This window comes from Tasmannia lanceolata, unplaced genomic scaffold (genome assembly GCF_043159265.1).
Source record: "Tasmannia lanceolata isolate RefF3 unplaced genomic scaffold, GAP_Taslan_0.1 ptg000003l, whole genome shotgun sequence".
In the NCBI taxonomy this organism is placed as follows: Eukaryota; Viridiplantae; Streptophyta; class Magnoliopsida; order Canellales; family Winteraceae; genus Tasmannia; species Tasmannia lanceolata.
Genome location: NW_027518680.1, coordinates 53,734,480 through 53,789,837, shown reverse-complemented (window position 1 = coordinate 53,789,837; position 55,358 = coordinate 53,734,480). Strand labels below are relative to the sequence as shown.

The 55,358-nt window shown below is 38.9% G+C and overlaps 2 protein-coding genes and 1 pseudogene across 2 annotated transcripts; 2 read left to right on the top strand and 1 right to left on the bottom strand.

Moving 5' to 3' along the window:
• Positions 1-13,062: 13,062 nt before the first annotated feature.
• LOC143869910 (desmethyl-deoxy-podophyllotoxin synthase pseudogene) lies at positions 13,063-15,061 on the top strand (annotated as a pseudogene).
• Positions 15,062-19,526: 4,465 nt separating this feature from the next.
• LOC143869909 (uncharacterized) lies at positions 19,527-20,897 on the bottom strand. The gene has a single exon (XM_077376466.1). The coding sequence runs from the start codon at positions 20,895-20,897 to the stop codon at positions 19,527-19,529; it is 1,371 nt and encodes a 456-aa protein (XP_077232581.1).
• Positions 20,898-32,597: 11,700 nt separating this feature from the next.
• LOC143855880 (desmethyl-deoxy-podophyllotoxin synthase-like) lies at positions 32,598-34,618 on the top strand. The gene is made up of 2 exons (XM_077365937.1): positions 32,598-33,500; positions 33,971-34,618. Exons 1-2 carry the CDS (start codon positions 32,598-32,600, stop codon positions 34,595-34,597), a joined length of 1,530 nt encoding a protein of 509 aa, XP_077222052.1. The 3' UTR covers positions 34,598-34,618.
• The last annotated feature ends 20,740 nt before the right edge of the window (positions 34,619-55,358 follow it).

Genomic DNA, 55,358 nt, shown 5'->3' with positions numbered 1-55,358 from the left:
TCATTTACACTTCAACACTCTCTTCACATGAGGACGTCCCTCTTATTTTGGGTTCCCGTACAGTGGCACATGTGGCAAATATCGAGTTGTTGGGTTTTGAACCCAGTACCTGGTGTGAGTCAAATACTCTAATACCACGTGAAACAACCAATTACTCCAAAAGCTTAAGCTGTTAGTTGGTGCCTTTTAATCATTTACACTTTAACAATGGGCAATGTGAAGCAGGAACTTGATCAAAAGTCAATGACAAGATATGAAAAGATTCACTTAAGTCTGAGCTAAATAATTTGTGGGTGTTTAGAGGATTCAAAACCAAGTATCCATGGTTGGAGAGAACTCACAAGGGGCATCATAGGGCCGCTACTCTTGTCAAGCCTGCGTATTTAATTAATGTCCAAAAGGAAACGATAGAGATCCCTGGTCTTCTTATATAATATTTAGGGATTTGCTAGGCAATATCGCAAAAAATCATTTCGCGGCTCACTTTTTCAGGAGAGAACAGACACTTCTCAGATGAATTAAATGATAGACAAAATCTGCTGCTAGGTGGCTGCTCTCTCCCAAAAAAGTGAGCCGCGAAATGACTTTTTATAAAATTGCTTAGGAAATCCCTTATATTTATAAGAGTTTAAGAAACAAATGAAGTGATAACTAAGAAAAAGGAAATTCCTAGGCTCTGTTTGGCTGCAGGTAATTACCTCGTCGACTAATGGTATAAGGAGTCAATAGGGAGGATACTGGTGTTTGGTTGCCAATTGTAGAGTAGTGGGAGCGGGTGTTATTACAAATATAGAAAGAGAAGAGAGAGAGAGAGAGAGGGAACAGTGATGCAGCTCCGATTCATGTGAGAGACAAGCTAGATCATCCAACGGCTTTAAGAAGATCATCCCTCATTCGAGCACAACATAAGGCCCAAGCCCAACTTGAATCCACAAAGCATAAAGGCCAGCTCCAGCCCAAGATCATGGGCACGCTAATTCAGGCCTAACCCAGTTTCATTTTCTTCATAATCAGAGAAAATTCTTAACGAAGAAGTTGTAGGTCTTTGAATTATCTTTCCAATGGATATTTATGGTCTTAATTTGGCCAAGTGGTGAAAGAGTTATGGCTATTTTGGTAGACTGTGTTTGCTAGCTTTGACTAGTTAATGTGTTTAGAGTTCCTAAGCTATTAATAATGTATGTGGGTCCCTAAACTAGTTAGTGGACTATTTTGAACGAATTTTCTCATGTATTTCTCTATTTGAAGAGTATCAAACATATGTAATAGAGTTTTAGTGAATATTGAATGAAAATTTGCTTATTGCATTTTCCCTTGAACCTTGAAGAGTTCATCCTTGAAACCTAGAAGAGTTTCACTCCTTCCTTGAAGAGTAGGGGCTTTCCTCTATTGTTTACATCCTTAAAGAGTTTCAAACCATCAATCTAGAAGAATTGATGTTATCCACCTTGCTTGGCAACCTAGAAGAGTAGCTATTGAAGTTGCTACATTTACCCAGATTTTAGTCTTTGCTGGACCACCCACTTCCATCTTGTTTTCAAGTGCGTTACAGTATTTTTCTGAGAAAACGTTCTTCATCAAAGTTCTAGATCATTGAGTCCTTGAATTTTGGCTTTGGAATCAAGTCATTCCGACCTATATTGAGGGAGATACGCTCATTTTACCGAGCTTGCGTGTTTTCTTGTATCCGAATTCTTGAGCAATTGAGTGTTTGTTTGTCACTCTCCCGATCCTTAGTCCAAGAAGCCAAGGAGAGGCTTGCATCATTTTGGTATCAGAGCTTTGGAGGAGAGGACAATGCCTCCAAAACAAGCCCGACGATGAGGTGGTAGAACAATCACCTTGGATGAAGTACACACACTTGCTGAAAATTTGCAGCAGCATATGCAATAACAAATCAATGATTTGACTCGAGAAGTTGAACGTCTTCGTGCTGAAGCAAACAATCCTCCACCCCATTCCAGATCTGGAAGAACCAATGCTGATTCTTCTTCTTCAGAAAGTGTTCAATCTTTGCGACAAGGAAGGCGCCCCCAACTCTACACACAAGGTGTTCGAAAACCGGATTGGGAAAAGGAAGTCAAGAGAGACATTCCAGAATTTCTAGGAACTGATTCCCCTGATGAAATCATTGATTGGTTAACCCTTGTGAATGAAGTTTTTGAGTATAGAAATGTCCCAGAAGAGCGTCGTGTTGGCATCATTGCCATGCGATTCCGAGGCAAGGCCATAGCTTAGTGGAGAAGTGAGAAGCAAACCCGCCACTCCGCCGGCAAAGATCCTATCCTTCGATGGAGAAGATGGAGGATAAGATATGCAAGTACTTCCTTCCCAAAGGTTATAAGAGAGATCTGTACCAACGGTACCAAAATTTGAGGCAAGGAACGCGAACGGTAGACCAATACACCAATGAATTCAATGAGTTGGTAATTCAACAATATTCAAGACCCGGAGGAGGTGCTCGTGAACAAGTATTTGGGAGGCCTTCAACTTCTTATCCAAGAAGCCCTTGATGTTCTTGACATCTGGGATTTGGGAGATGCACACCAAAGAGCTCTCAAGGTGGAGCGTTCGCGCTCTCGGAAGCAACAGCCTACATCTTTAACAAACCGAACAGTTCAAGGCTCGGTTGGCACCACCAAAGCCGGGAACACAAGTGCACACCCCACTAGCATCGACAAAGCCCCTACTCAGCCTAAGGTTTCTAATCAGCCCCTTCTACCGGTCAAAGCCCTACAACCGGTATACGTTGCTATTCATGTGGTGAGATAGGACATCATGCTAGCAATTGTTGGAAGCGACAAGCAGGTAAAGCATTACTTGTGAAAAATGAATCTGATGATCCGGATGAGGAAGATGCTGATATTGGCCCAAAGTATGATGAAAGTAACTCATTTGATGAGCAAGCGCTTAATGCCGATACCGGTGAGTTTCTTATGATGCGAAAAAATTTTCTTACTCCAAAACAAGAAGCTGGAAAATTTCCACCAATCTATAATGAATATTCAGAAGATGGATATCTAATCTTTCCTAAATTTTCCAATGGTGAGTCATTGACTTCTGATGGTGGCGAAAAGATCAACGATTCACTTAAAGAAATGATTGAGATGTCATACGGAATATTGAACGAAGAACTCATAAAAAATGTATTGGACAACACGTGACATGCTTCTTGGGGTCTGTGCTCATTTTCTTGGGGGGGGGGGGGGGGGGGGCGTGAGGAGACCCTGATCTCTAATGGTGAAGAGGATGTGGGAAAGAGGGACCTTCAATGGAGTGTTTCCCAAGCTTTCGAAGACTGGAATTGGGTTTCTGTTCGTCGGTCTCTCATCAGTCCGCACATTTCCTGGCCCCCTTAAGTCTTCCCTTTTCTTCTCCGCGGGACCTGTCTGGCTTCGTTCCCGGCCACAAGCTTCCTTCGCTCGAATGAGCTTGTTGGTTTCGGATTCTAGCTCTTGCAGGTCCCGTGGTGGTTTGAGAGTGAGATGTACCTTAAGGTTTTGATTTGTGGTGGTGGTTTAAGGTTGCCACTGCTATCTAGATATCAATGTTGGCCAGTTGTGACAGTTCATCGTTAAATCTAAGCATGAAATCCCTTAGGGTTTCGTTTCTTCCTTGTCAGAGAGCCAAGAGAGCATCAGCCGGGTCATGGCGAAGGCGGTTGTTGGCAAACCGTGTCGTGAACTTCCTCCAACGGGTGAACTAATGGAGATTGAAGAGTTAGGTGGGTGGAAACATATTACATCTATTTCTTCATCCATTTACACTGATCAATTTTTATTCGATCCGACATTGAAGCCTATAGCATATATTCATAAATTCAAGCATATTCAAGAAGGAGAAGGATTCTATTTTTCTCTTTGGAATTATTCAATAACATTTGATCCTCAAGAGTTTAAGATGATTAACATTCTTCGGTACTTCAAAACTCGAGGACGAGTATTCTTGAACAAGGAAATTTTGGAAAACCTCAAGATCATGTGGACGGTCAATAACTTAACACCTTATGTGAGAAATTCAACCAATGATGAAGACTCGAATTCAGAGACGAATTCTTTCAAACAAGAGGGGGATGATGCGACCCCGATTCATGTGAGAGACAAGCTAGACCATCCAACGGCTTTAAGAAGATCATTCCTCATTCGAGCACAACATAAGGCCCAAGCCCAACTTGAATCCACAAAGCATAAAAGCCAGCTCCAGCCCAAGATCATGGGCACGCCATTTTAGGCCTGACCCAGTTGCATTTTCGTCATAATGAACTTGATCAATTTTGATTCACGTTTTTGAACCTCTAGATGGATGAATCAGAGACAATGCTTAACGAAGAAGTTGTAGGTCTTTGAATTATCTTTCCAACGGATATTCATGGTCTTAATGTATTTAGAGTTCCTAAGCTATTAATGATGTATGTGAGTCTCTAAACTAGTTAGTGAACTAGTTTGAACTAATTTTCTCATGTATTTCTCTATTTGTAGAGTATCAAACATATGTAATAGAGTTTTTAGTGAATATTGAATGAAAATTTGCTTATTGCATTTTCCCTTGAACCTTGAAGAGTTCATCATTGAAACCTAGAAGAGTTTCACTCCTTCCTTGAAGAGTAGGAGCTTTCCCTTATTGTTTGCATCCTTGAAGACTTGCAACCATCAATCTAGAAGAGTTGATGTCACCTATATTCCTTGGCAACCTAGAAGAGTAGCCATTGAAGTTATCTTTCTCTATTTTGCCCCACTCTATTTCTAGAATTCTGTCCATTCACATTTATCCACTTCAAGTAATTTTTTGAGCACCTTCTGATGATAATCTGAGAAATTTTTTTTCAGCACAGTTGTATATCTGTGAGTCTTTGAAATTTTGGCTTTGGAATCAAATCATTCCGATCTATATTGAGGGAGATACGCTCATTTTACCGAGCTTGCGCAAATCTGTTTTCTTGTATCTGAATTCTTGAGCAATTGAGTGTTTGTTTATCACTCTCCCGATCCTTAGTCCAAGAAGCCAAGGAGAGACTTGCATCAAACAGAGTGAAAGGGAGAAAGAGGAAAAACATCGTTCTCCAAGCCAAATTCCACCTTTTTTGAGAAATTTCGCTTGGAAGGTATTAGGAGGGGACATGGATGCCAAATCATCAGACATGCAATAATTACCCATGAAACTTGTCCGGTAGTCTCCAGGGATATTGATGCTACAATGGCAACCAAACAAGAGATTAATTGTCCTAATGTGGCACCCAAATGCGTAGCTAAACCCCTAAACGATCCTAGATTTTGTGCAACCAAACACACCAAAGGAAACATGTTATAATTATGTAGTTTTTGCTAGAACAACTACTTTTTCTTTTATTGGCAAAGAATTATATTAATAAAGAATGAACAACAACTACTTATATTAAAGAAATAAGACACTAACTAATAAAAATTGAGTAAAAAACTTGTAAGAAGGAAACTTCTTATAACCAATAAGAAAGTAACAAAGGAATACCTATGACGCAACCAAGGGGAAAAAAGTAAAAGATTCCTCTTGACAAATGATAACAACTATAAAAAGAACCTATTACACAATTAAGGAGAAAAAAGAAGAAGGAAATGATACCCTCCCCTTCACGCCCACTCCCCCTCCCCCTCCCCCACGCCCCGAAACGGATAAAATCTCCCCCTAACGGTTTCTGTAAGAATGGTTCACTGCTTGAGGATAGATTCATTCCTTTAACGTTTTTCTTTGCCTTTAAAACTTAACGGATAACGGGGTGGGGTGTTCTCACACCCAATTCTTATTGTAAAGGGAATAATATATATATTATTTTGATAGACATTCTGTGGAGTAACAGAAGAAGCGATTCAGGACTAGAAAATTATATGAACATGGTGCAAGGAGAGGTAATTGTTAAAAGGAATTGGATTATAGTCTAGGAAGCTATGATTCCTAGAATGAACATGGTTTTTAAGTTTAGTTATTCTAAAGATTGTGAATTTGTTAAATTTCCTATATGTATAATTTACAAGAGTTTGTGTAGTATATATTGTGTCATACAAAATTTACAAGGATATCAAGAGATCTCTTTTTTACCCCTCTGGTAAACAATGATAACTAAAAAAAAAAAAACGCTAAGGACGTGTTTGGCAGCCATTTATTTTTTCCCACGGAATATTAGTTTATGGAGCGTGGGAGATGAAGAAACTTGAGATCGCATGACTGAGGAGAGGGAGTGAAGCGGCTTGAGAGCAAGAAAATTAAATTATATTTTGATAGGAATTTTCTTTTCCATGCTTTTCAGCCTTTTCTCAACTCCTCCTCACTCCTAACTTCTCTAGTGTCTCCTTCTCCCACCCTTTGTAGCCCTCTCTAACTACTTGATAAACTAAGATTCCATGGAAAAAAATTTCATGGACAAAGATTAATGAAAGATACATGATTAGGAAGCATCTTGATATAGGGCTAATGAGTTAGGGCTAGCTAACTTTGGAGGATTTCATGATAGTGACGTGTGTGCAAATACTTCCAATTAGACATTCCGAGAGCAAATGGTTCATTTATGCTTCACCATAGATATACTGAAGCAACAAAGCAGAATGAAAATATTTATTAAATTCAGTAATGCATGATTAACTTTGAACTTTACTGATATGATCCTAACTACAAGAAAAGGATGTAAAACATGTTTTAATGGTCTAATTTGAGGTTGAAAACGTCCTAGAGTTGTTAAAAAGAAACATCATTTTTTTTTATATTTCTCAAAACCAAAATTACAAGTTATATTCTTCTAAAGAAGTGAATGAATGGGTCATGCACATTTCTCCTTAGGTAGCATCACATTATGGGTCATGCTCATATAGATTATGTGGTAGGGATATATGACCATCCAGTTCTTTGCAGACTTAGAATGTTCATGATTGGGGTTAAGAATGGACATCTCGTACATGCGCACAAACAGCACTGATCCTACCTCCATACACCCACTGGGGTGGCCTATCTCGGTCACCAGGGTGGTTGACCTTTAAGCAGGTGGAATGGGTGAGATGATTGGATCACGCACTCAACAAATCACTTTACATAATAACCTATGGACAAGGATTTGGATAAGGTCATTTTGTTAGACAACACCCTTGGATATATCCTTAGACTTGAGGGGTCGTTTTGGTCTGTGGGCGAGCCTTATGGCTTTGGTCTCTCAAACGTAGTCCCCACTTGTGATTGGCATTGGGTAGCACTGGGTCATTGGGTAAACCCATGGGATCAATAGTGATGCCCAACATGAAATCCTCCACCTCTCTCGTAGAGGAAAGTCATTTATAGTTTTAATCTCAAGTGGCCCTTTAAATAATGACTGGCCAGTCGGTTTGATAATTATTTATCGAAGATTTTGTGAAAAGCATTTGTTATTTTCAGAAGGAATTTACAAATGCATTTGCGAGCTCAAGTTGATAGATCGAAAGGTATAATACTGAATGGGCTCAGGGGGTGATTGATGTCCACCCTCGTAGGACCCAACTTGGCAAATGTAGGATTGGAGGAAGGATATGTGCATTGGATGGGCTTAGGGTATTTAGATCTAATGGTCTTCCTCATGGTAATGTCCTAGTGGGGGCCACTTGCCTAATGCGATCGTAGTTGTACTATATTGCCTGAGATCACAGAGGGCCCATGGTGGGCTCTGCAGGAATGACCATTGGGATCCATGCGACGATCTCACTCACAACTCGCAAGAACCTTATGGATTGTTGGACAATCCGGGTTTCAGATTTAATCGTATGTTTAGAATCAATTAGATCCACTGTATGTAATACATGGAGGAGGCGCACATACATGGGGTGCATACAATTGTTTTATTAGAAGAGATACACAAATTATGACATGTAGATGTTTTAATTAACATGTGCACAATTTATGCTTAATTCCTATTGGTTAGGAGTTAAGTTGAATCCTATTAGCTGAGGATTAAGTGATTTAATTGTGCATGTGCACAATTAATACTTAAATCCTATTGGATAGGAGTTAAGTGAAATCTTATTGGCTCAACACTCAAATGTGGTTTTTTAACTGTGGTTGTAATATAGGGAAATGCTATCAACGCTCAAATGTTTTGATATTTCCACTCAAGTTTCTTGTCTTTTAGTATTTAAAGAGATTGTGAGAAATTTTGGGAACCATAATATGTTGGAAGGGTTTTCACCCTCGGGCGAAATCGCTACGTGCAGCGGAACTAGAAATCGCATAGAATAAATATTTTCTTGTCGATTTCGCCCGTTAACCAAGGAATAAGGGTGTCAATTTTGGCTCGGGCTCGGAAGCTCGCTCGAGCTCGGCTCGAAAAAAGCTCGGCTCGAGCTCGGCTTGAATCCTTAACGAGCCGAGCCGAGCCGGCTTGCCAGGGTCGTTAAGCTTAACGAGCCGAGCCCGATTTAGGCCAGGCTCGGCTCGTTAAGGCTTGTTAAGAATTTAATATATTTAAATATATATATTATATATTAATATATACACTAAAAGGGTTATCTAGGAGTGAAAGGGGGAGGCAAAATATGTCACTTCATTTTTGGAACCCCATTTGTTACTTGGACCACCCCCCATAGTGTAAAAAAAGTAGTCAAATTACGCTAGATAGGGCTGTCCAGGGAAGATGAGGGGTGTGAACTTAATATAACCCGAGCTCGGTAAGGCTCGCGAGCCTGGCCGAGCCTGGTCGAGCCTGACCGAGCCGAGCCTGGTTCGAGCTCGAGCCGAGCTTTTGAGCTTAACGAGCCTAGCTGAGCCTGGCCAAGCTCGGCTCGGCTCGTTTACACCCCTACCCAGGAACCTAGGGGTCTAGATGATCTGGTGGTGATTCAAATAAAAATATATATAAGACATAAAATACCTTTTTATTTTTCTTAGTTTAAACTCATTTTAATATAACATTTTTTTAATCTTGGTGTTTGTTCTATTAGTAATGATCATTTCATTTCTAGAATTTAGTGTTTGAGTTAATTTCTTACAATCGATTTTCTCTCTTTTTAGCCTTTAATTTCATATCATTTCTCTGCTACCAAAAGAGAGTTAACTCTTTCTATTTTTTTTTACCAATTATACTCAGGTCTCTGCCATAGTATCAAACAATTTGTGAGTTTAATTTTATGCAAAAAAATTAAGTGAAGCCGTTTGGATTTTTTATGATTTTATTTTATTGAGGGTTTTTGGATACTGAGAGAATTTAGTATGTTTCGGATGAGTGGTTAATTGGATGATGTTTATGAGTTTTTATTCAATCTTCCTGTCCAATCATTCTCAATTCCTAATGTTTGAGATTTTAGTCAGGGTTAGGGGATGTGTGTTGGCTACGGGAGTTGGAGAGTATTTCAGAGAATAGTTTTGCATCATTTTTGGGGTACTGCCATATGGATATGTGTTGTTGCTATGCTGCGTTAAATCGACCTTAGGGGTGCAACTCAGGTCAATTTTTTGGTAATTCAGGTTGAGCTCTTACCATTAAATCGGCAAGGGTTCAGATTGATTCCAATTCAATTTTTTACTAAAATCACAACTCGACCAACCCAAGTTTCACCCCTAATCGACCTGTGACACAGTAACTGGAATGCTATATGAAAATGGGGCATTCTTTTTAGGGTCATCTGCTGTTGTTTGGTCTATTGAATTCAAAAGAATAAAATGTTGATACATTTTCAAGGCCATGTGCCAAACTCAAATAACTGGTCACACTTTCATAGTTCCACATCATTTTACTTATACTACTGATTACCCTATGCTATTGTTATCAGTTGTTGGAGCGTTTCACCCGGAAGTAGGTTTTTCTTATTCTTTTTGGTGTTCTTCTTCCCGGGATCATATCAACTGGGTTTTTCTCGTTCTTTTTGGTGTTCTTCTTACCAGGATCATATCAACTGTCCACGTCAGCATGAACAGTGAAACCCCCATCCTACTATATTATAATGGATTATTAGAGTATATATTAGATTTAAAATTATAAAGTGGACATAATGTCTAAAATTTTGAAAAAAAACCTGTTTATTAAAATGTCCTTCAATCAACTTCTTTTCATATTAAAAATGATCGAAGTTTTAATAAGAACACAAATAGAAAAAACCGGGGAGACAAAAAAACTATATTTTCTGAAGTAATGGGTGCGCTTGGAATGGTTTAGTTTAACCTAAATGCTCGTATCTATGCTTAAAGGAATGATGGGTAAGCCTCCTTTCATTTGCAAGCAAAGAGATCTAAACCAACCTCAACCTCACATGTTTTGTAATGAATAGTATAAATTCTAAGGATAATGTAATAACTAAACCAACTCATTATTAGTTTTTTTTTTTTTTTTTTTGGAAAATGACCAACCTTATTAATGGTTATCATGGTATTTTAGTAATTTTATGTGAAATAAATGTAAATATCAGTAGATCATCCAACGGGAGCCCTACAAACAGTTGGAAAATCACATGACTAAATTTCTTTGAACATTCAACCATCCCATCTCCCCCTAATAAGATAAGAAAACAGAGAGAGGTGAATATCCATTCATTAGTTTGCTTTTTTACTTCCAGATCAAATCTTATACACAGGTATGGATTATCTATCAGAAAAAAAAACTGGGCATTGTTCGTTGCACATATCAAGAACAAGCACTGGATGAGGCAAAACTCTATCTCTAAACAATGGCATTTCCCATCATGGGCAATAGATCAGCACACTCCTTTCCAATGGGGCCTGTGATTGCAGATGCTGCAAACAAAACATTATATATGCATTCAGTATTTCCAGAGAAAGAGGTGCAAATGACAAGTTGTAATGCGAGCCAAAAGTTTTCATTCAGTGGCTCAACAAAATAAAGATGCACGTGCTTATATTTGTTTGGCGCAAGTTTTCGGGTTGTCGAGTAGAGCCTTTACCTAGTATTGTAGAGTGATCAAGTTTAGGTTCAAATCCAGTTCATATTTCAGCAAGTTTTTGGGCAGGCTCCATGAAACGAAAGGAAAAAGGGGAGAAAACACAGAAGAGCAGGGCAAAATATAACAGGTTCCAAGACTCAATAAGGGAACATGGAAGTGCTTGGGCCTCTTTAGATACCCTTAAAAATTATTTGCAAATAATTTTAAATGCATATTGATTTGCATATAATCTGATATGTAAAATAAATGGCTATAATAATCTTATTCATGTCTAAGTTAATGGCTTCAAAAAGTAGCCTTAATGTCCCATTTGCAAATAAGATTTAAGTTAAAATAATCTTATTTGCAAATAAAGATAAACCTCGGTGGTAACCAAAGAGGCCCTTAGTATTTATCAATGAGAAGGGGAAAATGAAACTAGAAATAGCTGGAAACGATAGCATAAGTAGAAGTTGCAACTGATAACAACACTAAGGCCCCATTGGAAACGTGGAACTGAGGCCCCAAAACATCTCTGTAAATGGAACACTTTACATATGAAACGTCTCAACGAGTCTACGCGGCAATTATTTTCCAACGTGGAATTGAAAAAATTTCCATTTTCTCCTTTCCTTAAACCTTCCAAAAACACCATAAATTATCCAACTCTACATCTTCCAAAACAAACTAAATAATTAAATTCAGTACCAAAAAAAGAAGGATATCTTCAATTAGTTTCCAAATCGTTTCGGAGTCTAAAGATTTGCTACGTTATAAGAACAGTCCTTGTTTTGAAAGTCTCCTTGGCAACTTAATCTCTAGGTATTCCTTTTTTAACTATTTACCGAAATTAATGATAAATTCATGCACCTGTAGAATAATTACCATCCCTTTTAATGTGAGGTTTGGCTGCCTACAATTTGTGGTGGCAAAAATGGACGTGTAAAAACCAATATTTCATTGAGTGCTTAGTTATTATGCCTAACCATTCTTCTTGTTAAAATTGAATAGGAGGAGCGTGGTTTGAGCAGTATGTTTCTATCTAATTTTCTTCTCAAGGATTAATGAAACATGGAAAACACGGTGAATTTTTGTCCCCACTGATAATTTTAGGCCACGCAACAAAGTTTCTAAATGAATTTATATGGCTCATACAATTAACCTCGGGTAGAGTTTGTGCACTACTTGTTTCTCCTCTGAAGTTTACTAATAAAGTCAAAGCCACAAATACACCAATCATCTAGCTGAAACTTTGCTCCAGACCAATCTCGTATGCTTGTTACTTCATGCGAGTGAAGATTTTACTCTAAGGAAACATGTTCTACTTATGTGGCAATCCAATTTTGATTCCTTATTGTGGCAATCCAAATACTGCCAAAAAGGAATGATCTAATTATGCAGTTGTTGCTAGAACAACAACTACTTCTCTTAAAAAAAATTAAGAGACTAGCTATTAAAATAAGCAAATAACTTTTAAGAAGGAAACTTAATATAACCCATCTGAAAGCAAGAAAAGAAAACCTTGGAGGCAACTATCTTTGAGTTTGACAATATTTTACTTCCCAAGATTCATTAGCTAGACAAATGGTGGTTTATTCAGTATCGAGAAGTAGAGAAGAAATAATGTTTCAATCAACTAGAAGACATTCAACAAATATAAAAAAAAAATTAAATAAGAATATTCCATGTAAAAGTGAAGATGAAGGAGGGTCATCCGATATGAGTGATAGAAACCAAAACAGTACTAAGTGCTACCGATGTAGTAAACTTGGGCACATAAAAAGGAATTGTCATGTAAAATTGAAAAAGAGCTATGTAGCCATAAAAGTTGATGATTCATAAAATGAAAATCAGAAGATCAAAAAAGAAATATGTTCAAGCCGGCATAGTATCAAAATGAAAACATGATAATCAGCCACCCATATGCTTTCAATGGGGACAAATATTATTTTATGCTTAAGCGGGAGAGACCTTCAATTTTTCAAAGGTCGGTTCTTGTCAGGGTGATGTAGGAATTATATAATACAATCACTAATCTCTTTTTATACCCCTCGTAGGGCACACCTTTAGAGAGAGTTGACTCGGACATTGTTGCACCCCTATGGTTAGAATCCACATACAAAGCTAGCAGAGAAACTCTTAGCAACTATAAATTTCAAGCCTAATACCAGACATCAAAACAAACACACCTATTTCCCTCCAATCCATGGAAATCCACTTCCCCTCCTTTCCTCTTTTCCTTACTCTCCTCCTCTTCTTGTTCACGGTGATGAAGGTAGGAAAGAAGATTAAGACCCAAAACTCAACCCCAAAATTGCCCCCCGGGCCATGGAATCTACCCATCATTGGTAGCTTGCACCACTTGCTAGGCTCACTACCACATCACTCCCTTAGGGACTTAGCCAACAAGCATGGACCCCTTATGCACCTCAAATTTGGCCAGATCTCTACTGTAGTAATCTCCTCTCCTGAAGTTGCCAAAGAGATCATGAAGACCCATGATCTCAACTTTTCAACAAGACCCGACCTCCTCGTTGCGCGGATCACATCTTACGGATGTTCGGACATAGCTTTTTCCCCGTATGGCGCCTACTGGAGACAACTCCGAAAGATATGCATTTTGGAACTCTTAAGTGCTAAGCGTGTTCAATCTTATCTCCAAGTGAGGGAAGAAGAGGTGTCAAATCTCATTCGATCCATAGCATCGGCAAATGACCCTACACTTAACATAACCAAGATGCTAATCTCATTGTCCAACAACATAACATCTAGGGCCTGCTTCAGTAACAAGTGTGGGGATCAAGAAAGATTCTTATCGGCTGTCAAGGAATCATTGGAATTCGCGGCGGGTTTCAACGTGGCTGATTTGTTTCCATCATTAAAAATTTTAAGTGTGGTCAGCGGAACAAAGTTTAGATTAGAGAGGATTCATCGGAAGTACGATGGGATCTTGGATGACATCATCAAAGAACACAGAGAGAAGAAGATGATGAAGTTTGATGAGGTGGAACATGAAGAGGAGGACTTGGTTGATGTTCTTCTAAGACTTCAAGAGCATGGAAACTTTGAATTTCCTCTCACAACCAACAATATAAAAGCAGTCATCCTGGTATGTATGTTTTCTACTTGACTAGGTAGTGATGTTTCATAGGACTGAACCTTGGAAAATTTTGTTGTTTTTGTTCTCTTGGGTTTTTTTCTCCTTTTTTTTTCATTTAGAAATTGAAAATGTTGGAGGCAATTGGAAAGAAAGGAAAACATGGAAAATTAAAATAAATATATAAATACATTTAGGGCATAAGCACTATGAAATGTAAACATAAACTTAAAGAAACAAAGGTGCATGCAGACATATAAGAGATAAAAAGGAAAAATAAAAAGTAGAGATAAAAACTTAACTCAAGAACCCCTGTAAAAGATTGAAAAGAAAATAAATGAAAAAAATATAAAAAAATAAAAAAAATAAAGGAAAGAAATTCTCAAAAAAAGTTCAAAACTCCTTTGTTATATATAATAATTTTAATCATTCTATAAAGATTTGTTTGGTTGTTTGAAATTAGTGTATTTATTCCCTTTACAGGACATGTTTGCGGCGGGGACTGAGACTTCATCAACTGTCATAGTATGGGCAATGGCACAGCTAATGAGAAACCCAAGAAAAATGGAGAAAGCACAAGAAGAGGTGAGAAAGGTTCTCAAAGGAAAGGAGAAGATATTAGAGAGTGACATTGGTGAATTAACCTACTTAAAACTTGTTATCAAGGAGACTATGAGGTTGTGCCCTCCTCTTCCATTGTTAGTTCCTAGAGAATCAATGGAGAAGTGAGATCAATGGATATGAGATACCCAAGAAGACAAGGGTTCTTGTCAATTCATGGGCACTATCAAGAGATCCAAGATATTGGGAAAACCCTGAAGTGTTTGAGCCAGAAAGGTTTTCTCGTAATTCTATCGATTTCAAGGGGCAAGACTTCGAATTTATCCCATTTGGGGCAGGAAGGAGAGGTTGCCCTGGTATGTTGTTTGGACTAGCTACCATTGAGTTAGCCCTTTCCAACCTTCTCTACCACTTTGATTGGAAACTTCCACATGGGATGAAGGCAGAGAATTTGGACATGAGAGAGGCCTTCGGCATAACTCTAGCGAGAAGAACTAGCCTAAACTTAGTTGCAACACCTCATTTCCCCATCGTCCATTTAGTTTAGCATGCTTGTTAAGGAGGAATAAAGGAGTTTAATGTGTAATTCTCATGGACTTATGGGTAGTTTAAGTGAATTGAAAGCATGCAATGAAAAAGAATGATTCCAACAAAATTGAAGTTCTTGATAAGGCCTCTCTCATTTCCAATTGAGTTTAGCACGCTTCCCTTTTTTGTTGCGTACGTGTCACGATGGAGGACCCGTGCCCATTTTGCTAGGAACCTTCATTTAAAATTAAGAACCGCTATTCTTGCGAAGCCAATTATGAATTTAATTAATGTTGAAAAGGAAACGAAAGAGATCCCTGATCTTCTTATATTATATTTAAGGATTTGCTAGGCAATTTTGCAAAAAGCCATTTCACAACTCACTTTTTCAGGAGAGAACAACCAATTCTAGGGCTGCAACAGGGTCGGGTTTTTCGAAACCCTAGCCCAACCCTGGATCCCATTATCTCGGCCTTGACCAGCCCTGACCCTGAGTCAGGGCCGAAAAACCTCAACCCATGGCCCTCCCTACAGGGCTCAGTGCTGGCCCTGGCCCGCCCTGATTGGCCCTGATTGGGCAGGCCCGGCCCGGCCCGGCCCTAATTGACCCTAGTGCAAATACCTGTTAAGAGTGCCAAAAATAAAGCAACCACTTATCATATAGAACAAAATGATCAACAAATAGAGAAAGGGAACAAAATAAGACAATATGAATTCAACAACATGACGGGCAACAGAAACAATTAATAATAATAATCTAAAGAAACATCAATCCAAGATAATAGAAAACATTAGCAAAAGAAACATGCATAGATGGTTCAATTCTATAATAGAAAACTTAGGGTCGGGCCGGGTCAAGGTACCCGAGGCATTATCCCAGAACCCAACCCAACCTGAGTCAGGGTCTAAAAAAATGAACCCTGACCCGCACTCAGGGTTGGAAAATCCAGCCCTGACTCTGTTCGGGCTCAGGACGGGTCAGGGCTGACAAGGCCAAACTTGCACCCCTAGCCAATTCAGATGAATTAATTAAGAAAAATCTGCTTCTAGGTGTTTGTTCTCTCCTGAAACTTTTTACAAAAGGGCAATGATAAATTCGCACCCTCTGTAGGATATTTCGCACCCCTTTAACATGAATTGATGGGAAAAAGCATTGAAGTCTGCCACATACCACCTTTAAAGGGGTGTGAATTATCCTACAAGGGTGCGAATTTATCATCGCCCTTTACAAAATTGCCTAGCAAATCCCGTATTTTCTTGAGTTTAAGAACCAAACGAAATAATATATAACTGGGAAAAATGAAATTTTTAAGGGCATGTTTGGCTACCATGAATTTTTTTCCCTGAAATATTAGGGTGTGTTCTGCAACTATTCTTTTACGGGATTTTCCCCTTTTTTAGGGTTGGATAATGACGAAAGCCAAAACAATCTCAAAAATCATGTTCGGCTAAGTGACCCGCTAAGGTCCGTTTACAAAATTTCTGCTACTTTGTCGACTAAAAAATAGGATTCCTCGAAGCGATAAATAACCGTTTCTAAAATTTCTCATCACTCCGTTTCCGCCCGATTCTTTAGGCGAGAATGAGAAGTGTTGCCGAACATGCCCTTAGCTTTCCCAATGGTGACAGACAGTGGAAAAGGGATATATGAGTAGCTCACCTTTAAGTCTCTCCTTTTTTTTTTTGAAATGGCAATAATAATATATAGCAAAATAAGGAGGCCGAGATGGACCACCCATATCTACAATAGGAAGCAAGAAAGAAACAGGAACGAAGAAAAACAGAGAAAACCCCTTTTCAGGGAGGAAGGTGGTCGAACCACAGAATAGAACCACCGGAGACACCACGCTTAGCTAGCGCATCCGCCTTATCATTTGCCGATCTTCTAACATGTTGAAAGCCGATAGCGGACCCCGCAGTTAAGTCCTCAATCTCATCAAAAATGGAAAGAAATCTCCACGGAGGAGCCACCCCACCTTTCAGCCAACGAATCACATTTAATGAATCTCCCTCAACAATGGTCTGATCCGTCAACCTTCTATCAATATTCAAAATGCCAAAATGTGCCGCCCTCACTTCCGCATCTGAGGAATCAGACACACCAATAGAGCCGTAGTATGCCCACATAACATCCCCCTTATCATTGTGACAAACCCCTCCCACTCCTGCCGGACCCGGATTGGCGGAACTCGCACCATCGAAATTAACCTTATACATGTCTTGAGCAGGGGGCTTCCACCTATGCAAAATAAGATCTCTGCGCTCAACACTAAAGCACACCTCCCGCCAACCTTCCCAAAGATCAAAAGCCGATACAAACCGAAAGGATGGGAGGCATCTCACCCAAGATATAACCAAGGTGATGATCTTCAAGTAAATCCAATGAGGATTCATGGCTTTCCCCTCAAAGACTCTAGAGTTCCTCTCATTCCATATAGACCACCACGTAGCAAGTAAACAAAAATTCCACAAGGTTTTTCCTTTTCCCTTCCAAGGAACCCCTCCCCATTGGTGCAATAGCGACGGAATAGATTTTGGAAAAACCCAACAAATCCCAAATCTCATGAAGATGAATTGCCATATGAGCCTAGTGAACGAACAATGCATAAACAAGTGATCCACATATTCCCCATCATGCAGACATAGTGGGCAATGATCAATAAGCCACATACCACGGTTTCTCAGAAAATTAATAGTTTGTATTCTATCACGACAAACCGCCCAACCAAAGATACAAACTCTAGGTGGGCAATGAAATTTCCATACCTTTGCCGAACATGAAGGGTTAGAAATGGGCATAATACTTTTATAGAAAGATTTAACCGAGAAAGTCCCAGAAGGATCCTCAATCCAAAGCCTTTTATCCTCCCCATTCCTTTTAATGTAACAACCCTCAAGAAGGGCCCGCAGGCTAGAGACCAATTCCACCTCCCACTCAAAAAATGATCTTCTAAACCCAGGGTTCCACACAAGAACACCCTCATTCCACTCAAAGCAATCGCTAACAAAGGCCTCCCTATTTGAAGCCATATTGAATAATCTCGGAAATCGACACTTAAAGGACACATCCCCACACCACACATCCTGCCAGAAAGATATTCTATTACCCCTATACACTCTAAATCTAACATTTAACTTGAAAAGAGAAGAGATTTTAAGAATGTCTCTCCAAACCGACAACCCTTTTTTTTCAAACAAGTCCAAGGATTCCCACCTCCCCATATCACATCCATACTTACTTTGAATGACCTTGAACGACCAACGATCATGCTCATCCCCAAATCTCCATAACCATTTACCCAAGAGCGCATGATTAAAATCTCTAATTCTCCTGATACCCAAACCACCCAACTTGATGGGGACACAAACCTCCTCCCATTTGACCAAAGCAATTCCTCTCTTATCCTCATTCCCACCCCACAAAAATCTCCTCTGGATCTGTTCAATCCTAAGGGAGACACTAACAGGGCATTTAAATAAAGACATGAAGTATATAGGTATATTGGACAATACCGCCTTAACCAGCACAAGCCTACCACCACGAGAAACAAGATTCCTTTTCCATGAACCTAATCTTCTCTCGATCCTCTCAACTATAGGAACCCACAGATCTTTATTCGGTCTACCAACCCCTAACGGAAGGCCCAAATATGAGGAAGGCAACGCGTCCAGCTGACATCCCAGAATCACAGCAATTTCCAGAGCCCTCTCCTCAGGAATATTCAAAGCAAAAATTTTAGACTTGTGGAAATTAGATTTTTGGCCTGAAATGAGCTCATAGCATCTCAAAATGGCTTTTAAGTTTCTCACTTGCCCAATCTCCGGCTCACAAAATAATAATGTATCATCAGCAAATTGCAAGTGGGAGACCTCCACCTCCTCCAAGCCGATCCTGAATCCTCTAAAAAGATCAAGGCCGCTTCCCTTCGCCAGTAACCTACTAAGGATTTCTGCCACAATGATAAACAAGAAAGGGGATAAAGGATCCCCTTGTCTAAGCCCTCTAGACGACTTGAAGAAACCCTTTGGAGATCCATTAATGAGAATAGAAAACCAAGCAGATGACACACAACTCTTCATCCACGAACGCCATAGACATCCGAATCCCATACGCTGAAGAGAGTAATCCAGACATCCCCAATCCACTCTATCATAAGCTTTCTCCATGTCCAACTTACACAAGATGCCTTGCTTACGAAGTTTGCGATATGAGTCAATAGCCTCATTTGCAATCAAGGAGCAATCTAAAATTTGTCTTTTTTCTACGAAAGCACATTGATAATCCGATATGATTGATGGAAGTACCCTTTTTAAGCGATCCGCTAAAACTTTAGCCAAAACCTTATAAAGGCATCCCACAAGACTGATAGGCCTAAACTCCGATATCCTACTAGCACCTTCCACCTTAGGAATTAGAGTAATGAAAGTAGCCCCCGAACCTCTATCCAACTCCATACCTTGATGGAACTCATGAAAAAACACCACTAGGTCACCCTTGACATATTCCCAACAAGATTGGAAAAATGCCAAACAAAAGCCATCCGGCCCGGGAGCCTTATCTCTACCCAAAGAGAAAGGCTCTGATCACATTCTAAATGATTAAAATCCACCCCCTCCGGAATAGGCTTCAATATACCATTTGATGTATATAAGGCATTATAGAAGCTCAATATAGCACTCGAAATATCTTCCTTTCCGGAAACCACCGCCCCGTCCACCATCAATGAGACAATCCTATTACCCCTTCTTCTAGCACTAGCCATAGCATGAAAGTAAGCTGTATTTTTATCACCTTCCTTCAGCCACTTGACCCTCGACTTTTGCCTCCAGGATATCTCTTCATGTAGAAGAATACTTTTATGTTCTTCTCGAAAACACCCCAATTCCTCCCTAGAAACAATGTTCCCCAATCCCTCTTCCTCTAAAACTCCTAGATCTACAATCCTACTTTCCAACCAATTTTTTCTGCAAGAGTCAGACCCTCTTTTCTCCTTAATCCATTCCTTCAACATCTTCTTAACAAATCTCAATTTTCTCCCTATTCTAACGTCTGCAGGCCCCTCAAAATTTTCAGAGGCCCACCATTTTCCCATCCTTTCTTCCATATTCGGATCCTGGAGCCATGCAATCTCAAATCGAAAAGGTGGGGGGCCCCAAGATTCTAACCTCGGATCCAGAAGAATAGGACAGTGATCTGAAACCGAATGAACCAGGGATTTTTGTATCACCTCAGGAGTCAAGCACATCCAAAGCGGACATACAAGGAAGCGGTCAATCCTTCTATGACTCTCCCCTCTATTCCACGTGAACCGAGCCCCAGATAACGGAAGATTGATTAACTCATGCTTAGAAATGAAATCAGCGAACAAGACCATATTTCTATTAGACCTCGTGCAGGCCACCCTTTCACACGCAAATCTAATTTCATTAAAGTCACCACCTAAACACCAAGGATGGGACCATCGCGCCCTAATCCCATCTAACTCCCCCCATAACAACCTTTTCTCCACCCTTTGAGAAGGCCCATAGACCCCAGAAAAAACAACCCTCACCGAGTCTTCCACCCTTTCCAGAACAACAGACAAGGAGAACCTACCCTTCCATTCCTCGACCACATTCCAATAAGACTCCTCCCAAGCAACCAAAATTCCCCCAGAAAGGCCAATTGAACCCACAAAAGAAAAGCTCCACTGACCTGTGAGACCAATACTCTGAACAGTAACCTTATCAATAACCTCTAATTTGGTTTCTTGTAGACATACAAGACTCGGTTTACATCTATTAACCATTTCCTTCACTTGAGCTCTCTTCGCCAAAGAACCCAATCCATTTACATTCCATGATAACGTCTTCATAAGGAAACAATTTTCACGTACTTTCTCCCCTTTCTCCCTGACTTGACACTACTCAATGGAGAACTCTTCTTACCTCCCTCACTCTTCTTATCCCCATAGTTAACATCCGATTTCAATCTAGCCAACTCTCGGAGTGACTTCTTCGAAGATTCACTCCTGTGAGCCTCGTTAACCTCTCCCCCAACCATATCCCTTAATTCAATCGACCGAATCATACCACGAAACTCCGGTAATGGTCCGAGGTATCTTAACCCCACCTTCCCACTAACATCTATCACCTTATCCACTGCCCTCTCCAGTAGCTCCATGTTACTCTCAGACCCCTCAAACCCCTCTATCTCCTCGGGACTATTGGAATTTTCCCGGCCCAACAAAGCCCTCTTATCAAGATGCCCATAACAAGAAGGAATAGGAGAGGATAGCAAGCAATGGTTTGGGACATCCATACCCAAAGACTCACTGATTTCGTCCTCTACATAGAAACCCATTTCTGTGCCCTGCATATTTGGATAAGGAAAAGACACCTCATTGCCACGAAATGAAAACGAAGAGTTGATACCTTTGGGGGAGTTGAAGCCAAGACTACAACCATCGCATTCCAGTTGTGATTGATTGACTTGAAATATCTTCATTAACCCACCAATACCTGGTAAGATAGGATCTTCTACGACACTTGTGGTGCTTTTCTCTCCCGCTCGGTCCAGGCTGAACTGTACAGAGTGCTCTGAGTTACCCAAACCATCATTAATTCTCCAGAAAACCAATTCCGAAGGGATAATCCTCCGAGAGTATTCCTCACACCCTCCCCTCAAATCAGTGATAGAATCTTCCCTACGACTCACCGATGTTCTCCTTAATTCAACGTCACTTGAATAGACACTATCCACTGCTCTTGAATCAGCCCTCCATTCTTCCAGGCTAATTTCATTGCCAGCAACACCATGCAAATCTGATCCAAAGTTTATGATCCCTTGATCTGGTGACATGTCAATCAAGGGCGGGCCATCTGCAATGTTGCAAAATTTCGTAGCAATTGGCATTTGTCTTAAAGGTGTAACAGGCCCACAACCTCTCCCTGAGTTGTTCTCCACCAGCCCAATAATATTCTCCACCAGCAGGTTCAAATGTCTTCTAAGCCCATTAATATGTCCACTGATTTGATCATCTGGCAAGCCCACCAACCTAGCGTCAATCAAGTCAGCCCCCCTACCTCTGTCAACACCAGACGTCTGACCATCCATAAACTCCTGCCCACTCCCTTCCATTCTTTCCTCACCACATATTTGAGAAATTTGATTTACAAATTCTGTGCTATCGTGCGCCCCCCTGCTATCGAGTGCCCCCCCGCTATCGTGCACCACCCTATTCCTTCCAGCCCAATCCATGCTAACCTGCTCCTCCTCCCTACTACCGGACTGGTTTTCCGAACATCCATCAGCACCAAACCCATCCTCATCATCATCCGAGCTGAATTGATTGGAATATGTCTTCCCCCCATCCACCTTTATGCGCGCCGACTCCATTTCGCATTTCACCCACATTGTTGCTCCGTCGATGCCTACCGGAAAAGCCACCACGACTGGGCAACCAGAGCTTGTGGCAATCCGAACTTTGGCCCACTGATATCCTCTAGCAGCTTTGCAGGAATCATCCATCTCAATTACCCTACCAATCCTCTTCCCGATGTTTCTGAAATTCTCCACACACCAAGCTTGAGGTGGAATTCCAGAAATGAACCACCACTCCACCCTTGTCAGATTCTCAAACTTCTTCGACCAAGAGCTCAATTCAACAAATGGCGAATTTCTAGCAGCAAACCAGGCTATCTTCGATTTCTCAAGAGCAGATTCTGCCTTTAAAACTATCATAACTTCCCTTTCATCTATTTTGTAAACTTTAACTGCCCCTTCTGCAACTTTCCTTTCAAACAACCAAGCTTCCAAAGCCTGAACATTGCCAGACCATCCTTCCCCGATTTTGCCCCACAAACTACGTTCTGTTCCTTTCAAAGAGACCAATGGAAGAACCGCTCCTTTGTCCGGCTTGCCAAAGATAATATTCAAAGGAGTTTTCCTACTGCCAGACTCAGGCTTATCAATCCCTTCCATGCTCCCACTACTTGATGCATTCAATGCATTGGTCTTTGGTTTTGTCGGACTCGTATCGACATTGCAGTCATACGACGACCAGATCTTCCCGCATTGCCAACATTCAACCCTTCTCTTGAAATTGTGGAACCCACACTTGCAGCACTTCCAGTCTCCCCTCAGCTGATCCACTCTCTTCTTTCCTATTCTATCTATTCTCTTCTCCCTGCGATTCTTCTGCTTCGCCCAAGGAACTACCATTCTCTTCTCCCTGCGATTCTACTGCTTAACCTTCTTCCCTCTCAAATTCTCAAAATCTCGATAAGAAATTTTACTGGTAGCAATTCTTGCCTACATACCCCCTTTTTTCCTCCACAGCAAGATAGCCCAGGAGTAAGAGAGAATCTGCCCAAAAGAAAAAATCTGAGTTTTGAATGTCGTGGATTTGATTCAATCTGGTCGGAGGGAAGCCGTCGGCAAAGAAGGGAAGCCGTCGGAGGGAAGCGCCCAAACCTGACTGGACGAGTGGGGTTTGGAGGCGAGAATGAGGAAAACAATGAAACCCTAGATTTTCTCACCGTTTCACCTCCGCAGCTCTGTTTTGGGAAACATAAGAAACCCAAGAATCACTCCCATAATCAGTGTAAACAGATTAAAACCGCTCAAACCTGACCAGACGAATGGGGTTTGGAGGCGAGAATGAGGAAAACCCTAGATTTTCTAAACCCCGCCCAAATTTTAGGTCATGATTCTTGAGTGGTTTGGACCTAAATCGAGCAAAGATTGACCGCGAAGTGTGGTGGCGTTGATCCAACTCCTCGTCGCCTCAATCAGTTCTTCAAGGAGCATCTAAGATTGATTACTGGATCCAAACTCGTGGATCTTCATCTTTCTTCTCTCTCTGCATAAACTTGTCTCTCCCTCTACTCCTCCTCTAATTTTTCCTCTTGTTTGCTGCCCAAAAACCCAAAAATATCGAGAGATGGTGGTGGGAGAGGTGGTGGCCGGTGGTTGACGGGCGGCAGTGGTCGGCGATGGCAGAGGAAATGCTATCGGGGACCCCTTTCCAACCTTCTCTACCACTTTGATTGGAAACTTCCACATGGGATGAAGGCAGAGAATTTGGACATGAGAGAGGCCTTCGGCATAACTCTAGCAAGAAGAACTAGCCTAAACTTAGTTGCAATACCTCATTTCCCCATCGTCCATTTAGTTTAGCATGCTTGTTAAGGAGGAATAAAGGAGTTTAATGTGTAATTCTCATGGACTTATGGGTAGTTTAAGTGAATTGAAAGCATGCAATGAAAAAGAATGATTCCAACAAAATTGAAGTTCTTGATAAGACCTCTCTCATTTCCAATTGAGTTTAGCACGCTTCCCTTTTTTTGTTGCGTACGTATCACGATGGAGGACCCGTGCCCATTTTGCTAGCAACCTTCATTTAAAATTAAGAACCGCTATTCTTGCGAAGCCAATTATGAATTTAATTAATGTTGAAAAGGAAACGAAAGAGATCCCTGGTCTTCTTATATTATATTTAAGGATTTGCTAGGCAATTTTGCAAAAAGCCATTTCACAACTCACTTTTTCAGGAGAGAACAGCCAATTCTAGGGCTGCAACAGGGTCGGGTTGGGTCGGGTTTTTCAAAACCCTAGCCCAACCCTGGATCCCATTATCTCGGCCCTGACCCTGAGTCAGGGCCGAAAAACCTCAACCCATGGCCCGCCCTACAGGGCTCAGTGCTGGCCCTGGCCCGCCCTGATTGGCCCTGATTGGGCAGGCCCGGCCCGGCCCGGCCCTAATTGACCCTAGTGCAAATACCTGTTAAGAGTGCCAAAAATAAAGCAACCACTTATCATATAGAACAAAATGATCAACAAATAGAGAAAGGGAACAAAATAAGACAATATGAATTCAACAACATGACGGGCAACAGAAACAATTAATAATAATAATCTAAAGAAACATCAATCCAAGATAATAAAAAACATTAGCAAAAGAAACATGCATAGATGGTTCAATTCTATAATAGAAAACTTAGGGTCGGGCCGGGTCATGGTACCCTTAGGCATTAAACCAGAACCCAACCCAACCTGAGTCAGGGTCTAAAAAAATGAACCCTGACCTGCACTCAGGGTTGGAAAATCCAGCCCTGACCCTGTTCGGGCTCAGGGCGGGTCAGGGCTGACAAGGCCAAACTTGCACCCCTAGCCAATTCAGATGAATTAATTAAGAAAAATCTGCTTCTAGGTGTTTGTTCTCTCCTGAAACTTTTTACAAAAGGGCAATGATAAATTCGCACCCTCTGTAGGATATTTCGCACCACTTTAACATGAATTGATGGGAAAAAGCATTGAAGTCTGCCACATACCCCCTTTAAAGGGGTGTGAATTATCCTACAGGGGTGAGAATTTATCATCGCCCTTTACAAAATTGCCTAGCAAATCCCGTATTTTCATGAGTTTAAGAACCAAACGAAATAATATATAACTGGGAAAAATGAAATTTCTAAGGGCATGTTTGGCTACCATGAATTTTTTTTCCTGAAATATTAGGGTGTGTTCGGCAACTATTCTTTTACGGGATTTTCCCCTTTTTTAGGGTTGGATAATGACGAAAGCCAAAAAAATCTCAGAAATCATGTTCGGCTACGTGACCCGCTAAGGTCCGTTTCCAAAATTTCTGCTACTTTGTCGACTAAAAAATAGGACTCCTCGAAGCGATAAATAACCGTTTCTAAAATTTCTCATCACTCCGTTTCCGCCCGATTCTTTAGGCGAGAATGAGAAGTGTTGCCGAACTTTACCAATGGTGACAGACAGTGGAAAAGGGATATATGAGTAGCTCACCTTTAAGTCTCTCCTTCTCCGATCCGATCCACGCCTCTCTCCCCACTTGACTTGAGAAAATAATTTATCATAAAAGAAGTTCATGTTTGCCAAACATGGTCTAAGGGTTCGGTTGGATTGCCGGAATCAGGGGCTAGAATCGCCATCCTATTCCGATTCCATCGGATTCTGACTTTTGTTTAAAAAAATGAACTGAATCAAGGGAGGCGGAACCAAGGCGGAATTAAAGAGGAAAATGCCGGAATCTGTTTCTCACCCCAAGAAGTGGTATTCGGATACCGGTTAGTAATTTTTTAATTTTTAATTTTTCTATTCCTTTTCCAGTAAAATTGGAATTGGATACCGATTTTGATTCCTTATTGTGCCAATCCAATCGATGCTGAAAGGGAAACATGTTTTTTTTTTTTTTCTTTTTTAGGGCTTTGTTTCTTTGCAGATGTATGGTTGAGTTTATTTTTAATTGTAATTTATTTGTGTGCTTTCTGATTATGTTTACAGAAATGTTTTTTAGTTTTTTTTGTTGATTTATGGTTCTTAACGAAGTGGATTTTATTGGAGTTTGGTTTCCTCTTTTATTTCTTTTTAGGGTTTTATTTCTACAGACATTGAAATGGATTATTGTGTTTTTGGAAAGACACTTCTTAGAAAAAAAGTATGCAGGTGTTTATTGTTTGTATCTGAGTGAATTTCTGTGTCTTTTGTATTTCTGACATGAAGATTCATAGGCAGAAAAAAGTCACGAGGAAAACCTTTCTTCTGGAAAGTTTAGAAAGGAAAAATATTTCTAAAATTCCCTACTTTAATCATAAGAATAGATTGAAAAAAGTCATGAACTCCCTCATATTCCTCTATATTATGAATATTCATTGAGTGAGGATGTTGCCTGTTCTCAATATTTTCTCTTTCTCTTTTGGTCTAATCATCTTTCCTGTGTAGCTTTAGTGACAAAATTTTGAAAGATGATGGACTAGATCAGACCCAACAGCTTGGGACCAGAAAAGGAGAGATAACTGTAAATTGTATAAAGTTAGGCTTCGATTGAGGGGAGTGATAATATAAGATGCACTACTGGAAGATTTTCCTTGAGATGAAATGATTGAACCAACCTATTAGAGTTCCTTGACATGAAGTGATTAGGCTGACCCACATGTTAACATGATCTGGACTTCTGATTCTTCATGTGCTGCCATGGAGTTGCCCTAATTTCTTAAACCTACTCGTACTAGAGATATGATTCTTTTTTGTAATGATAACACTCTACAGTAATGGAAGTATTTCCACAATTCTTTTTACCCCAATTTTAATCTTGGTAGATGCTACAACCCAGGAGCTCATAAACAACTCTTTTCTCGCACCTGAGATTCATAGCCAATTTGGTTATGATTTAGTTGTAAACAAGTTCCGATTCAACATTATTCAGTCCATGTAATGTATGGTTATAGACCCATTCCTCATAGATTTGTTGAGCTGAAAATCTTTCTGTTTCATCGTGTTCTTTTCGCAAATTTGTGATTCTTTTGTGGAGTTTCATATCAAAGAAAATAGCAGATTGGCTATGAATACGTTGTGAGCCGTTGATCAGGCAATATGAACTTTTTTTTAATACTCTGGCAACATGAATTTTTAGATTAATTTATTATTAGTTCAGGGTCTGGTCCATTTCTGTTCAGCTGGTGATCTAGACAGCATGAGTAGGCCTCACTATTAATATCTTAATAATGTATGTATGTATGTGTATCATGGCTGATGAAATTACTCTATGCAATGCCTGTGATATTCCTGAAATCTTAGATCTTCAGGATTTACCAAATTACTCCCTCATAATCTACAGAAAATCTGATTAAAAAAAACTCATCACTTGAATGAAATGATTAAATTTCACTTTTAAATGACTTTAATGCCTTCAGACCTTCTCTTCGAAAGCAAATTTAACCCTTTCTCCTCTCTATTTCAATCCAAAAGCAATTTGCTATTTTGGTTTATTTGGGTTTGTTAACCTGATTTCCTTTGATTTCTCATAATTTGAAATTTAAACCCCAAATCAAGGAAATATATATACCTGTCTTTGGATTCACTTTTTAAAACTAATAAATAATATTCCCATAATTTGAATGAAAATAGTTTTTAAGCATATTTTTTCCCTTGCCCAGTGCATCGCACGGGTCTGCAACTAGTCTATCTAATATAAAAGGGGGGAGGGGGCTTTACTGTTCACGTCTGATGTGGCACCCCTCCCCTTCCTCCCCCCTCACGTCTATGTTAGAGAAATGCCTAACATGCCCTCACATTCCCACGCCTCAGTTTCAAATACCCCCGTCCTCAAACCTTTACACGTCAGCATTACTCTTTTACCATAAACCCCTCTGCTATCTAACATCTATATTTGCAAGAAATTATTCGAGGGTAAAATCGTAATCTACATATGAAAAGTACCGACACAGGGTTTCAGTCTATGACAATTATGGAAAAAAACTACCAATAAGAGATAAAGACATATGACAATGACGAAAGAACTACTTTATATTACCCATGTAGGACACTTGCAAAATATTGACGGATTCCGGGCACCTGAAGAGGGACAATAATTATGGAAACCTCTATCGGTTGGAGAGCTAGGATCAACCTATATCGATTCGAGGGCTAGGATCAACCTATGGAAAATATTTTACAGGCACAACCGATTGATGTTTTGTTCCATCACATGGATGGTTTGGATCAACCTATAATCCTCTATCGATCGGAGGGTTCGGATCAACCTATGAAAATTACTTTTGGGGCACAACCTATTTCGGCAGTGGCCCATCTAATGGATGGTTTGGATCATCCTATGGTATGAGCCATACCGTACATTTTAATACAGTGAGGAGTGCGATCATCAAAATATTGCCAGTAGTGCCATTATAAAATATGGTAGTGAGGACATTAGTAGTATATATAATTTGAACCCATCGTTGTTACGTGGATGTTCTCACACGGGTCAGGTTCCATCAGAAAAAGTTCTGACTTTTTCAAACAAAGGCACCCATTCAACCCACATATTTTCAATCCTACCGCCCTCGTTTAAACTTTTTAACAAAAGCACCCATTAAAGCCACATAATTTCAATCTTACCCCCTCCTTCATGTTTTTGTAAGAAAAAATCTATTGGGTGATCTTAACCATCCAATTTAAGAGGAACAACATATTATGGAAACCTCTATAGATTGGAGGGCTAGGATCAACCTATGAAAATGATGTTTGGGGCACAACCTATTTATGTTGTGTTCCATCACATGGACGCTTTGGATCAACCTATGATGTGGGTTTGGATCGACCTATGATGTGGTCCGTACCGTTCTTTCTCGGCCTGTGCATCGCACGAGAAGAGAAAATGTGAGGATTTTTTGAATTATTTGAAAATTACACTTCACTTTTTTAAGAGGAACAACATATTATGGAAACCTCTATATATTGGAGGGCTAGGATCAGCCTATGAAAATGATTTTTGGGGCACAACCTATTTATGGTGTGTTCAATCACATGAACGGTTTGGATCAATCTATGATGTGGTCCGTACAGTTCTTTGTCGGCCCGTGCATTGCACAGGGTTTTTCACTAGGATATAATAAAGAGGAAGAGGGGTTTACTGTTCACCACTGATTTGGCAGCCCTCCCCTTCCTCCCTCAAGTCTACATGGCCAACGAATTTCCTATGTGGCATGTAAATAACAAAAGAAAAAAAGAAAAAGAAAAAATCGCAACGTGCCGTTTCTCACGATTACGCACTCATCGTTTCGCAATGTATCTCCATCTCCATGCTATTTTAAGGGGTTGCTGTCTAAAAATTTCTATTTCCTCCCTTCACACACCACCGACCTCTTCCCACGGCCTATATTTTCAAAACCCCACCCCTCCCCTGTCCAGGTGTACACCCATTCATCTCTCTCTCAAACTCTCTGTGGATTTCGATCCCAAGAGATCTCCCCAAAACGCACAAGCAGATTTTAGTTGGTGGGTCATCAAAACTCACAGGCAGATGTTAGCCTTCGATTTTAGCCTCTGTATATATTTTTCAAAGGCAGATGTTAGCCTTCGATTTTAGCCTTTGTATATATTTTTCATCTATTCTTATGATTCTGGGCTATTGAAATATAGGCAATGCCATTTCGGATTTTGAGAATCTTGGCTGGACTTTCATTGGAACACTTTGTTTTTCTTAGGTACGTTTCTTCTTCATCCTCTTTTTGCAACCCTTTGTTTTTCCATTCATTCCCTTTAAAAAGTAGATATTTTATCCATGTTTTAAGAAATTTTATCCATGTTTTAAGTTGCATGTGTCGGTGAAAGAGTCTATAAAGGCCTGCTGTTTAGATTGCAGGAATTTTTCCCAGGTTTTTGTTTTTCTTAGTTTAAAACTCATTTTAATGTAACTTTTTTTTAATCTTGGTGTTTGTTCTATTAGTAATGATGCATTTCATTTCTAGAATTTAGTGTTTGAGTTAATTTCTTACAATCGATTTTCTCTCTTTTTTAGCCTTTAATTTCATGTCATTTCTCTGCTACCGAAAGAGAGTTAACTCTTTCTATTTTTTTTACCAATTATACTCAGGTCTCTACCATAGTATCGAACAATTTGTAAGTTTAATTTCATGCAAAAAAATTAAGTGAAGCAGACTTGGCGTTTGGATTTTTTATGATTTTATTTTATTGAGGGTTTTTGGATACTGAGAGAATTTAGTATGTTTCGGATGAGTGGTTAATTGGATGATGTTTATGAGTTTTTATTTAATCTTCCTGTCCAATCATTCTCAATTCCTAATGTTTGAGATTTTAGTCAGGGTTAGGGGATGTAGTTGAGGGTCTTGCCATGTGTTGGCTACGGGAGTTGGAGAGTATTTCAGAGAATAGTTTTGCAGCATTTTTGGGTTACTGCCATATGGATATGTGTTGTTTCTATGCTGCGTTAAATCGACCCTAGGGGTGCAACTCAGGTCAATTTTTTGGTAATTCAGGCTGAGCTCTTACCATTAAATCGGCAAGGGTTCAGATTGATTCCAATTCAATTTTTTACTAAAATCACAACTCGACCAACCCAAGTTTCAACCCTAATCGACCTGTGACACAGTAACTGGAATGCTATATGAAAATGGGGCATTCTTTTTAGGGTCATCTGCTGTTGTTTGGTCTATTGAATTCAAAAGAATAAAATGTTGATACATTTTCAAGGCCATGTGCCAAACTCAAATAACTGGTCACACTTTCATAGTTCCACATCATTTTACTTATACTACTGATTACCCTATAAATTCATTTTTTTATCAGATAGTGAGATGTTTCTTATGAAATGCTGTCACAATCTTATTATGCAGTACCAAATGAATGTGCTTATACCAGAGGCTTACCAGCTAGAAAGAGAAGATAGACAGATGAGGGTCTTTCACAACTCATTTTGTAAAAGGCAAGGAGACCGCTGTAGTCTGACATAATTCTTTAGAAGGCCCTATGTAGTCATCTAATCTAATATAAGAAAGAGGAAGGGGGGTTTACTGTTCACCGCTGAGGTGGCAGCCCTCCCTTCCCCTCTTGAATCTCCGTGGCAATTTTTTTCCAACGTGGCATTCAGAAATCAAAAATAAAAAAAATCTATTTCTAACGTGTCTATTCCCATCCCGAAACGTCTCTACAAATGGAACACTTTACATATGAAACGTCTCAACGAGTCTACGCGGTAATTATTTTCCAACGTGGAATTGAAAAAATTTCCATTTTCTCCTTTCCTTAAACCTTCCAAGAACAGCATAAATTATCCAACTCTACATCTTCCAAAACAAACGAAATAATTAAATTCAGTACCAAAAAAAGAAGGATATCTTCAATTAGTTTCCAAATCGTTTCGGAGTCTAAAGATTTGCTACGTTATAAGAACAGTCCTTGTTTGGAAAGTCTCCTTGGCAACTCAATCTCTAGGTATTCCTTTTTTAACTATTTACCGAAATTAATGATCAATTCACGCACCTGTAGAATAATTACCATCCCTTTTAACGTGAGGTTTGGCTGCCTACAATTTGTGGTGGCAAAAATGGACGTGTAAAAACCAATATTTCATTGACTGCTTAGTTATTATGCCTAACCATTCTTCTTGTTAAAATTGAATACGAGGAGCGTGGTTTGAGCAGTATGTTTCTATCTAATTTTCTTCTCAAGGATTAATGAAACATGGAAAACATGGTGAATTTTTGTCCTCGGGTAGAGTTTGTGCACTACTTGTTTCTCCTTTGAAGTTTGCTAATAAAGTCAAAGCCACAAATACACCAATCATCTAGCTGAAACTATGCTCCAGACCTATCTCGTATGCTTGTTACTTCATGCGAGTGAGGATTTTACTCTAAGGAAACATGTTCTACTTATGTGGCAATCCAATTTTGATTCCTTATTGTGGCAATCCCAATACTGCCAAAAAGGAATGATCTAATTATGCAGTTGTTGCTAGAACAACAACTACTTCTCTTAAAAAAAAAGAAGAGACTAGCTATTAAAATAAGCGGGAGAGACCTTCAATTTCTCAATGGTCGGTTCTTGTCAGGGTGATGTAGGAATTATATAATACAATCACTAATATCTTTTTATACCCAACGTAGGGCACACCTTTAGAGAGAGTTGACTCAGACATTGTTGCACCCCTATGGTTAGAATCCACATACAAAGCTAGAGAAACTCTTAGCAACTATAAATTTCAAGCCTAATACCAGACATCAAAACAAACACACCTATTTCCCTCCAATCCATGGAAATCCACTTCCCCTCCTTTCCTCTTTTCCTTACTCTCCTCCTCTTCTTGTTCACGGTGATGAAGGTAGGAAAGAAGATTAAGACCCAAAACTCAACCCCAAAATTGCCCCCCGGGCCATGGAATCTACCCATCATTGGTAGCTTGCACCACTTGCTAGGGTCACTACCACATCACTCCCTTAGGGACTTAGCCAACAAGCATGGACCCCTTATGCACCTCAAATTTGGCCAGATCTCTACTGTAGTAATCTCCTCTCCTGAAGTTGCCAAAGAGATCATGAAGACCCATGATCTCAACTTTTCAACAAGACCCGATCTCCTCGTTGCGCGGATCACATCTTATGGATGTTCGGACATAGCTTTTTCCCCGTATGGCGCCTACTGGAGACAACTCCGAAAGATATGCATTTTGGAACTCTTAAGTGCTAAGCGTGTTCAATCTTATCACCAAGTGAGGGAAGAAGAGGTGTCAAATCTCATTCGATCCATAGCATCGGCAAATGACCCTACACTTAACATAACCAAGATGCTAATCTCATTGTCCAACAACATAACATCTAGGGCCTGCTTCAGTAACAAGTGTGGGGATCAAGAAAGATTCTTATCGGCTGTCAAGGAATCATTCGAATTCGCGGTGGGTTTCAACGTGGCTGATTTGTTTCCATCATTAAAAATTTTAAGTGTGGTCAGCGGAACAAAGTTTAGATTAGAGAGGATTCATCGGAAGTACGATGGGATCTTGGATGACATCATCAAAGAACACAGAGAGAAGAAGATGATGAAGTTTGATGAGGTGGAACATGAAGAGGAGGACTTGGTTGATGTTCTTCTAAGACTTCAAGAGCATGGAAACTTTGAATTTCCTCTCACAACCAACAATATAAAAGCAGTCATCCTGGTATGTATGTTTTCTACTTGACTAGGTAGTGATGTTTCATAGGACTGAACCTTGGAAAATTTTGTTGTTTTTGTTCTCTTGGGTTTTTTTCTCCGTTTTTTTTCATTTAGAAATTGAAAATGTTGGAGGCAATTGGAAAGAAAGGAAAACATGGAAATTTAAAATAAATATATAAATACATTTAGGGCATAAGCGCTATGAAATGTAAACATAAACTTAAAGAAACAAAGATGCATGCAGACATATAAGAGATAAAAAGGAAAAATAAAAAGTAGAGATAAAAACTTAACTCAAAAACCCTGTAAAAGATTGAAAATAAAATAAATGAAAAAAATATAAAAAAAGAAAAAAAATAAACGAAAGAAATTCGCAAAAAAAGTTCAGAACTCCTTTGTTATATATAATAATTTTAATCATTCTATAAAGATTTGTTTGGTTGTTTGAAATTAGTGTATTTATTCCCTTTACAGGACATGTTTGCGGCGGGGACTGAGACTTCATCAACTGTCATAGTATGGGCAATGGCACAGCTAATGAGAAACCCAAGAAAAATGGAGAAAGCACAAGAAGAGGTGAGAAAGGTTCTCAAAGGAAAGGAGAAGATATTAGAGAGTGACATTGGTGAATTAACCTACTTAAAACTTGTTATCAAGGAGACTATGAGGTTGTGCCCTCCTCTTCCATTGTTAGTTCCTAGAGAATCAATGGAGAAGTGTGAGATCAATGGATATGAGATACCCAAGAAGACAAGGGTTCTTGTCAATTCATGGGCACTATCAAGAGATCCAAGATATTGGGAAAACCCTGAAGTGTTTGAGCCAGAAAGGTTTTCTCGTAATTCTATCGATTTCAAGGGGCAAGACTTCGAATTTATCCCATTTGGGGCAGGAAGGAGAGGTTGCCCTGGTATGTTGTTTGGACTAGCTACCATTGAGTTAGCCCTTTCCAACCTTCTCTACCACTTTGATTGGAAACTTCCACATGGGATGAAGGCAGAGAATTTGGACATGAGAGAGGCCTTCGGCATAACTCTAGCAAGAAGAACTAGCCTAAACTTAGTTGCAACACCTCATTTCCCCATCGTCCATTTAGTTTAGCATGCTTGTTAAGGAGGAATAAAGGAGTTTAATGTGTAATTCTCATGGACTTATGGGTAGTTTAAGTGAATTGAAAGCATGCAATGAAAAAGAATGATTCCAACAAAATTGAAGTTCTTGATAAGGCCTCTCTCATTTCCAATTGAGTTTAGCACGCTTCCCTTTTTTGTTGCGTACGTGTCACGATGGAGGACCCGTGCCCATTTTGCTAGGAACCTTCATTTAAAATTAAGAATCACTATTCCTGCGAAGCCAATTATGAATTTAATTAATGTTGAAAAGGAAACGAAAGAGATCCCTGGTCTTCTTATATTATATAGTGGGACAACCGCGAAAAAAACTAATGATATAATCAGATGAAGAAATGCTACACTAATCAAATGCAATTTTATTAAAGATTTATGCTCGAAAGATAATAAAATTTTATGATCGAAAGATATAGGTGGAGGTACAATATGAATTTTACAATTGGGTAGAGTTATGTAAGAGAAACTCACAAACATTAATCCAACAAAGGATATGATGTATCCAATTTACTTCTGAAAGGAACAGCATAGTATAGGACAAATTTAAAAAGATTGTCTTACCCTTTTTTTAAAAAAGGGTCTTAAATATAATTTCTACGTTGATTGTTGTTACAATATAGAAGATTTGAGAATGCTTTCTCATAAAACTCCGTAAAACTACATAAAAATTTAAATTATGACTGCTCTTCGAATCACGTCCAATCCTAAGACAGCCAAGAAGAATCTATTTATAGTTGTATTAGAAGAATAAAAAATCATCCAACCATGCAATAATTTCGAATTTTTGCCTCACTATTGAAAGACAGAGAAAGGAGCTTTTTTATTATATCATATGAAATAAGTAATCATATAGTTTTTTTTAATGAGTAAATATTTTGTTAACTAATAATAATTTTTTGATTTTTATGTGAAAACTATGAAATTTGATAATAAAAATAAATAAATCTGAAATTTGATCCATAATTGCATCCACAGGGCAAATGAAAAGAAAAAATGGTAATCAGAAAATAGCAAGTAAGAAATAACAAAGATCCTTATAATCACAAAGAACTCTAAGTAATAAAGTGAAAAGACAGCGCTAGCAAAAATATAGTTTTAGGGCATGTCTAGCAGTCATAAAAGAAGGAGAAATGATGATCTTGAGTTCTAAGAAGGAAGAAATGCACCTTCAAATGAGCAGCCACCTTAACAGCAAATGAGAGAGAGAACTTACAGAGAGGTGGAAAGAAAGATAACTTCAGCACCTGCCAAAGACATTGTTATATAATTTTTTTCAGTCTCTACACAAAGAAAATCTCTTAAACTCCCTCCCAAGAAAATAGCCAATTCAAGAAACCAAAGCTGGAAAATGATTGGGCAGTCATCTCTTATCATCGTAAAAATGAATGATATTTACAACCCCTCAAACAAATATAGAACTCCTTAAAAAAAAAAAAAAAAAACCAAAATGGAGTAAGAAATCATTACCAACAAAAGGAAAAATAATCCATGAGCATAGTAACATAGTTTTTTCTTCTTCTTTGAATGGCAATAAGTCAGATTGTATTTCCATTCTTAAAATTTGGCAATATTCTGGGAAAGGAAAAAAATTAGATAAGATGCTTAATATGGTTGGGAAGTGCCTATTTTAAGTGACACTGCTATATTTTTAATACTAATCATATAGAAATAAAAATAGTTATTAGAACCTTTTGGTGATTACATGGTTTCAAATAGGGGTGCAAGTTTGGCCCTGTCAGCCCTGACCCGCCCTGAGCCCGAACAGGGTCAGGGCTGGATTTTCCAACCCTGAGGAAGGGTCAGGGTTCATTTTTTTAGACCCTGACTCAGGTCGGGTCCGGTTCTGGGTTAATGCCTCGGGTACCCCGACCCTAAGTTTTCTATTATAGAATTGAACCATCTATGCATGTTTCTTTTGCTAATGTTTTCTATTATCTTGGATTGATGTTTCTTTAGATTATTATTATTAATTTTGTCTCTGTTGCCCATCATGTTGTTGAATTCATATTGTCTTATTTTGTTCCCTTTCTCTGTTTATTGATCATTTTGTTTTATATGATAAGTGGTTGCTTTATTTTTGGCACTCCTAACAAGTTAACAGGTATTTGCACTAGGGTCAATTAGGGCTGGCCCGGCCCGGCCCAATCAGGGCGGGCCAGGGCCAGCAGTGAGCCCTAGGGCCGGCCATGGGTTGAGGTTCTTTGGCCCTGACTCAGGGTCAGGCGGGTCAGGGCTGAGATAATGGGATCCAGGGTTAGGCTAGGGTTTTGAAAAACCTGACCCAACCCGACCGTGTTGCAGCCCTAGTTTCAAATCTATGAAACTATGATAAAATAGAAGGCTTCGGACAAATGGACAGTGTGAATTTCTTTTTTCAGAATTGGAAATGATATTTCCACGCCCACCTTTTAGGAAAAAAAAATGTCTCATATACAGTTGAATGTTAAATATTTTATTTTAGAAAAAAAAAAGAACCAAATTGAAGAAGGAAACGAAAATCCCAACCCTAACCGTGGGAAAAAATTATGAACCAGCAGACATCAAGAAAATTCACACCGGATCAAGAAATACAGTTCCAGGGTGAAATATATTTAAAAAGAAAGGGAAAAGGGCAAGAGAAAAACCATAGGGAAGAGAAATATGAAAGAAAATAGAGAGAGAGAGGATAAATACCTGGTAGATTATCTTCTACTTGGTAGAGTATGGGAAAGTTTTATCTTCTAATTTCTTAGAGTTTGGTGGGATAGGTTTTTCAGGAGAAGGCGGGAAGATAAAAAGTAATAGAAGAAAGGAAAAAGAAGAGTAACGTTTTGAAAAGTCATCAGATAACTTACCATCCAAACACCACTTTCCTCGCCAAATTACATCTTGAAGCAAAAAATAAGGCATCTCATTCAAAGCCTATGAAAGAAAGGCATAAGGCAATAGCAGATCAAATTAAATCCACGCATTTCAGTAAAATCTCCAAAATAATATAACCATAACACAAATTATTCTAAAATGCAATAGATGGTCGATATATCTTGATTTGTAGCCGCAACACCATATGGAATCCCTAACTGAGATGCATGCGTTTGTAAAGTTGCTATGAATTTGATGAGATTAATTGTGTCATTTCCAAAATTTTCGAATTTGATTAGGGTAACTCAAATCTTAATGAGAGATTAATGGCTAAAATAAAGGAGACATTGCTATTTAAAGCCGTGTTTTGGGATGGCTTGAGGCTTTTGGAATTCCGTCTTTTCGACTTTCCAAATACCACGGGTGCAATTAAAAAAATACAAAAAAAATGCCACGATGGATAATCTTTGCGCCATGTAGATTCGAGGAAGGAAGGGGAGGGCTGTCACGTAAGCGGTGAACAGTAAACCCCCCTTTCTCTTTATTATATATAGATTTAAGGATTTGCTCGGCAATTTTGCAGAAAGCCATTTCACAACTAGGGCTGCAACTCGAGCCGGGTTTTACCCGACCCGAAAATAGCCTGGGTTGGGTTCAGGTTTCATGGGTTTCGGGCCGAGCCGGGTTGAGCATTCAAAAGCCCGCATGAATCTCGGATCGAGCCGGGTTTGAAGGGGCCCGACCCGACCCGACCCGACCCGAGTTACATAAGTTATAGTATGTACATTTTTTCTATTGTTAGTTAAAAGTTAAAAGTGAAAACCCACGCACCCACTGTTATTGTATGGGAGTGTAATTTCTGCTTCTATGAGTTGAGTTGATTCAAGTGTTTGATTCAGCATTGTTTGATTGTAATTACAACATTGTTTGATTCAAGTATAATGTGAGTGTAATTTCTGCTTCTATGAGTTGAGTTGCCTTGCCAAATAAGAATTTTCCTTAAAAAATTGCGTCAACGTGAAAAAACCCGACCCGACCCGATCCGACCCGAGATTTCTCATGGGTAGGGCTGGGTTTGGGAATCGTGGGTTTTCCGAAAAAAAACCCAACCTGACCCGACCCGAGATATTTCTCGGGTAGGGTTGGGTTCTCCAAAACCCGACCCGCCCGACCCGAGTTGCAGCCCTATTCACAACTCACTTTTTCAGGAGACAACAGCCAATTCAGACGAATTAATTAAGAAAAATCTGCTTCTAGGTGTTTGTTCTCTCCTGAAACTTTTTACAAAAGGGCAATAATAAATTCGCACCCTCTGTAGGATATTTCGCACCGCTGTAACGTGAATTGACGTTAAAAAGCATTGAAGTCTACCACATACCCCCTTTAAAGGGGTGTGAATTATCCTACAGGGGTACGAATTTATCATCGCCCTTTACAAATTTGCCTAGCAAATCCCCTATTTTTATGAGTTTAAGAACCAAACGAAATAATATATAACTGGGAAAAATGAAATTTCTAAGGGCATGTTTGGCTACATGAATTTTTTTTCCTGATATATTAGCTTTCCCAATGGTGACAGACAGTGGAAAAGGGATATATGAGTAGCTCACCTTTAAGTCTCTCCGATCCGATCCGATCCACACCTCTCTCCCCACTTGACTTGAGAAAATAATTTATCATAAAAGAAATTCATGTTTCCCAAACATGGTCTAAGGGTTCGGTTGGATTGCCGGAATCAGGGGCTAGAATCGCCATCCTATTCTGATTCCATCGGATTCTGACTTTTGTTTAAAAAAATGAACCGAATCAAGGGAGGCGGAAATGAGACCGAGGCGGAATTAAAGAGGAAAATGCCGGAATCTGTTTCTTACCCCAAGAAGTGGTATTCGGATACCGCTTAGTAGTTTTTTTAATTAAATTTTAATTTTTAATTTTTAATTTGTCTATTCCTTTTCCAGTAAAATTGGAATTGGATACCGATTTTGATTCCTTATTGTGTGCCAATCCAATCGATGCTAAAAAGGAAACATGTTATTAATTATGTAGTTGTTGCCAGAACAACAACTTCTTATATTAAAGAAATGAGAGACTAGACAATAAAATAAGTAAAGAACTATTAAGAAGGAGAATTCTTATCAACCAAGAGAAAGCAAGAAAGGGAAGCCTATGACTTAATTAATGAGAACAAAATAAAAATGCCTTTTGACAAATGACAACAGCTAAAAAAAATACATCAATTCAAGGATATGATCGGCAACTTAAGAAGCAACGCACAAGCTTTCAAAGGAGGCAAATATTGTTTTATCCATGAGAGAGACTTCAATTTTTCAAACGTCCACGAAATTGTTAGGGTGATGATGGAATTATATAATACAATTTCTAAAAAAAATTTATACCAACTATGTAGAGAGTTGACTCAGAGATATTATTGCACCCCTTTTGCAACTACAAATTTCAAGACTAATATCAGACATCCAAACTAGCTAACACAGTTATTTCCCTCCATTCCATGGAAATCCACTCCCCCTCCTTTCCTCTTCTCCTCACTTTCCTCCTCTTCAAGGTACCAAAGAAGATTAAGACCCAAAACCCAACCCCAAAATTGCCCCAGGGCCATGGAATCTATCCATCATTGCTAGCTTGCACCACTTGCTAGGCTCACTACCACATCACTCCCTTAGGGACTTAGCCAACAAGCATGGACCCCTTATGCACCTCAAATTTGGCTAGATCTCTGCTGTAGTAATCTCTTCTCCTGAAGTTGCCAAAGAGATCATGAAGACATATGATCTCAACTTCTCAACAAGAACCGATCTCCATGTTACGCAGATCGGATATATATATATATATATATATATATATAGATAGAGAGAGAGAGAGAGAGAGAGAGAGAGAGTAAAGGGTTTCTGCGCTCGAGCGCACGTAACCTTATCTGTGCTCGAGTGCAAAAACAAGGGTGGGCCCACATTGTTGGGGGGATCCAAAGCATTCATTTGGAATTGAAGGCCCTTTCATGGATAGGGTGTCCGACAAAAATCAGCTCCATTGGATCATCAACCAGCCATGATATGCAGAATATATCGATGGTCTAGATCAACCAATCTTAAATTAAAAATTTCAGTTGTGGGACCCCCCAATGTTTACTGGGACACCTTGCCGTGTAAAAGAGGGAGCAACAAAAACAGATTTTGATTGGAAGACCCAACCTGTTCATATATTTAATCAGGTCTGCAGATAGAAGTTGAGGGTCATTTTCACAAGGAAATTTCTTTACAAAAAAATAGTTCTAGTTATATTCTATATATAATTATTTCATATGTGTATAGTATTATTTTGCGGTTTTTAAATTTGATTTGAATGAAAAAAAATTATAGTGCTAGTAACTACTAATAAATGAAATGGGTCCCAAAAATGGGTTCCCACTTCATCGTGGCAGCTAGCAGGGCAGGCATTGCTTGGCTCCCGAATGGGTCTGCTTCTAGTGAGTGTGCGCCCCCCATAAGCTATAAGGGCGAGCCTTACGTGATAGGGGCGAATTCTTGCATCGTTTCATAAAACCACTTAACAATTCAACATTTCCACCCCATGGTTAATGTGGATTAGTCTTATGAATGTACGATAGGCAAGGCATTTAGGACTATTAGTTCCACCTTGACAAAATTGGGTGTCTACAGGGTGGGAAGTGTTGGGTATATAATATAACCCATATATGTTCTAATATAAGCCCAATAAGATAATCGACCGGTGTAGTGGGCCTATTTGGGATAGAGCCCACTAACCTATTAAAACCCTAGTGTATCTCTATATATAGGGGCTGGAGGCAACAAACTTGGTATTCCAAATTAGATACCTTGGGTGTAATGCTTCAAGCAACCTCTTGCTTGACCTAATTACTCTAACAATCTTGAAGCATTTAGAAAAACCCTAGCCGTTTTTCTCTATAGCTCTTCTCCTCCAAATCGTTTTAACGTGGGTTTCTGCATCTTTACCAAGCCCTCTCTTCTAGAATCGTTTGGGTTTCTGCAATTGTTTTTGAAAACCCTCTTTTATCACAATCGGTTTGGACGTGGGTTCAAAACTGTTTGGACACTTGCTTCTTTTTCTCTAACTGGGAATCAGCCCCTTGCTCTCGAACTTGGGGGTTTCGCATCACAGAGGAGGTTTGGCTCCATTCACCTGCATCACAGAGGAGGTTTGGCTCCATTACACCTGCATCACAGCTTGATTTAATCAAGAGGATTTTGCAACTATCTCACTCTGAAATACATATTGGGTTGAAACCCTAAAACCCGTGGCAGTTGAATCTTGTTGGTGTCGATTTGCATTGGGGAACCCGAGTGGAAGTAGGGTTATGTCACGGCAATTGAAAATTCTGAGTCTCGCCACCAACAAAACGTGTATCGTGTGTGGTGGGGTAGGGAGTTGATTTTGGGCGTGGGTTTCTTTCCCACAAAATTTGGCCGTGGATTTCATCCCTCCCCTCCACACCCTCCACCGAATCAACTGGGTATCGGTTATCTTTCAATAGAAACAAAAGGGGCAAATCTTTGTGGGTTTGATTGAGGCAAACGTAACTCTTTCTTCCCACAAGTATATCCACCGACCATACCTTCTCTGCAAATCCTAGAGAAATCACATCGGAGTTCGCCGGAGCAACTCTATTTTCGCCGGGAGATCGTCGGACCAGATTTGTCGCTGGAAGAGAGTGGAATCTGTAGGTGGTCTTCACTTCAAAATTCCTCTAAAATCTGAACCAGTTTGCTGCGGTTCGGTTCACGAGGATTTCGTGATTCGGCTTTCGTGGTTGGATTTGGCTCGTGTAGCTCGGGTTAGATTCGGTTCATATTTCAACTTGGATTCGATTCTCGCGATTCGTCAATCAGGTGCACTCTTTCCAATTTTTATTTCCTCTAAAATATACAATGGAAAAGAATTCTATACCTTTTGAGATGATCAAACTTCAATCCTTTGGTGGGTCTGAGTTTAACTCTTGAAAGCGAAAGACTCAATTCGGTCTAAAATATATGAATTGTTTTTACACCGTTTTGAGTACCTTTGCTGAGACGGATGAAGAAGTTGATGAATCTCAATGGCTTAGAGATGAGGATTTCTGCAAAGACTACTTGTTGAATTGTCTTTCAGATCGTCTTGCAGAAACCTATAGTAAATATAACACTGCTAAAGCAATATGAGACAACTTAGATGCTCAATTCAAGAAGGAGGAGGAATTGTCCAAGACCCATCTGGTTGACAAATTCATGGATTTTAAGTTTCAAGAAGACAAGAAAATCACTCCTTAAGTTACTGATCTAGAGAATTTGAGATCTAAGTTGCATAATGAAAAAATAGGTGTCTGTGATTCATTTCTTGTGGGTGTAATTATATACAAGTTACCATCTGCATGTCACTCTTTCAAAACCGAGATGTATCGGAAAAAGGTGCAAGTGGGACTGGATGATCTCAAACGATTCATTCGAATCGAAGATGAGAATCGAGCTAGGAATAACTTGAAGATGGTTAGACAGCAACAATTTGCTGCTAACGTGGTAACAAATCTCAAGAAATTTCCTTGAAAATCCAAGTCACCTAAAAGTGAACATCCCAAGTTGGAGGCCAAAAAGATTATCTTTCAACAAAAGAAGGGCAAGTGCCACAACTGTGGGAAATGGGGTCACTTTGCTGCAGAGTGTAAACAACCTAAGAAGGCTAAATCTGACACACCACAAAAGGAAGCTCATATGATGGTGGGAAGTGCTGCGCCTAAGAGTTTTATTGCCATGTTAGGCAATGGTAAGGCCAGTACTTCTTCAGCCTGGTGGTTAGATACAGGAGCCACCTGCCATGTTTGCAACTCGAAGAAACTTCTTACGGATGTTGTTGGCGTGAAAGAGACCGTTACAGTGGCTAGTGGAGCTGAGGCAGAGGTGACTCACACTGGAACTGCGAACCTGATCCTTTCTTCAGGTAAAACACTAACTTTAAAAAATGTTAAAGTAGTTCCTGCTATTCAAAAGAATTTAATTTCTATTAGTCTTTTAGACAATGCTGGCATGTGTTCATCTTTTTTGGGTGGTAGAGTAACTTTAACTGTTAACTCTTATTATTTTGGTTGTGCTTTCTTACTCGATGGTATGCATAGATTGGGTTTAGCAAATGAAACCGTTAGTCAGGTTAGTTCCACTTTGATTGATCCTAAGTTGTTACACACCAGATTGGGACATGTGAACTATAGAAAAATTGTCACACTTGCTAAAACTCATACTATACCTTTAGATACATCGATTCGATTTGACAGATGTGAAGTGTGTGCACAAACCAAGATCACTAGAAAACCTTTTTCGTTCGGTTTCTAAGAGCACACAACTTTTTGAGTTAATACATTCTGACCTCTGTGACTTTAAAAGTTTCACTACTCGGGGTGGTCGGAAGTATTTAATCATTTTTATAGACGATTTTTCTAGATATTGTCATATTTATCTCCTAAAATCGAAAGATGAAGTTTTTGATAAATTTAAAATTTTCAAGAATCTTGTTGAAAATCAATTGAACTTGAAAATTAAGCGATTTAGGAGTGATAGAGGAGGAGAATACACTTTGACAGAGTTCAAGGGATTCTGTGCCTCTCAGGGCATAATACTTGAAACTACTGCTCCTTACTCACCTCAATCTAATGGCATAGCTGAACGTAAGAACCGGACGTTAACTGAAATATTAAACTCTATGTTATTGACCGCTGGCATGCCTACTAGCTATTGGGGAGAAGCAGCTTTAACTGCAAATCACATCCTGAATAGAGTACCATACTCTAAGTTGACCACTACTCCTTATGAGTTATGGCATAAACATCCTTGTAGATATGACACTCTTAAGACTTGGGGCTGTATTGCTTATGTGAGGATACAAGACCTTAGGAGACCTAAGGTAGGACCTAGAACAAACACTTGTGTTTATCTAGGTGGTGCAGAAGATAGTGCTGCTGATCGGTTTTTGGATCTATCTACCAATTTGGTTATAGAATCTAGAGATGCAGTATTCTTTGAGAATAAATTTCTCAGAGATCATGGTTTGAATCTACCTGGCGATACTGAGATGGTTACAGAATCGCATGTAGAGTTTGAACAGAATATTTCTGACACCTGTCCTACACTGATTTCTACATCAGAACCTTTAAGAGTTTCTACAAGAGATAGAGTACCCAAGAACTTTGGTGAGGACTTTGTGACCTACCATGTAGAGATTGATCCGTCAACCTATAAGGAAGCGATGAGATCTAGGGACTCTTTGTTGTGGGCAGAAGCCATTGATGATGAAATGAGCTCTCTGTTACAAAATCAAACTTGGCAGCTGGTCGATTTGCCAAAAGGGGCTAAGACTGTGGGCTGTAAGTGGATTTTGAAGAAGAAACTTAATCCTGACGGATCCATAGCTCGGTATAAAATACGTTTAGTAGCTAAGGGCTATACTCAAGTCAGTGGGATAGACTACTTTGATGTTTACTCACCGGTCTGTCATTTGGCAACGATAAGAATTCTTCTTACTTTGGCTTCTATTGAGAAGTATGTTGTGCATCAAATGGATGTAAAAACGGCTTTCCTTAATAGAGACCTCACAGAGGAAATCTACATGAACCAACCTGAAGGGTTTGTCATGGAGGGTTTCGAGAACAAAGTTTGTAAGTTACACAAATCTTTGTATGGTCTTAAACAAGCACCTAAATTGTGGCATCAAAAATTTGACAAGGTAGTAAAGAGCTTTGGTTTTCAGACCAGTTACTCAGATAAATGCCTTTACTTTCGTTCAGTGTCGAATAAGGTGGCGATTATTTGCTTGTTTGTAGACGATATGTTGATTCTTGGTTCCGATCTCTCTGTAGTGAGTGACGTAAAAACCACTTTGGCTCAAGAATTCGACATGAAAGATCTTGGTGTGGTTGACACCATTCTTGGTATGAAAGTAAGTTTTGAAAGGCAAGGGATTACTCTTAGCCAAGCCCATTATATTGAAAAACTACTTTCTACTTGGGGATACAGTGAGTGTAAACCGATTGAGACACCATTTGATTATACCAAGAAACTGATCTCTAATGAAGGAGACAATGTGAATCAGTTAGATTATTCTAAACTGATTGGTAGTCTCATGTATGCTATGAGTTGCACTAGGCCAGACATAGCCTTTACAGTTTGCATGCTGAGTCGTTTCACTAGTAATCCTGGCCATGAGCACTGGGATGCCCTTATGAGGCTGATGAGATACCTTAAGGGTACTCAAGGATATGCTCTATGTTATAATGGCCATCCTCCTATCCTGGAAGGGTATTCTAATGCATCATGTGGCTCAGAATTAGGAGACAATAAATCTACCAGTGGTTATGTTTTTACACTGGGTGGAGCCGCTGTTGCATGGAAGTCAAAGAGACACACTTGTATTGCTTTGTCATCTATGGAACGGAACTTTATGCTTTAGCTTCTACAGGAGATGAAGCAGAGTGGATAAGAGATCTAATCCTGGAGATTCCATTGACCCATTTAAAGATTAACTCTTTAAGTTTGTTCTGTGATAATCAAGCTACAATTACGATTGTGAAAAACTCACTCTTTAATGGTAAGAGGAGACATGTCAGGCTGAAACATGCCACGCTGAATTATCTTCTAGAACAAGGTATTATCACTTTGGTTGATGTGAGATCGAAGGATAATATGGCCGATGCTCTTACGAAGGGACTGAACAAAGATCGAATATTCATAACTGTGAGGGAGATGGGGTTAAAGACTGTGTAGACGTGTCTTAACCTACATTCATATTATTTTGTATTTTTTGAATCTTCCTATCTTGGCCAAGATAAGCACTTGATATGTTTCAATGATGTTTACAGATGTCTTTATGTCATTCCACATTTGATGACATGTCCTTCTTGGGAAAGGTTGTTTCATTCCAAACTTGATGATACAACTTAACTCAATTTGGATATGATGCCTGTAACATTCCAAATGGAAACATGGAATGGTTCTTTGTAAAAGAAACTGTTTAGGTCTTGTTCTTGATTGAAACTTGACATTGATGCTTATTGATATTGATATTTATTTTTCAGCCATTATGAAATTGTACTAAGTTCTTCTGGTAGAACTAGATACTTTTAGTAAAATACACAAATGATTGGATTCATTTTAATGAAATTCATATTTGGTAATTTACAGGAATTGACGAAAATGGAGGAGATTGCCTCAATTTGGATCTTGATGAGGATGACTTACTTGATGAGTGAATCCTTATAGAGCAGTGTGAACTATTATTTTCTTTTCAGTTGATTAAATAGTTCACCTACATGTGAAACTGCTTATGTTTGATTTTAGATTATTTTTAAAACTCTTGAATATTCTTTAAAGTATTTTTGTTTTTAGTTGGATTACAAATCTTTATTGATATGGTGATATGGATGATTCAATAATTTTGTTTGGACATCACATTAACTATCTATTGGATTGTGCTATATGTAGAACATAGGAGGAGATTGTTGGGTATATAATATAACCCATATATGTTCTAATATAAGCCCAATAAGATAATGGACCGGTGTAGTGGGCCTATTTGGGCTAGAGCCCACTAACCTATTAAAACCCTAGTGTATCTCTATATATAGGGGCTGGAGGCAACAAACTTGGTATTCTAAATTAGATACCATGGGTGTAATGCTTTAAGCAACCTCTTGCTTGACCTAATTACTCTAACAGGAAGAACTCGACTCCATCGAGTAAAATCTGCTATATGTTGAAATACGACCTATCAAAGAAGTCAGTACGACATCTAGCTATGAACACAAACTCCCTCTCCAACAAACTACTATCAACGAAACGCCCAGCAAATCTACAATGGCAAGGTTTTGACGAAGTTACCTCTCATCAAAGTAATGTCATCATGAGAGCTCCCATGTTAGATATAAAGCCTCTGTTCTGTGGGTCTGTAGCTACTTGATACTAGTCGTAGCTAGAGCACAACCACTGCAACACCTCTTGGCATACCTCTTTAACATGATAAACAAGATCATAGGCCTTAGTGCTATAGTAATAGGGGTAGGGTAGAGAGATATAGTCCAAAAGGTGGTGAATGGAAAAACCCGAAAACGATCCTCAAAGAACCTGTATTAGGGCACTCATCGATGGAACTAGGAGCAGAGCCAGGAATTTGCTCTAGGGGCAGAGAATGTGTTACATGTCATGAAGTCTGGTCTTTTGAATAAATTAGATGGATTAGGACTATCTAGATATTAGTTAGTTTATACTTATCTATTGCTGTTGTAGTTTCTTTTTTATTGGTCATTGGAGTTTTAATTAGATTAGGATGCTATTTTATTGGTGTTGGAGTTTTAGTTAGTATAGGACTCTAAATGGTATTGGATCGATGATCATGTAAAAATCTATTTAAAGCTATTGAATGAAGAAGGGAAAGACAAGCAAAAATTATCCCAGAAATTGTGTATTGTGAACAAAGGAGGACGACCCTTCCTCGAAATGGGTCAAGAGGCCGATCTTCCCTCTAAGAAGATCAATCCGTTGCGAACCAGATCGTGTTCGTAACAAAGTGGTATCAAAGCCGTCAATCCTGCGCCATGGGTTGTGAGGTTTGGTATTCCTTGTGCGACGATTTTTGCAAGTTTTTTTTAGAATTTATGGAAGAACAACGACAATTTTCGAAAGGCCTGATCAAAATCATCACGCTGATCAAGGAAATGCAAGAAGAAAGAAAGCTAAATTTGAAAAATGTGCAAACTAATGCAGGTGAAGGTGATTTAGTTGAACGCTATGCCAAGGTTCATCTTGATTTTGTCGATCCATTCGATCATTCCATTTCTTCGATGCGCCGTTATGAAAAATCCTATTTCTTTTCCAATCTGATCACAAGAGATTTTGAAGGTGGAGTTCAAATGATCGCGACCGTCCTTTTTGAAGATGGAAGTCCAACATTACCTGTGTGTGTGGACCCCGATCCGAGAGAGAGGTGGGGGATGAGCCCCCAGCGGCCTCTTAGGATCATCCACGTGTGAAGGAGAGCTCTACCAAGGAACTCTCGAAACGGATGCCACCGTCATAGCATAGCACGAGTGGCGATATAAAAGGGATACCTCTCGATTCGGGAACAAGTCCGGATTCGAAACGTACCTAAACAAACTTAGAGTCGCCATCCATGGTATAAGGCCATGGATCCTCAAACAAAATATGCTTTGTATACCATGGATAACCAGAGATATGTATGGGTCCGGACGAAACAGACCTGGAATAGCCTAAAAAGGGCCAACAAGCTGCTGTTGCAGAAATGACAGTTGTTTCAGAAAAACTGAAGCTTGCAAGTCGTTTTAGACATATTAAAAAGCATCTATGGAAAAATTTGGTCAATAAGACAATTTTAAGGGATATTATAACGAACAATTTTCCAGTTGACAGTTTTGAACAAAAATTATTCGACACGATAATTTCTAAAAAAACTTGAACAAAAACAGCATTATGGACTGAAAATTTTAAATGGGCATTACTCTCTCGTCTTTTGGCCAAATTTGGGCCGCCATATGTTGATCTGACCGGCTCGACGAGATCTACAAAATTGATATATTTTCTTTTGAAAGTTTTAAGTATTTAAGGTCGAAAAAGGGAAAACTTAAGAACTGGACAGTGTAAGGATCACCATACCTAGGAGAATACACACATACACTCTCTCTCTCTCTCTCTCTCTCTCTCTCTCTCTCTCTCACACACACACACACACACACATACGCATAGACACACTTACTAATGTGAACCAAATACCACATATTATCGGAGCAAACCGCTCCCAATCACACCATCTTATTTTTCCTTTTATTAACACTACAATCTGCCATGCTCAATACAATTCGAATTTAAAAGTCAATTCAATGCGGATTCAACACAAAATCAAAGACCGATTTCGCACGCCCTATTATATTCTGAGACCTATAGACCCTCACATCAAAACTATAGATCATACAACGAGCAGATCAGGTTTGCAATTCAGTACTAACAGCCCTACCCCATGCGAGATACACCGGTCTACTCAAAACTTCATCTTGTTTTTCCAAATATTGAAAGTAAGGGACTAATGACAATGGGAAATAAACAAAATAAAGGACCACAAGTCCGCGACATGGCATTAAAATAATTCATGCCTTCTGGGGTGAAACAGGGGCTGAAATGAGGGTAATAACAGGGGCAGTTATGGGGTGAAACAGGGGCTGAAATGAGGGTAATAACAGGGGCTGTTATGGGGTGAAACAGGGGCTGTTATGGGGTGAAACAGGGACAAAATCGTGCCTCAAACAAGGGCAGAAATGTGCTTAAAAATGGGGGCTGATTAGAGGGCTGAACTGCTAAAACAAGGAGCATATTCATGGGCTGAAATGCTAAAATAGGGAGCATATTCATGGGCTGAAATGCAAGTTGCAGGGCTGACTTATGGGGTGACCCTGTGCTAAAATAGGGTTGATGCGTGGACTAGAATTTGTACCAAAGCAAAGCTGAAACATGGGCTGAATCTTGCGTGAAAACAAAGGCTGCAGCATGGACAAAATATGGGCAGAACCTTGTGCAGAAAAATGAGATAAATCTGTGCCAAAACAGGGCAGATTTGAGACCAAAACATGGGCTGAATTGTGCTAAAAACAGGGCTGATTCGTGGGCTGACTTCGTTACACCAAGGTGGGGGCTGTACATGTTAAAACAAAGTGGGGACTTCTCATATAAAAAAGAAGATGGCTGCAACAATATTGCCATGGAATCCGGTTCAGCCTTTGTGCAATCCAAATGAAAGAGCTGTACAATAAGATGAATCGGGACCGGAGTATAGAAGGACAGCCACTATATGCTTTTAAACACATAAGAATCACGGCTGCAAAGAGTAGAAAACTGCAGGACAGCAGCTGGAATGGAATCAAGCTTGAAAATCTAAAACCTCCCTCCATGGAATTCTATTGCGCATCGCATGAAACATTTGGACTTTTGTTAAAGATAGAAATTGGAGTCTAGAAAAATTTATAGCACAAGACCATTCAGACTAGCAATCCTATGCACGCAAGATTAGGCATCTGAAACATAGGAGAATTGAAGGAGCAAAGTTTAATGATCATTACCTGAATTAGTTAAAACTAACGTTTTGAAACTTGAAAGAAGCTACTGACCTGAACTCCCTGACCTTCAACATCAACATTTCTAAGTATGCTGTTGCAGTAGCATCTTTTTTTTTTTTATAATAAACTATCAATTATTGCTATAGCTTTCTATGACAAATCATAGTTGTACCTCTATTCTCTCTTCACAGGTGATACAAAGAAGACATTTAATTCACAATTAGCTTGTACTCTATGAGATAATCACAAAAAAAGTTGAAGCCTATTGACGAATGCCTCAAATGCATTTAAAAGTTTCACTATCATTGGCTTAAAAAAAATGACATTAACCTTACTAGGTGCTAATGCTTATAAAATGTAAAATAAGTGAACACCAGGCCATTAAAAGTTGATAAAATAATTGAATCTTCATTATATAATTTGTACAGAACATCTATGAACCAGAGGCCATTATCAAATCATGGATTGGATCGCAAAATTTCATTTTCACAATAAGCAATATTTCAATCATCATTAAAATGATTTGCAACAACAGGCTATAAAGATCGACAAAAATCTCCTCAAAACTCAAACATAGATCGATCAAGAAAACTAAATACCTGATGAAGAAATTTACCGAAGCTGCTGATGAAAAACTAAGAAATTGAAGAACACAATAAAAAAATTCAGCACTCTTTTGCTTTATTTTGAAATCAGCAGTACAAATTTCCACCAGTTCTTCTTTCGAACAATCAAATCGAGTATGAGATTTTAGAGAGAAAAAATAACACAACAGGCTCTGATTTAATAAGAATCCATGGCTATAAGGTCTGATGTAGGATTTAGGCTTAGGAAGGTGAGATTTTAACTCAGGTTAGTTTTTTTTAGAAAGAAACTAAGGTTTGCTAAGGTGATTCGAGGTAATGAGGATTGGATCCAAGGTAAAGCTTGATAATAGAAGTTGTGGTAAGACAAAAAGAACAAAGGAAGAAGCAAATAATAGCCGACAGGAGTTCCTATTCGCCGGAGAAGATGAATCAACCGGAAAATGACTGGAGAAGAGCGCAAAAGGTTAGGGTTTTAATGGGGGAAATTCTCTCTCAAGAACACAAGGAACCCTAGATCTGGAAATGAGCAAGGATCCCCAAAATGAAGCTCTCATCTGTTATTTATAGAAATTTTAGTTAATTAATTACCCCCATAAGTTTGTGAGACAACCCCCTTTTATGTTATTTCATTTGGTTTAGGTTGAGTTTGGGTGGCCCAAGTAAAATTTTTAATGAGATAAAAAAGAAGAAGATAAATTCGTGCTTCTCTAGTTACCCAGGGACACCCTCCTGCAGCAAATTACCCACGCTTTATTCCCACCAGGCCACCTCCTGATCATGATAATGCACACCCCTTCTGCAACTCTAAATTCACACAACACTACCTACCCCTCTCGTTTGCTATGCAAACCGTGATGGATTTTTCTGAAATTTTAGAGGGACCTAAATGGGACCCTAACCTATGCTAGGACTGATTTTGGGACATCATATACATCTATTTAAATGATTTTTTAACAAAAGCAAGGGTTTAGGGTTCGGTCAAAATGGGGTGTCTACAGATGCTCCTTTTTGGCAGAGCGTGTTTGTCGTGTGAATGCCAAAGCCGAACAGACAACTCATTTTGATCGACCCGAAAACAAAACGAAGTAATTTTTGGATTTTTCGGTTCAAAGATGTTATCTACAAAAGTAAACCAACAAAAAGACACTACAAGACTCAAAGCAAATAGGGAAGTGATCTCTCACTAACCCTTAAAAAAAAAAAAGTAACCATGACATCTCAAAGAGATAGCCTCTCTCCAACGCTCATGACTCAACTAAACAAACAAACACAAATCACAAACACTCTAAGATTTTTATATCAAGACCTTCTCAAAACAAATATAAAATCTAAACACTCAAAGAATTTTTTCATTATATGCTGCCGCATAAACTCCATGGAAATCCAAATTTGTATGGTTCTGCATAAACCAGATCCATATGAACCTCCTCTCAGAATATACCAAAACAAGCATAAAAACAAACACTCAAAGGGTTTTTTTTTTATATGCGATGCTGCACAAACCAACTCTTTATAAATCCAGATTCGTATGGTTCTGCAAAAATCAGATCCATATGAACCTTTCACAGATATTACAAAACCAAACATCCAAAGATTTTTTTTAAAAAGTGTGGTGCTGTATAAAGAGCTCCATGCCATTTTTCAAAATAAATGTGGTGCCGCATAAACCAGCTTCATGCAATTTTTCAAAATAAATGTGGTACCGCATCAACCAGCTTCATGCAATTTTTTCAAAATAAATGTGGTGCTGTATAAACCAACTCCATGTAAAAAACCAAATTCGTATGGTTCCGCACAAACCAGATCCATATGAATCTTTCACAAATATGACAAAACCAAACAACCGGAGATTTCGTTTTCAAAAGTACGGTGCTGCATAAACCAGCTCCATGCAATTTTTCAAAATAAATGCGGTGCTATATAAACCAACTCCATGTAAAAAATCCAGATTCGTATGGTTCTGCACAAACCAGATCCATATGAACCTTTCACAAATATGACAAAACCAAACAACTGAAGATTTCTTTTTCAAAAGTGCGGTGCTGCATAAACCAGCTCCGTGCAATTTTTCAAAATAAATGCGGTGCTGCATAAACCAACTCCATGTAAAAAACCAAATTCGTATGGTTATGCATAAATCAGTTCCATATGAACCCTCAACGGATATACCAAAACAAAACACAAAACCAAACACTCAAAGAATTATTTTTTTTACTATCAATTAGGTCAAAGACCAGGGTGATAGCTATACAAACCATTGCTGAAAATCCATTTGTTTAGCTACTCGGATAACTCGGACTCCTCTCTTTCAAGATAGCGAATCACCCAAGATTTATATGGTGCCGCATAAACCAGCTCCATGTAAATCCAGATTCATATGATTCTGCATAAACCAGTTTCAAATGAATCTCTTCGCAGATATGCCTAACTCCTAACCAGTTAGGTAGCGACACATTACGGATCATCCTTGATTTATATGGTGTCGCATAAACCAGCTCCATACAAGTACAATACCAAACACTCAAAGAGTTTTTTTTTATATTTTTATCGTTGTATGAAAAACTTCAACAAAACAAGTATAAAACTAAACACTCAAAGAGTTTTTATTTTTTTATTTTTTTTGAAATCTAACCAAAACACGTATAAACCAAACACTCAAAGAGTCTTTACCAAAGCAAATACAAACTAAACGCCCAAAGAGTTTTTTTTTTTTTGAAATTTTACCAAAACACGTATAAACCAAACACTCAAAGAGTCTTTACCAAAGCAAGTACAAATTAAACGCTCAAAGAGTTTTTTTTTTTTTTTTTCAAAAACTAAAGAAAAAGACCAAACCACGCAATACGGACTCCAGTAATTTTCTGCTTTATTGGAAGAAAAAGCTAACTCCGAAGCACAGAGCTGTCAATTTCTATCCTTATTAAAAACTCAAAAGATGGAAGAAATGGCAAACTCCAAAGTACGGAACTGTCAATTTCTATCCTTATTAAAAAAAATTCAAAATGATGAAAGAAAAGCTAGACTCCGAAGCACGGAGCTATCAATGTCTATCCATATTATAAACTGTAAAGTGATTGAAAAATTGAACAACTTTGATTGATTTCAACTAATGGATTAGTTATCTCTTGTCGAGAGTAACTAAGAGTGCATGATCTTTGCTGAAAGCAAAACTCAAATAGATTGATGAGATTTTTGGGTAATGACTCTCTTTAACATGTGAGAAGCATTTTGCTGAGGTTTGAAGACTATAGGAGTAGGTTCTAGACTCCGCTGGGAATTGAAGTTTCTGAAACTTTGACTCCAAAATAGACAATTTAATCAAAGAATTCAACTCAAAGAGTGTGTTCAAGCTTCTCTCGTTTCTATTTGGTAAGAATAGATATCCCAATTATCATTGTTTAATATCTTTTAGGACGCAAGTCATAAAAGATGCCCCTAGTATGATGTGCTTCCATGATAAGAGTCTTAAGAAAGCAGAACCAAGGTAAGTAGGAAAATTTAAATTTGCATGGGTTCTTTCTTTGATATGGTGGTAAAACCATCTCCACAAAGGTTGAATGTAAGCATTCTTCCTTTTGCTCAATGTTTCAGGCTTTGATGTCTCTGACAAGTTTGAACAAAATGTGACTTGCCTTTTCCTTGATTCATAAACCATGATCTATTTTGAATTTTCTTCGCATTTCAGAAGGTATACACACGCTTTTTCCAGTGCCATACACTATGGACTTTAGAAGAAAATGAATATAAATGAAAAACATAATTCTAAGGACTCAACAAAGAAGATGCAGATTATTCAAGGGACTTGACTCACTTTCGATTCACCCTTAGATCTGATGTGTTATTTTGTTATGGTAAGGCTAGCCACCCTTAAAATAATTTCGAAAACCATGTCAAGAGGCACTAATTTCCTCCATCAGGATTTCCGTCATGGTTATTACCCCCTTCGGATTGCTTAGTCTTAATGCCCCTAGTTTAAAAAGGTGTCAAAGTAAGTCCTGTTGACCCTACTCGGATTCCAAGATCCTGCCCTGTGTAGTGATTGTTTCTCCATCTTTTCGATTTCACTCTTCCCAAGAAGTCACAACTATTGTTCTTCCATGTTTTCGGTCTAACAGACCACTTGTCTCAACTCTTGCTTGCACTACTCGCACTCGAATTTTGGAATTCTTCATAACTGA

Excerpts from the sequence above, each read along its gene's own strand:
- LOC143869909 (XM_077376466.1), bottom strand. The coding sequence starts at position 20,897 with ATGAAGACGTTATCATGGAATGTAAATGGATTGGGTTCTTTGGCGAAG.
- LOC143855880 (XM_077365937.1), top strand. The coding sequence starts at position 32,598 with ATGGAAATCCACTTCCCCTCCTTTCCTCTTTTCCTTACTCTCCTCCTC. Across the intron at positions 33,501-33,970 it reads ATATAAAAGCAGTCATCCTG|GACATGTTTGCGGCGGGGAC; the intron begins GTATGTATGTTT and ends TTCCCTTTACAG.